Source organism: Diadema antillarum, unplaced genomic scaffold (assembly GCF_040938485.1).
Source record: "Diadema antillarum isolate AM-2024a unplaced genomic scaffold, OU_Dant_1.0 scf00000028, whole genome shotgun sequence".
NCBI lineage: Eukaryota > Metazoa > Echinodermata > Echinoidea > Diadematoida > Diadematidae > Diadema > Diadema antillarum.
In genome coordinates, this window is record NW_027270917.1 from 4,806,730 (window position 1) to 4,878,818 (window position 72,089).

The following is a 72,089-nucleotide window of genomic DNA, read 5'->3' on the forward strand; positions in this document are numbered from 1 at the left end:
TAGTATGGGACTATCGGTGGGGCTAGCCCACTGTGGCAAAAACGAGTGTAAACAGAAAGTGGGCTAAGGAAAGTCCGGTACCAACGGTGGGGCTAAGGCCCCCCCCCCCCCCCTTAGCCCCACCGCTGGTACGGGACTAAGCAAAAATTTGCAAGTGTAAAAAACCCTTTAGTGGATCCAAACATCATTAATACAACAGGTCAGTACTGATAAAGATCATTAGTTCAGGAAGAGATGTCATCAGAGAGTAAGGCCAATTAAACCAACATAGTTATTTTCTGCAGACTAACGCTTGCTGCCAAAGAAGCCGGAAGTCCGCTGGAAGAGAGAAAAAAAGTGGACAGTAACAAAGAACATATTGATATCACAAAACTTCATCAGCCCTGACCACTCTATCCTGTTCGCGTAATCACGGAGCTGAATTGTTCCATGGTATAATGACCCTTGCCCACCTCTTTACTTGAAGTCAAAGTCCGGTGACACAACCACCACAACGTCATACGATTCAAAGAAAACAGTTTATCCCCCTTTGCTGGAGCACGTATTTCTTCTGAAGTTCACCTAAACAAAATGATTATAAGTTATATCAAGTGAGTGATTATTACTGTTGTAGTGGTATAAGATAGGATAAGAAAAAAGCAAAAAGAAGCAAATCATCCGAAGAAATGAAAAATTAAACAATCAATTTTGAAACAAGGATTTGGGATACTAATCCTTGGTGATGGTTTTGCTTCTTCTGTATAATTTGATATTAATGATTATTATTCTCTCTACTCAACACAAATGAAGAGTGAAATTTTCAGCTGTAGGGTTGGCGTTCAGTGGACTTGTCATGAGTATTGGTAAAAGATGTCTTTTGGAATCTGTTGAACGGCGCCGTGCATGCGTGTTGCAAATATAAATCCAACATTCCCTGTGAACACATACGTTCCGTAAATAACGTCTGTGTGGCGTCTTGCTCAAAGCCTATGATTCAAATGAATATATGCTACGGACATTTTATACACTGCACAGGGATCTCCAAGCCTTTTGGATATGCACCTTTAGATGGAGAAAGGAGAAAGAATAAAGAGTTCTAGGCTTTTTTTGTTAATGTTTACAGTGTTTGGGGAGCCACATTTTGAAAATCTCAAATTGGGGTTCTTCTGCTGTCCTTTTGCTACACACACACACACACACACACACACACACACATATATATATATATATATATATATATATATGCATAATGTACATATGAAAAAAATGATTCTGCATCATAAATGATAGTGGCGCAGTGACATTGGTATGCATTTGGACCATTGTGGACTGTGTGGTGAGAATGCCTTGCCCGAGACTTCTGTAATGTCTTTCAGACGTTGAACCACATGTTCCTCATCTTATTGGTATTGCCGCCTGCCAGCTACTAGTAGTAGGCCTAAACGTGAATGCCATCATACGAAGGCGAGGTATTCTAAAGTATCCAATGATAATTCAGGCTCGAGTTTCCGTAATGTTTTGAAGAAGCATTATCATTGAGGTGACGTGCGCTAAATCTGTTACGTAACTTTGAAAAAAATTTGCATTTTTCACACGACCCGAAACTTTCCTCTCAATCATTGCACACACACAAAAAGTAATCTCGCCAAATAAGGGCAGCCACCTATATTGCGATAGCTGGCTCGACCAGCAGAGCGGAATGTCAGTAAACTGGTCAGTCGATAAACGGAAAGACTTATCTGAAGTCATGCAAGATTTCAAAGGAAATCATCTACAAACAAGTTGCGACGAAAGTTCTTCAATATTGGTGTTTTGTTGTTTTAAACAGAAAAAGCAAAGAAGAGAGAAAGAATGGGACCCCATTGAACAATAATTTGCCTCAGACGATACTGTAACATCAAAAGATCAGACAATAATGAATCTTAAACAAATCAAACATATTATTAGATATACGATATCAAGTATCTAAAAGGGAGCTCATAATGAAATAATGTCTTCACGAGGGGGATTTAAAGGAAACCAACACCCAAAGAGAAATGTAGATTCAGTGAAAGCAGCAACATTTTGTAGAACACATCAGTGAAAGTTTGAGGAAAATCGGACAATCGATGCAAAAGTTATGAATTTTTACAGTTTTCTTTTTGTGTTGGAACCGCTGGATGAGGAGACTACTAGAGGTTGTGATGACGAGTTATGTATAGACAACATGTAAAAAGAAGATATGAAGGGATTTCCACACGGGAAAAAAAATCACTTTTCAACATAATGAAAGAGCAATAGATTGACTAATCGTTTTTAGAAAGCAGGGACAATAATTGCTACCAGTATCAAGTTGATGGAATGCGTAATTTTCATGAAAACAAATGAAATTTGTGGAATTCCCTTAATATTTTCTTTTTGTTGTTCACACGTGACATCATGACATCTAGTAGTCTCCTCATCCAGCGGTTCCAACACACACACACAAACAAAATCATAACTTTTGAATCGATTGTCCGATTTTCCTCAGACTTAAACTGATGTGTTCTACTAATGTTGCTGCTTTCACTCTATCCACATTTCTCCATTAGTTTTGGTTTCCTTTAGTATTGCGAAAGGCAATATGAATGTGCCCTCATCCAGATCCCCCTGAAATCCTTAGTTTGAGGATGTTGATTTCAGTTTTTAGGGGGGTAAAGTGACACATAACATTTTGTCTCTTTCTTATAGCTGAATTATTGACAAACACAGCATCTTTCTCCAGTTATCACTGACATTTGTTCAGAGTGAACCAAAGATATACATCGATCAGTTTTTAGGGGGGTAAAGTGACACATAACATTTTGTCTCTTTCTTATAGCTGAATTATTGACAAACACAGCATCTTTCTCCAGTTATCACTGACATTTGTTCAGAGTGAACCAAAGATATACATCGATCATGACAATCAAATTATAATCTGTAGTTAGGGAAAAAATATGCTACCGCTAGTCACATCAATCACCTCTGAGAGACATTGAATACCGCAAATGACCAGGATGATTATGAATATATGCTACATCATTACATCGCACCATTCGCCTATCTTCCATGATTTCTTCATTTTGCTATAGAAAAAAAAAATGTGTATTCATGGACGAAGTCACGAAAACTTATCTTAATGACCGACAGTGACTCACCTGCATAACCCATTCTGATTGGCTGTCAATGATGTCACTGCAGTGATAAAGATCTTAGAACGGATGCTGCTTACCATTCTGGGCAGCTGTCTCAACCCCCTCAACAGCCTCAACAGTCCAGTGGCAAAGGTCATCGGATCATACCTGGTCTGGTTCCTGGCTTTAATCGACGTAAGACCGGTCAATAAATAGGGACTCCTCAGGTGGTCTCCAGAGCAGAAGCGCATTTGGACTTGGTGGAAGCGTTCAGAACAGATAACAGGTGTATAAACTGGTGGAACTACGCTTTAACGATTTGCCGAGTGGACAGGAATATTACCCAAGCTGAGGATGCTACGAGGGTGCATTGCGTTTATGGTGCTGTGTCTGGGTGTAGGAGTGTCACATGTAAGTGAACTTTTCCACTGTTTATGATATGTGTTTTAAGTGTATACAATTATTTCACTGTGAAACACCACTGCCTGGTAGAATTTTGCATCTTTAAAAGCAAACTCTGTCTCTCTTCGTCGAACATCGCACGTTTGCTGACAAAAGAAATTTACTATTATATCAATATCAAAGTGATGTGTGTGTGAAAGAAAAAAAAATTGTAAATTCACTCTGCACATAGAAGAAGAATTCTGCCATGCTTTCTTTTTTAACTTAGATAGAGGTTTCCCCCGCCCATTTTCGTCGTCATTTCACTCTATTGAAAATAAGAAGATATTGTCGATCTCGTCACAAAATGCTTGTTTCGATCTCATCTCTTGTCCATCAATGTTTAAACATTTTCGTGCACTTTTCACCATGTGTTAATTGTAATTCAAATTCACTAAAGGAGCTAAGATCAAGACAGTAGAATCAATCTCACCTATTGGCATTCAGCTTCTCAGTTTCATCCAAAACTGTCTCCCAGATTATATGGTATAAGGCTATGAAATTATTCATTTGCCTTTCAACAGTCTAACCAAAGAGGTGAACGTTAGCTCGTCGCATTTACCATGATAGGGCACCTTTATCATACATAAAAACCCCGCATTTTCCTATCACAACAATTATTCGCTTTCTCAAATTTATCCACTCGATCGACACAGAAATGAGTAAGGCTCTAATTTGCCCTCGACATAAAGGTCCATATATCACTTGCCGAATTTGAATGGCAAAATATTGAATTTGTAAGCAGCAGCGATGAATTTCGGTGACAATTGAAGAGTTTGTTTGATTTTCAAATATGATTGACAAAATACGAATATGAATATCAATAAATGAATATCAATAAAGCAAACCTAGGATTTTAAGGCAGTAAGGTTGTCCGGACGAAATATTGTATTGAAAACTTATTGTCAGTCTACGTAACGTACGTTCACCTCTAAGTCTAGAAATGGTATGAGACACATTGTTCAATAGAAATTAAGGGCTGATATTGTCTTTTCTGTCTTTTCTATTCAATATCAGGCCATTCAGTTTCAAAACAACAAATTTTCAATAAACATTTATCACTTCACCTTCATATGTTACATAGATGTCAGTCCCTCTTAATGTGTGTTCGTCCAAGAATTTTCAATTTCGCATAAATTCCGATATTTTGCTTGTTTGAAGAAATTTGGGGGCAAAGTTATCTTTCATTAAAGTGTTCTCAAAGATCATATCATATTTATGGGGAAAGCTAATTGGAAATAGAAAATAACCTGACATCCCTGAAATGTACCCTTTTACCTAAAAAATGCCCATTTACTTGCATTAAAATAACTTTTGCCATCATTCAAAGCTCAGACACAAAAAGATAATTGTGATTTCCATAAAATCATTAAAAGTCCCGTGGACTATACATGCATTTCAATGAATTTAAAACTTCATGGAACGTTGCATAAATTTCTCTATTTTGTTTTTGTTCTTTTAATCTAAGCATTGTTCTATCGTCCAGTTCATATGCATCAATTTTACTGCCTTTCTAGAATATCATGATTTTTTTTTTTTTAATTCAGTTTTATCAGCGTGTCGTGTGCAGCCTGCTAACGTAAATATTTTTTTTTGTCTCCGATTGCAGGCAGCATATGACTACAAGGTCGGACAGGTTAACGCACGTGGCGTTCGTATTGGCTCAGTAAGTATACATGTACCAACACTTACCAAGATACTTTCTGTATATATATTGAAGAAAAAAAAACCAAAGTTAATGACGTGTAGGGTGGGAAACCATGTGAAGTGGCTATATGGCAGCTTAGCCAAGAAAAGGGGAGAGTAACTTTTGTTCTTTCATAATACGTCAGAGCAGGGAGGTGAGACTCGCCTTTTTTTTTCTCATGATGGGTGTCCGTGATAACTTTTGATAGTTAAGACGCAATACAGGTTGAGTGTGTTCAACAATAGGCATTTTGGACTTCGTATTTCATGAATTTCATATTTACCTTGTACACATTTTTCCCCATTTCGCTCAAGTACCTGTTTTCTCTATACGTGCCTATGTCACATCTACAGGTGGATCTAGTACAGCCGCCAGCAGACAGTAAGACAAATTTACATTTTATTTTAGCCATCAGACGAACTGTATTGGCCATAATGTATTGTCATCCAGAGGACCTGTATATCTGCAGTTATAATAATGTGCCTGACATAACAAGACAATTCATATCACTATCATTATTAATTGAACTGTTGTGCTAATGTTAATTTTTTTTTGGCCATCGTTTTTCAATCATGATCGCTTTTAGTTCTGTCTGTGTATTTGTGTGTGTGTCTGTGTGTGTATGTGTGTGTGCTTGTTTGTTTGTTTGTTAGTTTGTTTGTGCTGACAGGACCATTTTATACATTAACGCCGAACAATTCCAAGGAAATTAATCCTTTCATTATATTTTTTTTTGTCGACCTGTATGACCGAACTCCGTTGGTTGAAGTTAATTAACTTTCTAACATACAATTAATATCCACATTGCTCCTTGCTGAGTATTGCTAATCGGGTACATCTGCTTGCTTGCTTGCGTTTTCTTTGCTTGACCTAAACCGCAGAAAAGGAAGTTAATGTAATATCCCTCAAAAAAAATCATAGAAAAAAAAACTTTGTTGCAGCAGCTTGGTATTCATTCTCTGATCGCTAGTTTTTGCTTGATACTTACTATCTGTCATTATTCTTCTTTTAATGGTGCTCCTGACAGGGTTGGTTTATATAAATCTACTCCAGAAGAGAAAAAAAAAGCCAATAAAAACTTCGTGGATATTTGATTGATTACTTTATTGTCTGCAACGGAAATTCGTCGTACAGTGGATGTTAAAACAAATACACATGAAACACATTACATGTATACACCCAAAACCACAATCACAAAGTGCATCTTAAACTGAAACAGAAGCATATTAACATACAATATGTCATACACCATAACAACGTTGTAATACCGATTGACCCGACGTGTACTAGCTGTACTAAGAGACTAAATGTTGCCATATATTATCATTTCTACCATATCATCTTGATCCCCTGCAGCGCCAGCATCTTAATCCGCAACTCGATTTTTTGAACACTTATTAAATATTTTTAACACTTACTGTTATACGCATCCTGTCATAGTTATCAGGGGTCAGACTTTGTTTAAACCACTTTCATTATTTTCTGTTTCATTTTTTTTTTTTCGTATTAGTCCAAAATATTGTTGGTACATATCTTTTCCTATCCATCTGGTTGTTTTCTTTGTCATCTAATCCATGTTAGTATTAAATCGTCATTATTATGTGTGATTGTTAACGTTTTAAGTGATGTTGTGAAAAGCCAAGCAATCATTAAAAAAACACCAAGGTGTAGAAGAAACGAATAAAGCCCCTTTAAACATGTTTCTCATATAATTCTCCCCATAGAGTGAATAACAAAATTCATAATCGCAATCGTGCATGTGAAAATATACGCCATTGCCCTGTTGAGTAACACAATTCTGGAATTACCTTTTGCTTTCAGCATAACATTCATTCTTATGTTATTTATTGTTTGTTTTCAGTTATACAATTGGCTTTGTTTCATTAAAAAAATGTTTGGTCACATTGCTTCTCGTCCTAAAACTAAAATACCATGTTGACTGGTTGGTTGACCGGTGGGTGGAATCCACTTTTTACTCTTGTTTCCATCTGTTTCGTAATATAATGAAGCAAGGAACACACATACATGACGGAGATATTTTCTAAAATGAGTACACAAACGTGAAGATAAATTAATAATAATAATGATATACATACAATTTCAATAGCGCCATTCTCCACTCTGAACAAATGCTCAAGGCGCTTTACATCAAAGCAAAAAGACTGAAAATACATACACCGTAATAGAAGAAAATGAAAAAGAAAATGTGTATTATTGGAATTTGAAGATAGAGCACTCCTATCAGCTTGATAGAAAAGTGTTCCTAGTAGATATTCATTAGTCAAAATATCGATACATGATACAAAATATACGTTATTTCAACCACGTCGTTGATTACGTCACATCGATCCGTCATAATTATTGTCTGTGTTCATTATGTTTTGCCTCCTGTAGAACTACGATTTTTCGGAACGCCGCGAGAAGGAGATGCCATGGAGCACATCTTAAACATGAACATAGAAGCCATGAACAAGTCAAGTGGTAAGAAATCCTTCAGCTAAAGTTTGTTATGAGCAAGAAAAAATAGTGACAAATCTGTTGCTAATAACAATAATGATTGAATGATAATCAACAACTTGTCAACTAAAGATTGTTTGATTGCTGCAAGAGTGCTTAATGTGTTTGAATATTTTGATTTTGGTGTCTTGAAACTGAAATCTTGAATACTTTGAAACCTTGAATAGACCTATACGTCATCAAAGCGCACAGTATTCATATAGTGTCAGCTTGTTTAGATTGTTATTTCAAATCTGTTCAAATGATGTCATAGGTAAGAATGGATACTCATGTAAGTATAATCAATTATTTGATTAACTCTATATGACCTTTTTGAGCCAAATTTCGGGGAAACTGCCTTCTGGTATTGTGTGCACGAAACAAATGTCCGAGTACCATAAGAGTTCCATGTACAATTAGTTTCAAATTACAAGGGTAAAGTGATATGATCTGTTGCTTCACACCAAGTTCATTCTCCAACAATCCACCTTCCCCTACAAAGAAACACACACATACACGCAGGTGTGCTGTGCCTTATTATTATTTCTTTTTGCACTGATTGTATAACTCCCCTGATTTACGTGTTTGTTTGTTCGTTTGTTTGTTATTGTAGAAGCTGGTGAGGATACCACATGCCTCTCGGAGGGGGACATTGTTGTTCCCTGTGGGGATACGGTGAGTTCACTCTCGCTTTAATATTCCTCCAATTATATTCTTGACATGCACCGATAGATGTCTGCAGCATTATTGACCAATCTTTCAATTCAATTCAATTCACTTATTTCATTTTCATTTTTCTTCCAACAAAACATAACACAAAGTAAACCTTGGCGAAAGTTACTCTTTAAATATAATAATATACCTCTGAAAATCAAAGTAGATATGGTTTCAAATAATATCAAGCAAAAATAACACGAATTTTATGAGAATCGAGCATGAAGTATAAATGATGTTACAGGTTTTCGTGTTTACACGAAACAGTGCAATCGCGATATAGTCACATAATAATGCAAATTAAGGAATTCACTGATGTTAACGCCTCGCTATCAGTCTCAAATTCACCTGTGCAAAGAAGCTTTACTAAATATCCCGTTTTTGATTAAATCTATAAGAAAATACATTGATGTTATTGTAACTGTGCAATAACTTTATTTCGACAACCTTTACGGAGGAATATGCAGTTGCGAAATCATTGACGTAATCTTTTATTGTTTCGCAGGTACTTATTTGAAGTTCATCTCGTTTTGACTGATAATGTTGATAATCTTATTTTTCGCTCTCTGTACGATCACAGATCGCTAACACTCCCTCTAAATTCAAGTTTCATATTCTATGTGTAATAGAACATATTAGGTAAAGCATTCTGTTCATGAACTGACTTTGTAAGGATTCTTCTTCTTCTTCTTCTTCTTCTTCTTCTTCTTCTTCTTCTTCTTTTAATAGGGAGGAAGGGGGCGAAGAAATGCCATTCGCGACCGCTCATTGAGATGGCCAAATGGGGTGGTTCCCTACACCATCGATAACCGATTCGGTAAGTCCCGCGGGAAGCAAACTCAACTGCGCAATTACATGAACTCTTTGAACTTCCAACCTGATTCCTGTCATTATAATATCCGGTTTACAGTTCACACATTCTTCAGTAACTTCATTGACAGGCGATCACTTTATATAGATTGTTTTTCAGTAGAGTATTCATATTCTATGAACATTTTGGTCAAAAAAAAAGTTGCCCTCAACCACCAAAGAGGTTGCCGAGAATTGCTTTTCAAATTCTATGATAAATTGCTTCTCAACCCAGCATTGCTTTTCCAACGATCGGCTCACAGCTCCATTCGCCTTCTCTTGTCTGAATATAAGTGTCACTTGTTTCTGTCGAACCATGATCACGCCATACAGACTACGGGGCTCGCCAACGCATCCTTACTGCCATTCAGAGGTACCATGACACCACGTGTATTCGCTTTGTGCAGCGGACCAACCAGCGGGACTATGTCGAGGTCTTTCCTGGCAACGGGTAAGAAAACAACAAAAGAAAAACAAAAACAAATTAAGAAACAAACAAAAACGACAGCGACGTGACAGAGAAAAACTACAAAAGGAAGTCTTTCCTTCAAGCTAATTGATCAGAAATTCCACTGACAAAGCGCTTGCTATTTTGGCAGATAAGACTTCGTGTGAACAAATCGCAGTGACTTAAAGGTCCTGTTTACCTTTAGGAACAGTGATTTGAAAAAATGTTCAAGATATCACATTTCGTGCATATGTGTTGGTCAGCTGTATCACACAACGTCCTACCATATATATTTTTTTGCAATAAAGCAAAAAATATACGGAGATATCATTGTTTTTCTCAATAAACCATAACTGTAGACGGTTTGGTCCGGAAACATTTTTATCACAACTATTGTTCACATTTTGTATATTTAACAATGCTTAACATTGATTATATTGGTCAAATTTTTACATTGGTTGTTTCTATCCGTACTCACATTTTAGAACTATTTTGAAGCACTACTGTTTAATTTTTGTTTCATCTGCAAATGGTAAATAATGCCTTTAAACGTATGACCGCTGTCCACTTTGGTATCTACGTTGTATAACTCTTTACTCCTGTGCTCACACACCGTTTTCTTTTCTTTTTATCCTTTTGCCTTCATCTGCATCTTTATGTTTGATCAAAGAGCCATCAAGCTTAAATTGCACATTGATGGGTATTCCACGTGACATTATCTTTTTTTTTTTTAAACAAAGTGTATATCTCTCTGTTCTATGCTCTATATACGTAGCTGCTATTCATTAGTCGGGCGTGTCGGGGGTCGCCAGCAGCTGTCTCTCGGGGTGGGCTGCACGACAAATTTGGGCACCATCATCCACGAATTCATGCACGCCATCGGGTTCCAGCACGAGCAGACCAGAGCTGATAGAGATAGCTTTGTCTACATCTACACCCAGAACATCATCAGAGGTAACGACCTCTAGGATTCCCAATCTTGAATATTAGCTATTATAATCATTATAAGCTATTGTAGTTGATAGTATAGTGCTTTACTATTACTAACTCAATGTGATTTCAATTAGCACAAACGCAGAAATATCCCCCCCCCCCGCAAAAAAAAAACCCCGACAACAGCAGCAGCAGCAGGAGCAACAACAAGTATCGATTATACAGCTATATTCCTCAGCAATTGTAACTAAATCCTACGTAAATGTAGTACAATAGACGGGAGATACACAGCGATAATCAAGAATGAGCTTTCTGCGTCAAATCACTTGTAAACTGGGAAGCATTTCCTCTGCAGTGTCGGTTGTGACCATCTCTGTCGTATCGATAGCAGTTGAGTCCAGCAAGAGTGTCATCACTTTCACAACTTTTGTCCGATTTAAAATTCCGCAGGGCTCGAATACAACTTCGACAAGTACGATCTGACTCAGATCGACCACCTCGGCACTTCGTACGACTACTTCTCCGTCATGCACTACCACATGACCGCCTTCAGCTCCAACGGCCAACCGACCATCGTCGCACGCGACCAGAGAGTGCGACTCGATTACCGGTCCGATTTCAGCAACGTTGACATCGACGAAATCAATATCCTCTATGAATGCAGTGAGTGCAACGGTCATTTCCCTTCTTTGAGTAGGGCAGAGTTTGACTGGCTTGGACTAACTTGCTTTTATCTTACTTGGACTAACGTCTGAGCGGATGATCCGAGGGAGAGAAGAATAGAATCATTAAATGAAAGAAAGATGTTGTTTAGAGGGGGGAAGGTTCAGGTGCCATTTTCTTCACTTTGTCTCCCTCTACGAATTGAATTTGATAAGATCGCAACTGCTGATCTGTAAATTAAAAAAAACATGTCGGAAAGCAGTAGATGACAGGTTCGAGTACCACTGGTTCCTTTTTTCCGACATGTTTCTTAATTTACAGATCAGTAGTTACGATCTTAACAAATTTAATTTGTAGAGGGAGACAAATTAAAAGAAGATGGCACCTGAATAGAATCATTATCAGCATGTAATTACGAAGTCCCCACTTTTGCACCTTTTGTAGCATGCTACATAGATATATTTTTTTTTTATGTCAAAAATGCAAAACGCTGAGCACTTCTCTTTATTCGGCATTTCTCTTTTCACACTCCATATTGCACCAGGTGTGTCTCTTGTAATATACACACACAATTACATGTATCTTATAATGGCCTTATTCTCATACCGCTTCTGCAATTTACCATTCACGTAAATACAACAATGTCTTAAATTACATTCCTCTTGACGCTCGTCCTGAGTGCGGCTGTCAAGTAACGAGCAGGAATAATCCTTACATCTGTACAATTATGAAGATGAAAATGAAAGTAGCAAAGACAACCCTGCATGGATGCATATTCTTAAAACCCATTTTAGTCATTCTAGTCTATTTATTTATTATCCGCTGTTATGACATTTTAGCCAAGAACTTCAAGATGGGAAAATGAATTTGATTGCCATGACCCTTTATGTGAGTCATATAGGTGTATATAGGTATATACATAAATATACATACATAGATTGATTGATTGGTTCATTCATTCATTCATTCATTCATTCAGTCAGTCATTCAGTCAGTCAGTCAGTCAGTCAGTCAGTCAATCAGTCAGTCAGTCAGTCTGTCTGTCTGTCAGTCAGTCAATCAGTCAGTCAGTCAGTCAGTCAGTCAGTCAGTCAGTCAGTCAGTCAGTCAGTCATTCGTTCCTTATTTACTTATTTTTTCTCCTTTTTTTCGCAGGCAACACCGGTGGTGGTGGAGATGATGGGACAAACCCGACAAGTAAGAATGAGTGGTAACTTAATCTTTGGACACCAAAAGTATCAACACACAATACGATCATATAAAGTCCCACTGCGTACCAAATGGAGTGTAGACCGCTATTATACGTATTCAGGCAAAACACAGAGAAATACACGGATGTCCCCATTCCTATACTGCTTCAGCACTTCCAGTGATGCAACGTTATTGAAACATCAATTTTGAGGGGTTTGCTTTGTTTCTGATGTACTGTTTTGTCATTTGACGCTCCTCTTCAATTATCGAAGACAACTTGATTCCCATAGAACAACGTCAATCCCCACCATTCGTCAGATGTTTAAGGTTTCTTTCTATATCTAGCTATCTATTTATCTTCTTGATTCATTTGTCCTTATGTCCCCATTAATTGTTTAGACCCAGATGATTGTGTTGACAAGAATGAGTACTGTCCAGACTGGGCCGAAGCGGGTTTCTGTCAGCGTAACCCCGAGTGGATGTTAGCCAACTGTCTAATCAGCTGCGAAGTCTGTCAACCCGATACAGGTATCAGAGAGTAATTTTTGTGGCTTCATGCATGCCTCATTTCCCATGCGTTCATAATTACAATCTTATGCTGCTCTTCTAGCACCCCCGCCCCCCCCCCCCATCCCAGCATTTTCATAGATTCAAAATGTTTTTGTTGTTCTTGATTTCACTTTACTTGTTAATGGCATACTTATAAATTTTACATAAGGTTATTATACTTTGAAGTGTTAAGATGTGCACCTATCTTCTGTAAAAAAAAAGAAATATATGTATTTACATGTTTTGTTGGAAATGGAAAATGAATGAATAAATGGATGAATGAACGAAGGAACGAACTAACGAATGTATGAATGAATGAATAAATTGATTAATGAATACGTGGTGACCGATGTTATGAATATGTATATATGCAAATTAATATATACATGATTTGTTCGAGGAAACTCAAGTAGATGGAGAAGTTTCTAGAGAGGAGATCGCAAACATGGCACACACTCAGCATTCAGATAATAATTACATGCATTAATTTTTCATGCCACAGAACACATCTTGATTCTCAGAGAATTTGAGGTGTAGTGGATAAATGGTCTGAATGATTATTTAACGGGGTCAGATACTGGGTTCGGTCGACTACTGGCTGGCGAGTTCCTACAAACGCTCCTGGACAGGGTGTGTTATCCACAATGTCCCTCTTGATCAAGGGGTATACCTCCACTAAATGAGGGTCTGGCTGTGCTAATATCAAGTATAGATGGGACTGAGGACCACGTGTTGACGCTTAAGAGGCTATACCTGGATACACACAGAGATATCGCTTAATAATAATAGATGGTATTTTAAGAGCGCCATTTTCACTGGATGTAAAGTCGATATCCATGGCAACATAATAATTATAACCGTTCTTTTTTTTCTCTGCTGTGATAAACCAGAGCGACATCACACCCACGCCTCCCATCCCGCTTAAAAACGTAGTAAAATCTAATCTGTAATGTGTAATCTGTACTGTAACAAACATGACTCAGAAGCAGAACGCGTAGAATCATCTGTGATCTTTGTTTTTGACGAATCACTCTTCTGTCTTTTTTTTTCTTTCTATTTTCTTATCAGGCACCGGCGGAGGCAATGAAAGTGAGTACGAGGCAGATTTAGATTATTCAGACATTCCTTAGCGTTACATCAAATTATAAAAGGATCCTTTCAATCAGTTGACGTCTTAGAAGATCGTATGATTTTTCCCCCATATGATAATATGGGCCTTGATATGGGGCTTGCGTTCTCGAACAATCCCAAAGTAATAAATTAGATTGGGAAAACAAATTAATTCAACCCGTTAATTTATATGTACTTGAAGAGTACTGCGGGGAAAAACAATAAATCGCATGGTGCAATAACATGCATCACAGAGAAAACTGAAACGAGTCTTTATCTCAATATACTGAAGCTACAAAACTTCCGTCCTTTTTTTTTTAATTTTCACGTTCATTAAAACCGTGGAAATAACTTAAGTGTGACCATGCTAAAGTCATTGCTTTTAAAATGACCCGTATCTGAAAGGCGCCGTTGTACATTTGAACCTTTGTTATTTTGTTTTTCCGTCTAACATCTCCTCTACTTTATTTTCTTCGTGCTGATAGACTGCAGGGATATGGACGAAAGCTGTGAATACTGGGCAAGCATTGGTGAATGTGAGGCCAATCCATCATGGATGCTGCCAAATTGTCAAGTCAGCTGCAATCAGTGTGACGTCGTAACAGGTGAGAATGATGGACAGACTGACAGACAAACAAACAAACAAACACACGAGACAAAATCAAAACGCACTAATAAAGCAGCCGTAACTCTTTCATGGGATCTAGGGCAATTACCCCCTGGACAATGCCCCCGACCCCCCCCCCCCCCCTGACCTTAACCCTAATCCTAATCCTGAACCATATCCTAACCCTGACCCAAATTCTAATCCTAAACCTAACCATAATCTTTACTCTAACCTTATCACTAACCAGTATTTAGTCGGGCAATTGCCCTGATACGCTTTCGTGAGTGTGTCAGTGTCGAAGAGGATGCTTCACACATCCTGCAGCCAGAGCCCAAGAGACCCTTTATAACGTTCTCTACCATCGACCAGTGGTCCGTATTAGGGCAATTACCCCCCCCCCCCCCCCCCCGGCTGAATAATGGTTAGTGATAACATTAGAATAAAGATCGGGGTTAGGGTTAGGTTTAGGGTTAGAGTTTGGGATAGGGTTAGGATTAGGTTCAGGATTAGGATTAGGTTAGGATCAGGGGAAGGGTCCGGGGTAATTGCCCAGGGGTAATTGCCCTAGACCCTAGTGGCCACGGAGATCATTTCCACGGGCACTGCTATAACAGCCAGCTAAAATCCCTAGCTCTAATCATGGAGCTTCTGTAGGAGCTCCATGCTCTAATGAGGGCGCTACTCTGAGAGTTGGGCCAGAGCCATCAAAACACAGCTGAGGTTGGCTGACAAACTGCACTATGCTCAAATGTGTAGTATTATGGCGACATGATCCCTTGTTAGGCAAAACATTTAACAAAGGAGTACACTTGTCATTATTATGACTGACTGAAACCGAGTTGACCCCCCCCCCCCCCCCCCAATGTGATTCTAATTGTAAACCATGACACAATATTGTCAGCGGAAGTCAGTTCGGGATATGGGGAATAGAAATAATTGTATGTTCTAAACACAGCGATTAGATGCAACACGTGCATGTACTTAGTATGAAAGTGCAAAACAATGAATTTATCAAAAAATATGTTACCTTATGCCAATTAGCAATTTGAATAATAGCAACGAAACTATGAAACGAAATTGTGAACGTTCGCATGATGAAATAAGTGGTATCACTGCACACAACCACTTGCTGCAGATTTTATTGTAAAGCAGTAATTCATGTTTTGGCATATAATTGGCCACAGGGCTGAATGTCACTACGATGAAATCATCCCTAATTAAAACTATGTGTGCTCTTTTCTATGCTTGACCAGAAAACTGCGTGGACCTGAACGACAACTGCGCCCTTTGGGCTCGATTTGACCAGTGCTCGGCTAACCCAGACTACATGCTGACGAATTGCCCGAAATCGTGCGGGCAGTGCAGTGAAGGCCTGATGAAAAGTAAGTGCATAGCGCCATCTATTGCCAAAGCTGAACTTAAGAGTTGGATGGAAGTGTAGTGTTGTTATTGATCTACTCACAGTGTTTGTGTGTGGTATCAAACTCACCGTTAAGCGTTGAATCTACCACCAAGTTTGATATTCAGCTTATCGCGGTAAAATGAGAGAAAAAGAGACGATTGTTCTGATGAAACGAAACTGCCTCACTTTATTAATTTGATTAAATTTTGATTAAAATCATCCTCCTCATCGTTCTCATCGTCGTCGTTGTCGTCGTCACCACATCGATCACCTTCGTGTCTCTCTCAGTCATTCGTGTTTCAAAGGTAATGAAGTGTAGGTAATGCCTTCGAGACCCATACGCAAGGTCGAATTTCAGAAGAATATCATTTAGTAGAGCAGCTCTTCTCACAAAAGAAAAAACACCAAACAAACAACAGCAGCAGCAAAAGCAAAAACTAAAGACATCTCATGCACGTAATAAGATCGCGCTTTTCATTCATTCAACGCAAAGAGCAGGGTGTTTAACCCATTGAAGTGGTCCCGCCCTCACATCCAACTGAACCTCATGGAAGACCAGCTCGTGCAGCTGAATATGGCATATCCATCCATCGTCTCAAATGGAAAAATGAAATAGCAAAAGGAAAAGGCAACTCAAGAACAAAATTGTGTCTTACGTTCTCTATCTAGTACTTTTGATTTATGCCTCAAATACCTCATATTCTTCCTCCCTCCATTTATTTTTTTCAGGTTGCGAAGATTATAATGAAAACTGTCCTGATTGGGCAGCTTACGACCAATGCGACCTCAACCCGGGCTACATGAACTACAACTGCAGAAAGAGCTGCGGGCTCTGCACGGCCAGCTCACCTCTTGACCTCGTACCGCAAGGTAGGCTAAAACAAAGCTATCCGTACACAAAATCTGGCCGACTCGGTTTCAGTTGGGCACAACATGGCGTATATTCCTTTGCTACTTTATTGCGTAACAGAGCATTATGCCGCCATATCGTTACCCAGTGGAGCAGAGTTGGCCAAACTTTATCATTATGACCAGATGACACTGGGCGAAAAAAAAAACAACTTAAGAAAGGCCCTCTATACTCGGAGCTTCACGAAAAAAAAAAAGTTGCAGGCTCATTTACCGCTTTGAACCAATAAACCCCCTCTCTATCCTCATAGCTGTATCAAGATTAGATTAATTGTCCAAGTGACACAATTAACATGGAATATATAGAAGACACGTTTTGACGTAAGGATGGTGACGAAGAACACAATTTTCACCATGATCTGAGATATCAGAATGCGATAAATGAAAGGTCGATACGTAAGGAAATGAGACAAGTAATGTTTGTTTTGTTTGTTTGTTTTATTTAAACACGGGTTAAAATTTGGTTATATTATTGAGGATTGGAAAAAATAAGAAAATAGAGGAGGCGGAGAGATGACGCAGATGTCTTTGTGATTCTGTAAGTCTCAACATTACACAGTGAGGTTAGAGGTTCGAGCCCCGGTAACCATAATAATCATGTTCATCCTCAGACAGAATAGGAATCGCTACATTGGTGGGTATGTATCATTCATTGACGATTCCGTATACATTATGTACTTGGGCGGTCGGTTAAAAAACGTTCCCGTGCATAGGTACTGAAATGTTGATGCATGATTTTACAGGACCATAATCGATTATTGACAGTATGGCTTATTATGTCGACATGATGAGAGTGAGTCAAATTGCGATAATGTACTAGTTATGATCATCAATGTAATTATCATCTTCATTCATTTCTATCATCGTCATTATACGCTTTAGCAATGACGAAGGAGTGCGGTCAAGAAGAATCGCTATGCAATTAGTGGATAAACGCCATCTACGTTAAAAAAAAGAATCAGTGCACGAATCCTAAATTGTCAAAGTGGCCCTTCTACTAGTCGTTAGCATTCGAGCCTCTTTTTCAGACGAATAATCCTCACTTCGACTCCACCTAACATGGATGTACAAGAATAAGATATGCATCTCGTTTGTCTGATGAGCATTCATGCATAATCGGTCTGTGTGCATCGACTTATGTCGTAGCTGCTTTACACAGACATTAATGTACTCTGCCTTTCTTTTTTCTCCCCAAAATTTAGCGCAATGCCAGGACACCAACGGTTACTGCTCAATCTACCAATCACAAGGCATGTGCGAAAGCAAGCCGGAGTACATGAACATGTTTTGCCCGTCGACTTGCGGGATGTGTCCGGAGCAACTCTATGCCGGTAACGGGGCAAGCGGTCGCTGGTCTCTGCAGCAGTGGTTGGTGGTTGCACTGGCCACTGTTGTTCTTCCCAGATTGGTATAGCCATGCTTCCATCCCTGCTTTAGATGTAAGATTTTGTATAACCCGATTCTGATTAATGTCGACATCAAATCTAGTGTCAGTATTCCAAGAAATGCGTAAACATTACTTACTGTCAATGTTCATGGAACCCCTACAGGTCCTACTGTAGGAACGTGAGGACCTAACAAAATAAAACGCAAAAATTCAGTCATTCAATGTCTTACAAACTAAGCAGTGTTCTCAATAACACAAACATCCTAATCTTCGTGAACCCTGCTACAGAATTCTTTAGTTTGACACAGCAGCTGTCTCGTTGTCAAATGATTGCAAAAACAGGTAGGCCTCCAAGTATATTACACTTATTACATCTTCTGAAATACGTGACGGTGTTTAAATAGTCACTTTGACAAGTGAAATGTGACGAAAGACAATTTAGCCATCCTTTTCTTCGTCATCAAAGACTTATTCAATGATAGAAAGTAATCAGAATGATAAAGATGTAATATCCACCAAAGCTCAGTAAGGGCTGTTTATATTTGTGACAATGCAATGCTTAGTACTATTTTGATTTGAGATGATCATTTTTGTACTTGATGATCCATGAACATTGTGTCGCAATAACAACACTACTAGTACTATGATATTGTTACTCATATACTGTTATTTTGTTCAGCTTAGATGAACAATGTAAGTGAAATTAAGTTAATTTTCACAATATGAGTACTGGTCATTGCTATAAGAGCAATACCATCTTGCGCCGGGCGCATTTTTTTCCGCATTGTGTATGTATTATATTATGCTAGATTGTATTTTTACTCTTGACTAAATTAAATTATTGTTTCATAATACATCTGTATAATCGTGTCAAAATTTTGAGGTTCGAGGTTCGGAAATTGTGGCAAGTAGAATTTCTGAAATACATTTCGGTACGTTGACATTATGGTTGTGCATATATAACAATGCACACGTATATATATATATATATATATATATATATATATATGTGTGTGTGTGTGTGTGTGTGTATGTGTGTGTGTGTCTATGTGTCTAACATATATATTTATATATGTATATATATATATATATATATATATATATATATATATATGATATGCATACATATGTCTTCGTGTAACATTCATTCATTGTCAATAAGGGAGTTCATGGTTAGTGCATGTCTCATTTGACCCCTACACCACAGACTTTGAAATAACATGGACATGTGTTGTGATCAAGAATTCCTTCTCGAAGCATGTCATCTTGTATTAAATCAATGTTGAGAAAGTGCATGGAGAGATTATGCTAAACAGTGTTGATGAATGACTTACACCTGTACGTTCTAATTTAGTCTGAAACACAAACATTGTACTGACATAATTCTCATAGTTGCTCGAGACTTCTTTACGTTTTAAAGTCAGTGGCAAATACACAGACATTCTCATTTGGCATTTGTTCTGCACATGCACAAATCACAACCGTGAAACTCCCTTATTTGCGAATAAACCATAGGCACTTTGTAAACTGGACATGTTACTATTTTGGACCTCAACATCTTACAAGTAACAGTGGCGGATCTGCAGGGGGAGAGGATAGGCGATTTAAATACTGTTTGGGCTTCTTTCTTCTTCTTTTTTTTTTCGTTGCTGGCTAGGGGGCTTTAGGGGGATTAAACCCAACCTCGGGCTGTTTTTTTATAATCTCATTAATTATTTAATTAATTAATTGATTAATTAATTGGTAATAAATTAATGACTTTATTTATATATATGCTTATCTATTTATTTATTCATTTATTCATTTATTATAGCTCTTCAGGGGTTTTGGGAAGAGAATTAGTGGCATTAAAATTGTGAAGATTTGTTTACATATACTATAGCAGAGTTAATCATATTTAATTAAAATGCTTGAATGATGACTTTAATATCGTTCGCAAATAGCAGCAAAAGTCACATGTCAGGGATGAATAAATTTGTGAAACTGTTGGCTTGTATAAAGAAGGCTCAGTGCATCAACTATATTCCAACAAAACGTTAACGTTTTGTCTCAGGACTTCATTCTGACACCGAATGCTGCCAGTTGTACGTGTATTATATTGTATTGTATTGTATTGTATTGTATTGTATTGTATTGTATTGTATTGTATTGAATTGTATTGTATTGCGACATGGGTGCATGGTGAGCGGTAAAAGAAAGGTGGCTAACATAAAATGCGCCCTCTGTGTTTATTCGGGAAGGTGATAACGGAGGACAATCTTATCAATAACAGCCCTATTTTGGTCCCTTCTATTATGTTTACTTTCCCATCATTAACCGCTTGCATATCTTTGGTGCCAAAACAAAGATCAATATCAAAAACAAAATTTAGACAGAAATGACACGGTATAATTTTAAGATCATATCGGGCTAATCTGAGAATTGATACATATGAATGGGAGGATGTCAGCAACGGTAGGAAAGATGACATAGATCTGTTAAAGGGCACTTCAAATATGTCGTCGTCGTTGTCGTCGTCGTCATGATGAATGCATCGTAATCTGGTTTCCAGACCCGTTGCCAGCTGTAATCCTTCTGCAAAATGCGTCCTCCGCGGCGACGAAGTCACGGCCTTTGCCGAAGGACCATACAGCTGAACCTGCTACAGCTTTTGTCGTTAGAGGGCGTCAATATTCTAGGAGAGAAATTATTACGAGCAGAAGGTCTGGAAGCCAGACAATCACTCGCCATTAGTAGATACATGTATCCACAACTAAATGACACGCGCCTTGAAAATTAAAATAATAATGATAACAACAACAACAGCTCCTGATGGTGCCACTCTCGAGTGGCAATCTCTGAAGCACTTGGAGCAGATTAATGAGGCTGGCGCTGAGGCAGGGGCTGCCCTAGTCTTCCTTCTGGCTCTCTTGTCAGCCTGCTGATTGTTTCTTGCAGGTTCAGCCCACTTGACGGGTGCACGTTCGACACCCACGAGTCATTCAGTCCACGAGTTAAACAGCCCACGAGTTACTCAGCCCTTGATCTCGATACTAAAGGCAAATAAGGCCCACGAGTACGACACTTAATGGTCACACAAGGCCCATGAGTTCGGTACTAGTCGCACGTACCCACAAGCTCGACACTATATTAAGCGATAAATGACCCACAGGACGGAAAAAGTAAACCTCCTCATGTAGGCCCTGTTTGCCTACTGTCGGACTTTTATAGGCCTTATTTTGCCTAGTATCGAACTTGCGGGCCGTATGACTCATGGGTGCCAGTTTCCTGGGATGACCTCCCAGGTGTTGGGTTCGGGTTCAGTTATCTTCATGTCGCGTATGCACACACACTTGAAATGAAAATGCGGTCTTTCTATATGGGACGAAAACACTCGCACATCTCTCCATATAGCATGTCCATCGGTATACGATCTGGGGGTTGTTTCATAAAGCTGTTCTTAAAGTTACGAACGACTTAAGAACGACTGGTGATCAGTTCCTGTGCTGAATTATTGAAATTCTGATAAGTATAGCACATCAGAACTGATCACCAATCGTTTTAAAGTTGTTCGTAACTTTAAGAACAGCTTTATGAAACACCCCCTGGTTCCAAATGTGAGGACCTTCAGGACATCAGGACCTTATCCTGCCACTATGAGCAGGAAATATCTAAAGCAGTGAAGGTAGACGGTGCTGAGCCGCTACTCTTGACAGGAGTAGGTTGTCCAGGACTTGCATCCGTATCGCAGGGTACTGGGGAATCGGCCTACCTTCGACTCTGGATACACCCGGTAGGCATACAAGATTCTGCAGGCGCCTGCCAGGACGCTGGCGAAGACTTTCCATTCAACGCTAAAAAGGGATATGCCTCGGTAGTTACGTTAGTCGCTTCAGTCTCCCTTGTCATTGTAGGTCTAGTGACGATTGGCGTTGCGTACGTCTTGGGAGACGCGACCCTTAAATTCTCCCAGCAAAGGCACAGGAGCTCGTGGAGGTACTGTCTGTGTTAAAGTACTGATGTGCCGCTCTTCAGAACTTCTGGCGGGATGCCATCTTTCCCAGGAGCCTTTCCACTGGAGAGACAGTCATGGCTGTGCTGAGTTCTTCTGTTGTTCTCGGGACATCTAGCTCCTCTCTGAATGAGAGATTGGCTAAGGTTTAAAGTGATGAGATGATTTTACAATGTTCGTATATCATTCATGTTCTGTGGAAGAAGAACAATGGAAATAATTATATAGAATTGAACTGAACTGAATCAGAATTGGGCAGTTTCACCAACTCTCCTCAAGCGCTTGTTAAATTCTAACTCCAGCAATAAGGCCGTGACTTATAGGAATGTTTGCTGGAGTACAAACCCCTATAGATAATACTATAAAAGAACCTACCAAAATGAACGTAAATGCCTATTATATATTGATAATTGGGCTGACGAACTTTTAGTAGTATCTTTTCGATGTGTCTATTACACAAGAATAGTTTATTCAGCCAAACGGCGTAGTCTTGTGTTAAATCTCGGGGGGCGTTTGATTTACGCCAAAAGTACTTCCTTCAAATAATCAGCAAGGCTATGAATCTCCACGTTAACCGACCCTGTCCACGCAATCATTTCCTTTTTGGAAAGACATATCTGAGATAACTTCCTTTCAGGTGCGGCATAGACTTTGAAACAATGGACATGAATCGTCCAGGTTGTCGTATCCAAATTCTCTTTTTCTCGTTCTATGTAAAGGCATGATTGCTTCTTGAGCAACACCTTAAAGGACAGGGAAGAAGAACAAGTGAGAAAATGTATGATAAAATATGTATAACACACACACACACACACACACAGACACACATACATATGTATATATGTGTTATACAATGTATATTGATATACATATAATGCGTCTGCAAACTTTAATTTCCGAACATGCGTTCACTCACAAAGGTATTTTAATCAGTTTCTCAGAATAGGAAAAATAATATCATAAATGCCAATTAAGCAGTCATTAATTGCTTTGTCGTGTTAACTCCCATATCTTCATAGTAAAACAATAATGCGTCTCTAGAACCTTCATTTATCCATTTTTCAATTTCAGTCCAGATTGACTTACTAGTTCCACATTCATAAAAGAAATGTACAATATCTTCAAACTCTTCTATACAAAACGAACATTTATCACTACTAACATTTTCCATATCTTATACAGGCTGCTTATATAAAAACAAAATCCTATTTACTATTTTATTATTTTATACAGAAAATATCGCGACCCAATGTCTACAGTAAAACGTAATATCACAGTGTGATACGTTTCCATTTTGACAGTTTCAGGGGGACTATCCAAATGTCGTTCCATTTAAAACATATCAAAGGTAAACATTTTGTTTTTCCAAAAAGAGCTCTTTGAATAAACCTATATCTTTTAATTCTTGCAGAAGTATTTTGATATGTGATGGCAATAATGGATCTACAATACTTTATATTCTTTGAAAATAACCACCAAACCGACACTTAATAACTTGTCTTACTGAATAATATGACAGGTAATTAAAGGGAAGCAGTCCTAAGATTTTCACCGTACTGATAATTAAGAAGAGTAAAATATATAACCTTTCACCAATTTATACGCGTGGACATCAAAAATTGTCTCCGTACGCGATTTTTGAAAAATAATTCCTGCAAGCGATCGTGTAAGAGCCGGCAAAAAGATGGTACGTCATGCATGCCCTACTCACCAAGTTGACAGCTGTGCCTCTAAAAACCAATTTAAGTGTTCAAATGATTAGTTGCAATTTTATCATATGATGTGAAAGTTTGTGGTTTTATAATTTCAAACAAAATATTTCAAGCTTAGATATATATAATTCATGAAAACTTAGTATTGTTAACATAAATTTATATGTATTTTTAAACTAAATATACCATGAACTTGACATCAAATAGGCACGGTCCTTTTCTAGCTTCTGTCCGTGTTGCATACTTCTTAGCGTAGAAACCACTCGCGCGCGCGAATCCTTACCATACTAATGTACACAGTACTCCGTCCAGTTGATTTTGGCATTCAAACCGAAGATAACCTGTGCATGAGAGAGTCGAATTCTTCAAAGAAAATATTCTTTGTATCTCAATATTTCTGTAAGTAGTCAGATATCGCCTTTCCTCGAAAAAAAAAAATATGACGTGAGCCGGGAAGGGTAAACACAGGGGGTCGTAGGGATATGATTTCGCTCCACTTTGCCGAGCATGTCCAGTTGGCACTGGCGGTAGCTAGCTCAGTGGCACTGTGCTGCAGTCCAACCCCGGCTGCAGGCCCACGGTAAATTAAACATAGCTAGCCACTTTCCTTACCTCTCTACGCTTTTTTCCCTCGGTTCTCTTCGAAGTCGATGCTCGAGGTGTTTCTGTTTTATAACTCATGTGAGCAAATGGTCGGGATTGCATCTGGTTTCAGGAGTTTTCTCGGTTTAACCAAGGGCCACAGCCTCCCGGTCCACGTAAAAACATCGGTTCTCAAATTGTCCACGCACAGGCAGGTCACAACACGATTTCGAGATTTTGTAGGCCCTAAGTTTCTTATGTTCGGCATCGTTGTACCGAGATTTCCCAGCCATACAGCTCACCTTTCACGATACTTTTGTGGGTCTGGGACGGAAAAAAGGATTTTCCTGGGAAATTTTCTGCAAAACTACTGATGTATGATAGCCTGACCAGACGACGCTGAATGCGGTCGCCCCTATAGTGTACTAGCACGCCTGTGTAGAACCGTTTCTACCTATATGTACAATCTGTACGTACTATAGAACATGCGTGAGCGGCGACAGGGCTGCAGCTGCGCTTGAGACTTGAAAAGTGCGAAGGGCAAACCGCGTACGGGGTGCGTACGCGTATCTACCGTAGATCTAGTTGTACCGTCCACACGTGTACTGTGCGAATATAATACACAATACATACACACACACACACACACACACACACACACACACACAACGTAGAAACAATGTCAAATACGAGTCGGAGTAGCCACCGATGTCTTCATGCATCCGGGTAACTAGGGAGCGTACGGATAACGAGCAGAACACGGCTGGGAAGAGTTGTGCCACGGTGACGTCTGACTCTCCGCCAGGACTTGCTCATTAGCATATTCACAATGCAGATTCACACTTTTTCAACCAAAATTTACGAGCTTATTTGGTGATTTGAAAGTTTGTTTTTGGTGAAAGTAGTTCATTGGAGGTACCAACAACAACATTTTTTTTCAAATTTCGTGAGGACTGCGTCCCTTTAAGTTTCAAACAAAGTCCGTTCACAACCTTCACGGGTCAACAAATTTCCCTTGTTATCAACCAAATCGTTGATATACCTGATACCTTTTTCATGCCAAGATTTGAAAAATACAGTTTCATGCCCGATTTGAGCTATTTCTCCACAATGGATAAGTTCAAGATCAGATCTCTCTGACGACATTATAGGGATATGGCATAAAACACACCTATCCAAAATGGATTTTGAGTGTGATATGACTTCAAACATAAACGTCATTTTAGAGGTATTTGTAGCTTCAGTGCCATTCGGGGAGTCTCGTTTAAAATAAACAAACTCTGGCAATCACTAATTGTTGCAGCTTCTTAAAACTTTTCGAGTCCTCTCCCAAATGTGTGTGTGTTCACAAAGCAATCAACATTTCAAACGAACATAATTACATGGATTACCACGAACAGACGATAAGATGTTTGTATGGTTTGCCCTATAAAGGGAGGGGAAGATGGACTTAACAATCTTGCTGCTATAGATACGCGAATGGCCTCTGCGCCCGAATCGGTTCTGTGGTACGCTTCCAAAGCCAAAACGCACAGAGTTAGGTGTAACAGGCTTGATTTGATTTGATTTGATTTATTTCATAAATATCTATTCTCAAAAATCTTTCTCAAAATATTCCTCTTTCTAGTAAATCTTTTAGTGATTTTTTAGATACACCTAACTCTAAAACTATATTTCTTGACCCAACATATAAAGAAGAAATAATAAAGATTGTTGCCAATTTGAAAGAAGGTAAAAGTCCTGGCCACGACGGAATTGACAACTATTTGATAAAAAACATAATTCCTCAAATAGTGGATCCCTTAGTACATATTATCAACTCATCGCTTGCAACTGGCCATGTGCCAAATAGCATGAAAATTGCGAAAGTAATTCCTATTTATAAGAAAGGGGAGAAGGATGATGTCAATAACTATAGACCCATATCTTTATTATCTTCTATTTCTAAGATTCTTGAAAGAATAGTCTACACCAGGACAGTACGTTTTCTTAAAACCTGCGACATATTTTCAAACTTTCAATTTGGATTCAGGGAAAATCACAGCACAACACACGCACTACTTGCCCTCATCGACAAAGTCACACACGCACTCGACACACGTTCACACACAATAGGTATCTTCTTGGACTTCTCCAAGGCCTTTGACACGATTAACCACGGAATACTTCTCGCCAAACTGTCTCATTATGGAATACGTGGAAAGGCCTTGGAGTGGTTCACGAGTTACCTATCAGAAAGATCCCAATTTGTACATGTCAACGGCTTTGACTCTCAAAGTAAAACAATTGCATGTGGTGTTCCACAAGGGAGTTTATTAGGCCCATTGTTATTCATTATTTATATTAATGATTTTCATAGATCCTCGGAGAAACTATCATTCATATTATTCGCGGATGACTCTAATCTTTTTTTTTCCCACCCTGACCCAAATATCTTAATAAGAACAGTCAATGAAGAATTGATAAAGGTCATACAATGGATATACGCAAACAAATTGTCATTAAATATTCAAAAAACAAAAGTTATGCTTTTTAGTAATTCTTTAGATAGCCTCCCAGGCAATATAACATTTGATACTACTCCCTTAGAAGAAGTTTCTTCTTTTAAATTTCTTGGTGTTTGCGTTGATAACAAGCTTTCATGGAGGAATCATATTGATAACATATGTAAAATTATTTCACGTAACATTGGCGTAATGAATAGATTAAAATATTATCTTCCTTCATCTGCATTATTAACTCTTTATTCTAGTTTGATACTCCCTTATTTAAACTACGGGATTCTTGCTTGGGGTAATACATACCAGATGTTACTTGATAAACTTCTTTTATTGCAAAAGAAAGCGCTTAGAATTGTTTTTAATTTACATACCCGAGAACATACAGATGCTTTGTTTTCTGACCATAAAATATTAAAAGTAAATGATTTGTATGTGTTTCAACTTGGTCAGTTTATGTTTAATTACAACAGTACCTTTTTACCTAAAATATTCCACGATTTATTTCATCGAAACAGTCATGTTCATAACTATCCCACGCGACGATCCGACGAATTCCATCTTCCGTTAATGAGAACCGCACATGCCCAAAATACATTTCTTTATACTGGACCCAGACTTTGGAATAATTTAGATAATAGTTTAAAAGATTCCCCCAAATTTGTCACATTTAAATATAAACTCAGAAAACATTTACTTTCTACTTATAATCTTAGATAATTTAAATTGCTATAATTTATGCTTGAGCTTTCACCTGTCCTGATGTCGCAGCACTTGGCGTGTTCTGTGTGCAGACCTCTCTTCTTTCTTCTCTCCTTTTCCTTTCCTGTCTATTGTTCTTCGTAGACTTGTATTGTTACCGTCTTCTCTCCTCTCGGTACTGTCTCGCGTCCAACAGTGTATATGCGTGTGGGTAATTGAATGTGTGTACGAATGTATTGTCCTTGTCTTATTTTCCCGGTACATGTGGTTCAATGAACAGTGTCCGGGCACTATAGCATTGGTATTCTATATTTTTTTTCCCGACCTGTGTATCTCAAAATAACTACATGTATATTGTTATAGAATAGTATATCATTCACTCATTATTTATCTAGCGATCCACGTCCGACAAGCTTTGCTTTTTAGTGGATCACTATTTTCCATGATCGAATTTACTTTCCGCTCGCCCACGTAGTATTTGTACAGTGTTCCTCTTTATTATTGTACATATATGTTGTTCTATAATTTGTCTCGTATATTACATGAATCTTTTGCAAGCGTTTGAACAATATCAGTTAATGACATGTATACATTGTACTATGTTTTTGATTTTCGTTGATTGGAAATAAACTATGATTGAATTGAATTGAATTGAATTGAATTGAATTCATCAATGTTGATTTTCATTAACAGTGTAAACATGAATATGGCATCATAGTTACACAGCTATTTTTTTTTTTATTCCAGCAATTTTGTTGCATAGAATATACCCGCATCTGTAACGTAATAACATGCGGTACATCTTAATTTCCATACAGAACACTTGCCAAAAATAAACACAAAGCTTGACTGCATGGCAACCAAAAGTGTGGACATGATGGATAACTTTAATGCAATTAAACAAAACAAGGGGTCCAACATGATGCTTTATATTATGTTAGCGCTCGATCTACATAATACTTGACGACTTGACTACTTAGCGGATCCAGACACCATTGAAAGAACAGGTCAGTACTTTAAACATTATCTCAGGAAGAGATGTCATCAGAGAGTAAGGCCAATTAAACCAAACATAGTTATTTTCAGCAGACTGACGCTTGCTGCCAAAGTAACCGGAAGTCCACCGGAAGAGAGAAAAAAGTGGACAGTAGCAAAGAACATATGGGTATCACAAAAATTTCATCAATCCTGACCACTCTATCCTGTGCGCGTAATCACGGAGCTGAATTGTTCCATGGTATAATGACCCTTGCCCATCTCTTTACTTGAAGTCGAAGTCCGGTGACACAACCACAACATCATACGATTCAAAGAAAACAGTTTATCCGCCTTTGCTGGAGCACGTATTTCTTCTGAACTGCACTTACATAAAATGATTATATCAAGTAAGTGATTCAAGTTGTAATGATTATAGTGGTAAGATAAATAAGATAAGATCTTAAAAAAGCAAAAAGAAACAAACCATCCGAAGAAATGAAGAATTAAACAATCAATTTTGCAACAAGGATTTGGGATACTAATCCTTTCCTGATGGCAGTCGAATCCTGATGATTTTCTCTCCACTCAACACAATTAAAGAGTGAAATTTTCAGCTGTAGGGTTGGCGTGAGATAATGATGTGGCGTCTTGCTCATTGTCTATAATTCAAATGAATATACTCTGATGACATTTTATTACACTGCACAGGGATCTCCGAGACCTTGGGATATGCACCTTTAGAAGGAGAAAGAAGAAAGAGTACTAGGATTTTTGGTTAATGTTTACAGTGTTTGTGGAGCTATATTTTGAATATCTCAAAGGGGTGGGGATGCCTCTGCTATCACTTTGCTGCTTTCGACCACGCACGAATGACCCACACACATGAACACACACACACACACACACACACACACACACGCATATATAGATATAAATAAATATATGTATATATATATATATATATATATATATACATATATATAATACCCGCACATAATATGTACTTATAAAATAATTCTGCATCATAAGACTTAGTGATAGTGGCGCATAGTGACACTGGTATGCATTTGGACCATTATGGACAGTGTGGTGAAAATGCCTTGCCCGAGACTTCTGTAATATCTTTCAGATGTTGAACCACATGTTCCTCATCTTATTGGTCTTGCCGCCTCCCAACTACTAGTAGTAAACGTGAATGCCATTATACGAAGGCGAGGTAGTCTTAAGTATCCAGTGATAATTCAGTCTCGAAGGCCCGAATTCATGAAGGTGGTACAAAATAATGAAACCATGGTTTAAACCATGGACAAAAACCATGTCACATGGAACATTTCGTTACGAAATAAGTAATTTCGTCGATGAAATGATTATTTCGTAACGTAATGACAACATTTTGTAACTAGATGAGTATTTCGTCCACGAAATGATAATTTCGTTTACCAAAACAGTCATTTTGTCGACGAAATGACTGATTTCCGTGCTACACTTGGCGCTCCATGGTTTTGTCCATGGTTTAAACCATGGTTTAATTTGTACCACCTTCGTGAATTCGGGCCAAAGGGTTTCCATAATGTTTTGAAGAAGCATTCTCATTGAGGTGACGTGCGCTCAATCTGTTACGTAACTTTGAAAAAATTTGCATTTTTCACACGACCCGAAACTTTCCTCTCAATCATTGCACACACACAAAAAGTAACCTCGCCAAATAAGGGCAGCCACTTATCTTGCGATAGCTGGCTCGACCAGCAGAGCGGAATGACAGTAAATTGGTCAGTCGATAAACGGAAAGGCTGATCCGTACTTTGAATGAGTAGTCATGATAGATTTCAAAGGAAATCATCTACAAACAAGTTGCGACGAAAGTTCTTCAATATTGTTGTTTTGTTGTTTTAAAAAGAAAAAGCAAAGACGAGAGAAAGAATGGAACCCTATTAAACAATAATTTGCCTTAGACAATACTAACATCAAAAGATCAGACAATGACGAATCTTAAACAAATCAAACATTATTATTAGATATACGATATAAAGTGTCTAAAAGGGAGCTCATAGTAAAGTAATGTCTTCACGAGGGAGATTTAACGGAAACCAACACCCAAAGAGAAATGTAGATTGAGTGAAAGCAGCAACATTTAGTAGAACACATCAGTGAAAGATTGACGAAAATCGAACAATCGATACAAAAGCTATGAATTTTTAAAGTTTTTTTTTGTGTGTGTGTTGGAAAGGCTGGATGAGGAGACTACTGGAGGTTATGATGTTATGTATTGACCGATTCTGTGACGCGCTCAAAGAGATTTTTCTCCTCCCCACCACTGGGGAAAATCTCTTTGGACGCGCTATGTGTATTTTTGGCATGGGCAGCGCCATTACTCGGTGTCTCAGCCGACCCCCCGCCCCCCTTCCCACTCCCCACCCCTCTCCCTACATTAGCACGCGCGCAGAATGAAAAACTGCTTTAGCCAATGGGCGTCTCGTACTGAGTGCGCGAATGCTTGCTTAGTGCGCGAACCTTTGTTACAAGTGCGTGATAGACATGTTGCCTGGGGTGGGGGAGAGCAGGGGGGGGGGGGGGGGGGGGGTTGGCTGAGACACCCACTATGGCTGCGCCAAAGCTGCGCCCAGTGCCGTGAAATGTCTGCTGCCCTCAACGAACCCGAATCGGTCAATAGACAATAATGTAAAAAGAAAATATGAAGGAATTTCCACCAAAAAAAATCAATTTTCTAGCATAATGAAAGAGCAATTGACTAATCGTTTTTAGAAAGCAGGGACAATAATTGCTACCATTAACATACGTCAGTATCAAGTTGATGGATTTGTGTAATTTTCATTAAAAAAAAAGAATTTTGTGGAATTCCCTTAATATTTTCTTTTTGTTGTTCACACATGACATCATAACATCTAGTAGTCTCCTCATCCAGCGGTTCCAACACACACACAAACAAAATCATAACTTTTGAATCGATAGTCCTATTTTCCTCAAGCTTTCACTGATGTGTTCTACTTATGTTGCTGCTTTCACTCAATCCACATTTTCCCCTTAGTTTTGGTTTCCTTTAATATTACGAAAGACAATATGAATGTGCCCTCATCCAGATCCCCTTAAAATTCTTGGTTTGAGGATCTAAAGTGACACATAATATTTCGTCTCTTTCTTACAGCTGAATCATTGACAAACACAGCATCTTTCTCCAGTCATCACTGACATTTGTTCAGATCATGACAATCAAATTATAATCTGTAGTTAGGGGAAAAAATGTGCTACCGCTAGTCACATCAATCACCTCTGAGAGACATTGCATACCGCAAATGACCAGGATGATTATGAATATATGCTACATCATTACAGCGCACCATTCGCCTATCTTCCATGATTTCTTCATTTTGCTATAGAAAAAAATTGTGTATTCATGGAAGAAGTCACGAAAACTTATCTTAATGACCGACAGTGACTAACCTGCATAACCCATTCTGATTGGCTGTCAATGATGTCACTGCAGTGATAAAGATCTTCGAACGGATACTGCTTACCTTTTTGGGCAGCTGCCTCAACCCCCTCAACAGCCTCAACAGTCCAGTGGCAAAGGTCATCGGATCATACCTGGTCTGGTTCCTGGCTTTAATCGACGTAAGACCGGTCAATAAATAGGGACTCCTCAGGTGGTCTCCAGAGCAGAAGCGCATTTGGACTTGGTGGAAGCGTTCAGAACAGATAACAGGTGTATAAACTGGTGGAACTACGCTTTGACGATTTGCCGAGTGGACAGGAATATTACCCAAGCTGAGGATGCTACGAGGGTGCATTGCTTTTATGGTGCTGTGTCTGGGTGTAGGAGTGTCACATGTAAGTGAACTTTTCCACTGTTTATGATATGTGTTTTAAGTGTATACAATTATTTCACTGTGAAACACCACTGCCTGGTAGAATTTTGCATCTTTAAAAGCAAACTCAGTCTCTCTTCGCAACTGATTGACAAATTGCCCTACATCGACGTAAAGGGAAATTTGTCAATCAGTTGCAATGAAAACATCTCGACGGAAGAATTTTCAAGAATTTAAATCAGTCTCTCTTCGTCGAACATCGCACGTTTGCTGACAAAAGAAATTTACTATTATATCAATATCAAAGTGATGTGTGTGTGAAAGAAAAAAAAATTGTAAATTCACTCTGCACATAGAAGAAGAATTCTGCCATGCTTTCTTTTTTAACTTAGATAGAGGTTTCACCCGCCCATTTTCGTCGTCATTTCACTCTATTGAAAATAAGAAGATATTGTCGATCTCGTCACAGACACTCTCGATGGTGGAAATGCTTGTTTTGATCTCATCTCTTGTCCATCAATGTTTAAACATTTTCGTGCACTTTTCACCATGTGTTAATTGTAATTCAAATTCACTAAAGGAGCTAAGATCAAGACAGTAAAATCAATCTCACCTATTGGCATTCAGCTCCTCAGTTTCATCCAAAACTGTCTCCCAGATTATACGGTATAAGGCTATGAAATAATTCATTTGCCTTTCCACAGTCTAACCAAAGAGGTGAACGTTAGCTCGTCGCATTTACCATGATAGGGCACCTTTATCATACATAAAAACCCTGCATTTTCCTGTCACAACAATTATTCGCTTTCTCAAATTTATCCACTCGATCGACACAGAAATGAGTAAGGCTCTAATTTGCCCTCGACATAAAGGTCCATATATCACTTGCCGAATTTGAATGGCAAAATATTGAATTTGTAAGCAGCAGCGATGAATTTCGGTGACAATTGAAGAGTTTGTTTGATTTTCAAATATGATTGACAAAATACGAATATGAATGGCAATCAATAAAGCAAACCTAGGATTTTAAGGCAGTAAGGTTGTCCGGACGAAATATTGTATTGAAAACTTATTGTCAGTCCACGTAACGTACGTTCACCTCTAAGTCTAGAAATGGTATGAGACACATTGTTCAATAGAAATTAGGGGCTGATATTGTCTTTTCTGTCTTTTCTATTCAATATCAGGCCATTCAGTTTCAAAACAACAAATTTTCAATAAACATTTATCATTTCACCTTCATATGTTACATAGATATCAGTCCCTCTTAATGTGTGTTCGTTCAAGAATTTTCAATTTCGCATAAATTCCGATATTTTGCTTGTTTGAAGAAATTTGGGAGCAAAGTTATCTTTCATTAAAGTGTTCTCAAAGATCATATCATATTTATGGGGAAAGCTAATTGGAAATAGAAAATAACCTGACATCCCTGAAATGTACCCTTTTACCTAAAAAATGCCCATTTACTTGCATTAAAATAACTTTTGCCATCATTCAAAGCTCAGACACAAAAAGATAATTGTGATTTCCATAAAATCATTAAAAGTCCCATGGACTACATGCATTTCAATGAACTTAAAACTTCATGGAACGTTGCATAAATTTCTCTATTTTGTTTTTGTTCTTTGAATCTAAGCATTGTTCTATCGTCCAGTTCATATGCATCAATTTTACTGCCTTTCTAGAATATCATGATTTTTTTTAAATTCAGTTTTATCAGCGTGTCGTGTTCAGCCTGCTAACGTAAATATTTTTTTTTTTGTCTCCGATTGCAGGCAGCATATGACTACAAGGTCGGACAGGTTAACGCACGTGGCGTCCGTATTGGCTCAGTAAGTATACATGTACCAACACTTACCAAGATACTTTCTGTATATATATTGAAGAAAAAAAAACAAAGTTAATGACGTGTAGGGTGGGAAACCATGTGAAGTGGCTATGGCAGCTTAGCCAAGAAAAGGGGAGAGTAACTTTTGTTCTTTCATAATACGTCAGAGCAGGGAGGTGAGACTCGCCTTTTTTTTCTCATGATGGGTGTCCGTGATAACTTTTGATAGTTAAGACGCAATACAGGTTGAGTGTGTTCAACTGTAGGCATTTTGGACTTCGTATTTCATGAATTTCAGATTTACCTTGTACACATTTTTCCCCATTTCGCTCAAGTACCTGTTTTCTCTATACATGCCTATGTCACATCTACAGGTGGATCTAGTACAGCCGCCAGCAGACAGTAAGAAGAATTTACATTTTGTTTTAGCCATCAGAGGAACTGTATTGGCCATATACATGTATTGCCATCCAGAGGACTTGTATATCTGCAGTTATAATAATGTGCCTGTCATACCAAGACAATTCATATCACTATCATTATTACTTGAACTGTTGTGCTAATGTTAATTTTTTTTGGCCATCGTTTTTCAATCATGATCGCTTTTAGTTCTGTCTGTGTATTTGTGTGTGTGTCTGTGTGTGTATGTGTGTGTGCTTGTTTGTTTGTTTGTTTGTGCTGACAGGACCATTTTATACATTAGCGCCGAACAATTCCAAGGAAATTAATCCTTTCATTGTATTTTTTTTTGTGGTCGACCTGTATGACCGAACTCCGTTGGTTGAAGTTAATTAACTTTCTATACATACAATTAATATCCACATTGCTCCTTGCTGAATATTGCTAATTGGGTACCTCTGCTTGCTTGCGTTTTCTTTGCTTGACCTAAACCACAGCAAAGGAAGTTAATGTAATCACCTTAAAAAAATCATAGAAAAAAAATTTTTGTTGCAGCAGCTTGGTATTCACTCTGTGATCACGGATGGCGACTGGTTTTGCTTGATACTTACTATCTGTGATTACTCTTCTTTTAATGGTGCTCCTGACAGGGTTGGTTTATATAAATCTACTCCAGAAGAGAAAAAAAAACCCATAAAAACGGGTATTTGATTGATTACTTTATTGTCTGCAACGGAAATTCATTGTACAGTGGATTTTAAAACAAATATATATAAAACACATTACATGTATACACCCAAAACCACAATCACAAAGTGCATCTGAAACTGAAACAGAAGCATATTAACATACAATATCTCATATACCATAACAACGTTGTAATGCCGATTGACCCGACGTGTACTAACTGTAATAAGAGACTAAATGTTGCCATATAATTATCATTTCTATCATATCATCTTGATCCCCTGCAGCGTCAGCATCTTAATCCGCAACTCGATTTTTTGAACACTTATTAAATATTTTAACACTTACTGTCATACGCATCCTGTCATAGTTATCAGGGGTCAGACTTTGTTTAAACCACTTTCATTATTTTCGTTTTTATTTCTTTTTTTTTTGCGTATTAGTCCAAAATATTGTTGATAAATATATCTTTTCCTATCCATCTGGTTGTTTTCTTTGTCATCTAATCCATATTAGTATTAAATCGTCATTATTATGTGTGATTGTTAACGTTTAATTTAAGTGGTGTTGTGAAAAGCCAAGCAATCATTACAAAAACACCAAGGTGTAGAAGAAACGAATAAAGCCCCTTTATACATGTTTCTCATATAATTCTCCCCTATATTTATAGAGTGAATAACAAAATTCATAATCGCAATCGTGCATGTGAAAATATACGAAATTGCCCTGTTGACTAACACAATTCTGGAATTACCTTTTACTTTCAGCATAGCATTCATTCTTATGTTATTTATTGTTTGTTTTCAGTTATACAATTGGCTTTGTTTCATTAAAAAATGTTTGGTCACATTGCTTCTCGTCCTAAAACTAAAATACCATGTTGCCTGATTGGTTGACTGGTGGGTGGAATTCACTTTTTACTCTTGTTTCCATCTATTTCGTAATGAAGCAAGGAACATACAGACATGACGGAGATATTTTCTGAAATGAAGATGAATTAAAGTGTACCATTGGAATTTGAAGATCGAGTACTCCTATCAGCTTGATTTAAAAAAAAAAAGTATTCCTAGCAGATATCGATTAGTCAAGATATCGATAAATGATACATAGTATACGTTACTTCAACCACGTCATTAATTACGTCACGTCGATCCGTCATATTACTGTCTGTGTTCATTATGTTTTGCCTCCTGTAGAACTACGATTTTTCGGAACGCCGCGAGAAGGAGATGCCATGGAGCATATCTTAAACATGAATATAGAAGCCATGAACAAGTCAAGTGGTAAGAAATCCTTCAGCTAAAGTTTGTTATGAGCAAGAAAAATAGTGACAAATCGGTTGCTAATAACAATAATGATTGAATAATAATCGACAACTTGTCAACTGAAAATTGTTTGATTGCTGCAAGAGTGCTTAATGTGTTTGAATATTTTGATGTTGGTGTCCTGAAACTGAAATCTGAAACCTTGAATAGACCTATACGTCATCAAAGCGCACAGTATTCATATAGTGTCAGCTTGTTTAGATTGCGATTTCAAATCTGTTCAATTGATGTCATAGGTAAGAATGGATGCTCATGTAAGTATTATCAATTATTTGATTAACTCTATATGACCTTTTTGAGCCAAATTTTGGGGAAACTGCCTTCTGGTATTATGTACACGAAACAAATGTCCGAGTACCAAAAGAGTTCCATGTACAGTTAGTTTCAAATTACAAGGGTAAAGTGACATGATCTGTTGCTTCACACCAAGTTCATTCTCCAACAATCCACCTTCCCCTACAAACAAACACACACATACACGCAGGTGTGCTGTGCCTTATTATTATTTCTTTTTGCACTGATTGTATAACTCCCCTGATTTCCGTGTTTGTTTGTTCGTTTGTTTGTCATTGTAGAAGCCGGTGAGGACACCACGTGCCTCTCGGAGGGGGATATTGTCGTTCCCTGCGGGGATACGGTGAGTTGACTCTCGCTTTAATATTCCTCCAATTATATTCTTGACATGCACCGATAGATGTCTGCAGCATGATTGGCCAATCTTTCAATTCAATTCAATTCACTTATTTCATTTTCATTTTTCTTCCAACAAAACATAACACAAAGTAAATCTTGGCGAAAGTTACTCTTTAAATATTTTAATATACCTCTGAAAATCAAAGTTGATATGGTTTCAAATAAGATCAAGCAAATATTGCACGAATTTTGAGAACCGAGCATGTTGGTGGAAATGATGTAACAGCCGGTGAGTGCAATCGCGATATAGTCACATAATAATGCAAATTAAGGAATTCAGTGATGTTAACGCCTCGCTATCAGTCTCAAATTCACGTGGACAAAGAAGCTTTACTAAATGTCCTGTGTTTGATTAAATCTATAAAAGAATACATTGATGTTATTCTAACTGTGTAATAACTTTGTTTCGACAACCTTTACGGAGGAATATGCAGTTGCGAAATCATTGACGTAATCTTTTATTGTTTCGCATGTACTTATTCGAAGTTCATCTAGTTTTGACTGATAATGTTGATAATCTTATTCTTCCCTCTCTGTACGATCACAGATCACTAACACTACCTCTAAATGCAAGTTTATATTCTATGTGTAATAGAACATATCAGGTAAAGCATTCTGTTCATGAACTGACTTTGGAAGGTTTCTTCTTCTTCTTCTTCTTCTTCTTCTTCTTCTTCTTCTTCTCCTCCTCCTTCTTCTTTTGATAGGGAGGAAGGGGGCGAAGAAATGCCATTCGCGACCGCTCATTGAGATGGCCAAATGGGGTGGTCCCCTACACCATCGATAACCGATTCGGTAAGTCCCACGGGAAACAAACTCAACTGCGCAATCACATGAACTCTTTGAACTTCCAACCTGAGTCCTGTCATTATAATATCCGGTTTACAGTTCAGACATTCTTCAGTAACTTCATTGACAGGCGATCACTTTATATAGATTGTTTTTCAGTAGAGCATTCATATTCTATGAACATTTTGGTAAAAAAAAAAGTTGCCCTCAACCACCAAAGAGCTTGCCGAGAATTGCTTTTCAAATTCTATGATAAATTGCTTCTCAACCCAGCATTGCTTTTCCAACGATCGACTCACAGCTCCATTCGCCTTCTTTTGTCTGAATATATGTGTCACTTGTTTCTTTCGAACCATGATCGCGCCATGCAGACTACGGGGCTCGCCAGCGTATCCAAACAGCCATTCAGAGGTACCATGACACCACGTGTATTCGCTTTGTGCAGCGGACCAACCAGCGGGACTACGTCGAGGTCTTTCCTGGCAACGGGTAAGAAAACAACAAAAGAAAAACAAAAACAAACAAAGAAACAAACAAAAACGACAGCGACGTGACAGAGAAAAACTACAAAAGGAAGAGACAATCACCAGGTCTTTCCTTCCAGCAAATTGATCAAAATTCCACTGACAAAGCACCTATTCCGGAAGATAAGACTTCGTGTGAACGAATCACCGTGACTTAAACGTATGACCGCTGTCCATTTTGGTATCTATACAACTCTCTACTCTTGCTCACACACACCGTTTTCTTTTCTTCTTCTGCTGCTGCCTCCAGTCAAACTTCTGCATCTTTATGCTTGATGAAACTGCCATCAAGCTTAAATTGCACATTGATGGGTATTTCACGTGACAGTAGCTTTTTTTAACATAGTGTAAATCTCTCTGCTCCTTGCCCTATATAGCTGCTATTCACTAGTCGGGCGTGTCGGCGGTCGCCAGCAGTTGTCTCTCGGGGTGGGCTGCACGACAAATTTGGGCACCATCATCCACGAATTCATGCACGCCATCGGGTTCCAGCACGAGCAGACCAGAGCTGATAGAGATAGCTTTGTCTACATCTACACACAGAACATCATCAGAGGTAACGGCCTCAAGAATTTCCAAACTTGAATATTAGCAATTATTATAGTTAAAGCTATTGTAATCATTATAAGCTATTGTAGTTAACAGTATATATAATGATTGACTAGCATGACTAATGCCAGCTCAATGCGATTTCAATTTGCACGAAAGCAGAGGACAACTCCCCCTCCCCCTAAAAAAAGGACGACGACAACAAGAACAAGAATCGATCATACAGCCATTTCCCCAAGCAATTGATCTATTCCTTATGTACGTGTAATACGATGGACGGAAGTTATTCAGTGATAACCAAGAATGAGCTTTCTGCGTCAAATCACTAGTAAACGAGCGAAACATTTCCTCTGCAGAGTCGGTTGTGGTCATCTCTGTAGTATCGATAGCAGTTGAGTCCAGCAAGAGTGTCATCACTTTCACAACTTTTGTCCGATTTAAAATTCCGCAGGGCTCGAATACAACTTCGACAAGTACGATCTGACTCGGATCGACCACCTCGGCACTTCGTACGACTACTTCTCCGTCATGCACTACCACATGACCGCCTTCAGCTCCAACGGCCAACCGACCATCGTCGCACGCGACCAGAGAGTGCGACTCGATTACCGGTCCGATTTCAGCAACGTTGACATCGACGAAATCAATATCCTCTATGAATGCAGTGAGTGCAACGGTCATTTCCCTTCTTTGAGTAGGGCAGAGTTTGACTGGCTTGGACTAACTTGCTTTTATCTTACTTGGACTAACGCCTGAGCGGATCCGAGGGAGAGAAGAATAGAATCATTAAATGAAAGAAAGATATAGAGGGGTGAAGGTGAAGGTTCCATTTTCTTCACTTTGTCTCCCTCTACGAATTAAGTTAGTTAAGATCGCAACTGATGATCTGTGAATTAACAAACATGTCGGAAAGCAGTAAACGACAGGCTCGAGTCCCACTGGTTCCTTTTTTCCGACATGTTTGTTAACTTACAGATCAGCAGTTGCAATCTTAACAAATTCAATTTGTAGAGGGAGACAAAAATGGCCCCCCAAAATACAATCATTATCAGCATATAACTACGAAGTCCACACTTTTGCACCTTTTGTAGCATGCTACACAGACATTATGTCAAAAAATGCAAAACGTTGTGCACTTCTCTTTATTCGGCATTTCTCTTTCCACACTCCATAGTGCACCAGGTGTGGTTCTTGTAATATACACACACAATTACATATATCTTATAATGGCCTTATTCTCATGCCGCTTCTGCAATTTGCCATTATTACAACAATGTCTTCAATTATATTCCTCTTGACGTTTGTCCTGGGTGCGGCAGTCAAGTAACGAGCAGGAATAATCCTTACATCTGTACAATTATGAAGATAAAAATGAAAGTAGCAAAGACAACCCTGCATGGATGCATAATCTTAAAACCCATTTTAGTCATTCTAGTCCATTTATCTATTATCCACTGTTTTGAGATTTAAGCCAAGAACTTCATCAAAATGGGAAAATGAATTTGATTGCCATGATTTTTTTATTTGAGTCTGTATACACATCGTTATATAGGTGTATATAGGTATATACATAAATATACATACATAAATTGATTGAATGGTTCATTAACTCATTCATTCATTCATTCATTCATTCAGTCAGTCAGTCAGTCAGTCAGTCAGTCAGTCAGTCGTTCCTTATTTACTTATTTGTTTCTCCTTTTTTTTCGCAGGCAACACCGGTGGTGGTGGAGATGATGGGACAAACCCGACAAGTAAGAATGAGTGGTAACCATGACGATTAATGTTTGAACACCAAGATCATCAACACACAATACGTTCATATAAGATAAAGTCTCACTGCGTACCAAATGGAGTGCAGACCGCTATTATGCAGATTCAGGCAAAACACTGGGAAAATACACTGATGTCCCCATTCCTACTGCTTCAACACTTCTAGTGATGCAATGTTAATAAGCATCATTTTGTTTTGTTTTGTTGTTTGTTTGTTTGTTTGTTTGTTTTTTTTTTTTTGGGGGGGGGAGGGGGTGTTAAATTATTAGTTCCACAGTATGAAAACGTTAATTCTTTGCACTCACATTAATTTTCTGAACTCGGCGTCATTTCTCTTCTCTAATTGGGTTTGGAAATTAAATCCTATCTAAGAAAAGAAAAGAACACAGTCTTTTTGTTCTCCTTTTTTACGTTTTCATGTTGCGGGTTATAAGTCATTACAACTTGTCCAGTGTGCGTGACCATAACGACTTGGATCAACATCAGACATCCATTATTTTTACACTTTGTTTCTGATGTTCATAGCGCGTTTATTGTTTTTTCTTTCTTTTTCATTTGACGCTCCTCTTCAATTATCAAAGACAACTTGCCGGCAAAGTGAAGCTCCCCACAGAACATCGTCAATCCCTACCATTCGTCAGAAGTTGAAGATTTCTTTCTCTCTATCTTTCTATTTATCTTCTTGATTCATCTGTCCTTATGTTCCCATTAATTGTTTAGACCCAGATGATTGTGTTGACAAGAATGAATACTGTCAGGCCTGGGCCGAAGCGGGTTTCTGTCAGCGTAACCCCCAGTGGATGCTGGCCAATTGTCTTATCAGCTGCGACGTCTGCCAACCCGATACAGGTATCAGAGAGTAATTTTTGTGGCTTCGTGCATGCCTCATGTCTCATGCGATCATAATTACAATCTTATGCTGCTCTTTTAGCATCCCTCCCCAGCCCAGCATTTTCCTCGATTCAAAATTTTTGTCGTACTTTATTTCACTTTATACTTATAGATTTTACATAAGGTTATTATACTTTGAAATGTCAATATATGCACTTATCTTCTGTTAAAAAAGATATTTACATGTTTTGTTGGAGATGGATAATGAATGAATAAACTATAGGAACGAACTAACGAATGCATGAATACATAGTTACCGATGTCAGGAATATATGCAATTTAATGACCGTTCTCTTTTCTCCACTTGAAAAACCAGAGAGACATCACATCCACGCCTCATCCCTTTTGAAAAACAGTAGTAAACTTTAATCTGTAATGCTGTAATCTGTACTGCAACGAATTTGTCTCAAAAGCAGAACGCGTAGGATCTTCTGTGATCTTTGTTTTTGACGAATCGCTCTCATACCCCTTTTTTCTTCCTGTTTTCTCATCAGGCACCGGCGGAGGCAATGAAAGTGAGTATTGAGGCAGATTTAAATTATTCAGATATTACTTAGCGTTACATCAAATTATAATAGAATCCTTTCAATCAATTGACGTCTTATGATCGTATGATTTTCCCCATATTATGATGATATGGGCTTGCGTTCTCGAGCAATCCCAGAGTAATAAACTAGTTTGGGAAGTTAATTCATCCCGTTAATTTCTGTGTACATGAAGGGTACTGCGGGGAAAAACAATAAATCGCATGGCGAAATAACAAGCATCAAAGAGAAAACTGAAACGAGTCTTCATCTCAATTTACTGACGTTACAAAACTCCTGTTTTTATTTTCATGTTCACTAAAACCTTGAAAATAATTTAAGTGTGACCATACAAAAGTCATTGCTTTTATAATGACCTGTATCTGAAAGGCGCCGTTGCTCATTTGAACCTTTGTTACCTTGTTTTTCGGTCTAACATCTCCTCTGCTTTATTTTCTTCGTGTTGATAGACTGCAGGGATATGGACGAAAGCTGTGAATACTGGGCAAGCATTGGTGAATGTGAAGCCAATCCGTCGTGGATGCTGCCAAATTGCCAAGTCAGCTGCAATCAGTGTGACGTCGTAACAGGTGAGAATGATGGACAGACAGACATACATACAGACAGACAAACAAAGAAACAAACACACAAGACAAAATCAAAACGCACCAATGAAGCAGCCAAAACTCTTTCATGGGATCTAAGGCAATTACCCCCTGGACAATTACCCCAGACCCTTCCCCTGATCTTAACCCTAATCCTAACCCTGAACCTAATCCTAACTCTAACCCAAATTCTAATCCTAAACCTAACCCTAATCCTAATCTTTTTAATCTTGTGATAAGGTTAGAGTAAAGATCGGGGTTAGGGTTAGAGTTTGGGTTAAATTTAGGTTTAGGATTAGGTTCAGGATTGGGATCAGGGTTAGGATCAGAAGAAAGGTCCGGGGTAATTGCCCAGGGGTAATGGCCCTAGACCCTAGCGGACACGGAGATCACCGAATGTGATTCTGATCGTAAATCATGACACAATTGTCAGCGGAAGTCAGTTCGGGATATGGGACATAGAAATAATTTTATGTTCTAAACACAGCAATTTGATGCAACAGGTGCATGTACTTAGTATGAAAGTGCAAAACAATGAATATATGAAAATATGTTACCTTATGCCAATTTGCAATTTGAATGATAGCAATTAAACTAAGAAACGAAATTGTGAACGTTCGCATGATGGAGTAAGTGGTATCACTGCACACAATCACCGACTGCAGATTTTATTGTAAAGCAGTAATTCATGTTTTGGCATATAATCGGCCACAGGGCTGAATGTCACTACGATGAAATCATCCCTGATTAAAACTATGTGTGTTCTTTTCTATGCTTGACCAGAAAACTGCGTGGACCTGAACGACAACTGCGCCCTGTGGGCTCGATTTGACCAGTGCTCGGCTAACCCAGACTACATGCTGACGAACTGCCCGAAATCGTGCGGACAGTGCAGTGAAGGCCTAATGAAAAGTAAGTGTATAGCGCCATCTTTTGTCGAAAGCCAAACTTAAGAGTTGGACATGATCGATATAAGTTACTGGAGTACACAGAGTGTTGTTATCAATTTACTCACAGTGCTTGTGTGTGGTATCAAACTCACCGTTGAGCATTGAATCTACCACCTAGTTTGATATCCAGCTTATCGCGGTAAAATCAGAGAAAAAGAGACGATTGTTCTTCTGATGTAACGAAACAGCTTCACTTTATTCATTTGATTACAATTTGATTAAAATCATCGTCCTCATCGTCGTTGTTGTCGTCGTCGTCACCACATCGATCACCTTTCTGTTTCTCTCAGTCATTCGTGTTTCAAAGGTATTGAAGTGTAGATAATGCCTTCAAGATCCATACGCAAGGTAGAAATTCAGAAGAATATCATTTAGTAGAGTAGTTTTTTTCACAAAAAGAAAAAAACAAACAACAGTAAAAGCAATAACTAAAGACATCTCATGCACGTAAAAAGATCGCGCCTTTCATTCATTCATCGCAAAGAGCACATCCAACTGGACCCCATGGAAGACCAGCTCGTGCAGCTGTATATAGAATATCAAAACTTTGTCTCAAATGGAAAAATGAAATAGCAAAAGCAAAAGGCAACTCAAGAACAAAATTGGGTCTTACGTTCTCTATTTAGTACTTTTGATTTATGCCTCAAATACCTCATATTCTTCCTCCCTCCATTTGTTTTTTTACAGGTTGCGAAGATTATAATGAAAACTGTCCTGATTGGGCAGCTTACGACCAATGCGACCTAAACCCGGGCTACATGAACTACAACTGCAGAAAGAGTTGCGGGCTCTGCACGGCCAGCTCGCCTCTTGACCTCGTGCCGCAAGGTAGGCGAAAACAAAGCTATCCGTACACACAATTTGGCCGACTCGGTTTCAGTTGGGTACAACATGGCGTATATTCCTTTGCTACTTGGACAATTAATCTAGCTTAGCAGAGCATTATGTCGCCATATCGTTACCCAGTGGAGCAGAGTTGGCCTAACTTTATAATTATGACCAGATGATACCGGGCGAAAAAAAAATACAACAACGAAAGAAAGGCCTCTATGCTCGTAGCTTCACGGGAAAAAAGAGTTACAAGCTCATTTACCACTTGGAACCAAAAACCCCCTCTCTATCCTCGTAGCTGTATCAAGATTAGATTAATTGTCCAAGTGACACAATCAACATGGTATATGTAGAAGGCACGTTTTGACGTAAAAGATGGTGACGAAGAACACAATTTTCACCATGATCTGAGTTATCAGAATGCGATAAATGAAAGGTTGATACGTAAGGAAACGGGACAAGTAACATTTGTTTTGTTTGTTTGTTTGTTTTAAACACGGGTTAAGATTTGGTTATATCAGGATTGAGAAAAATAAGAAATTAGAGGAGGCGGAGAGATGATGCAGATGTCTTTGTGATTCTGTAAGTCTCAACATTGCACAGTGAGGTTAGAGGTTCGAGCCCCGGTAACCATTATAATCATGTTCGTCCTCAGACAGAATAGGAATCGCTACATTAGTATGGTGGGTAGGTATCATTCATTGACGATTCCGTATACATTATGTACTTTGGCAGTCGGTACGAAACGTTGCCGTGCATGGGAACTGAAATGATGATGCATAATTTTACAGAACCATGATTGAAAGTTTGGCTAATTATGACGACATGATGAGAGTCAATCAAATTGCAATCATTTACTAGTTATGAAAATCAGCATGATTATCATCTTCATTCGTTTTTATCATCGTCATTATACGCTTGCGCAGTGACGGAGGTTGTGCTCAAGAAGAATTGCAGTCCTATGATTGGATAAACGCCATCTACGTCAGGGAAAGAGAGTTACTTTTCACTTGCATCCATTTTTTTTTTTTCATTATTGGTTAAAAAAACTGAATCCTGAATTCTCAAAGTGGCCCTTCTACTAGTTGTTAGCATTCGAGCCTCTAAATGAGCTGCCTGGCTTTTCAGACGAATAATCCTCACTTCACCTCCACCCAACAAGGATGTACAAAACCATTAAAGATATGCATTTCGTTTGTCCTCTTTGTCAGAATCAATCTGTGCGTATCGACTTTTGTCGTAGCTGCTTTACACAGACATTAATGTATTCCACCTTTCCTTTTTCTCCCCCAAATCCAGCGCAATGCCAGGACACCAACGGTTACTGCTCCATCTACCAATCACAAGGCATGTGCGAGAGCAAGCCGGAGTACATGAACATGTTTTGCCCGTCGACTTGCGGGATGTGTCCGGAGCAACTCTACGCCGGTAACGGGGCGAGCGGCCGCTGGTCTCTGCAGCAGTGGTTGGTGGTTGCGCTGGCCACTGTTGTTCTTTCCAGATTGGTGTAGTCATGTCTACACCTCTGCTTTAGATGTAACATTTTGTATAACCCAATTCTGATTAATGTCGACATCAAATCAAGAGTCAGCATTCAATGAAGTGCGTGTACATTACTCACTGACAACGTTCAAGGAACCTCTACAGGCCTTACCTGTTGGTCCAAGAACGTGAGGACCTGACAAAATAAACGCAGATGTTCAGTTATTGAAAGTGTTACAAACTATGCAGTGTTTTCAATAACACAAAATACTGTAATCTTCGTAAACCCTATTACTAAATCCTTCAGTTAAACACAGCAGTTGTTGTGTTAACATACGATTGCAAAACACGAGAGGTTTAGCAAGCTTTATCACATTCATTACACCTTCTGTGTGAAAATTGAACACAGTACTTTGTTCTTCGTAATGATCAGCTGTAACTCTAACTTGTCGTAAACTTTGGCAATCATTTCGTACCCAAAGTGACTGTAAGATCGTTATGCTCAGAGGAAAGAGAGAAACACTTTACTGCATTACCGACGAATCACCATGGTAACGCATGCGTGTTTCAAATTGTCAAGTGCAATTAACCAGTTGAACAAAGTTAAATAAAAACAAACAAATACAATCCAAAAACTGAGGAGAGCTGCTGTAGTATCTACAAATGTAATTGATCCTTGTGAGCACGCGCTTAAATTTTGGGTTGTGTTTTGCTTAGCAATGATCGAGGATCTAAAAATCAAAAAGGAAACATGTATAGCAGTCATACTCTTCAAATTTATTTCAAGAATTTGTTAGAGTAAGATCAGTGATTGAGAACGAATATTGAGTTAGGGCGCTGTGCCTACACAACAGGACTGAGTTCTTCGCGAAGTCCGCAGTCTTGTTATTGTGTCAGTGTTTCACGTGTTCCGTAAAGTTGTTCTGGTTAAACCATTCGGTTCCAGGGATGTCGACAGTGCGTACAATATTCTATTGGGTATTCTGTGTCAATCATTACTCAAGGCACACAAAAGAAAAGGTTAGGGCCATGTAAATATGTGTCAGCGCCGCTGAGCGGTGCTCATGACGTATAGAAAATGAAAAAAAATACAGTAAAACAAAAAACAGAGTCCTGTTACTAGCTTCGCTTTTCTGATAATCACTTTTACAAAGTATACAAACAGGACATAAATTTATACTAACAAGGTCTTTGTACTAATATTGATGCTGTACAATGTTTTCGTGTTACCATAGTACATGTAGTATATTATATACCTGTGAATAAAATTCACTCCTCCTGTCGTTAACACATAAAGAGAAATGTCGTACATATATTTTTTCCCTCCTGCTTTTCCAGTCGTGTGTTGTACGCTAGTTGTATGGTGGACGTTATGCAACGCAGATGATTGCGTAGACACGCGTTGCTTTTTGTCATCTGGAGTAATGATTGTATATGCGGAGTGGATGTTTCCGAAGACATCAGATGATGAGAGAATGCTAATGATGGTGCGAGATATTCTGCCTCATACGATGTGACGAGGGCAAAGAGAGATTGACGGAGTTTCTGATATTTAAGGTTATTTTTTTTCCATTCTATCAATTATACCTATACAAGTTTTGACGCAGAATATGAACCTTTCGTGTGTGTTTTTTTTTTTTCGCTCTGCGGCATTGGAAGTTTAACTTTTCAGAGTTACAGCGGTAACAGCTGTTGTATCCGCACAGACACACACAGACACACACACACACACACGCACATAAACATGCATTATTACAATGTTGATCTTTACCAGCTCGCAAAATTTCGTCATTGCTTCATCCTACTAAGATGGCATGGAATGACGCAGTCTTGTAAAAACATTCAAATGAATGTATTTAAAACAACTCAAATATACGGATATATAAAATTATTAGTGATATGCAAATTGTACAATCCTAGCAAATAAGTATTTAGTGTAGGAGATAAGTGGTATGATCAACATGATCCGAGCAATGATACACACGACACAAGAACTAAAGCACTCGATTGTGATGGATTAGAGTGTGAGTCTGGGAAACTAAAATAATGTGAAAAGCATAAAAGAAACTTAAGAGGTAAGTATATGGTAGCACTTTTGTATGTATTCGTCCGTTTCTGTTTATGATAAATATATATATATATATATATATGCACATATGTATTCATTTGTATACATATAGAAATATAATATATATAATATATATGAGTATATATACATATGCATAAGTATATAAAACATCATGATTGTATACTAGTATATTGTATATCAGATGTTTTGTATGTGTGTGTGTGTGCATAATTAAATTTCTCCCCCTATTGTGTATTTATATTGTGTTTTCGCAAATTAGAGCCACTATATACTTTGAAGAAAATCTTACCTTCAAAAATACACGTCAAAGAGGGAGGGAGGAGGGAGAGGCTTCGCTAAGAAAGGAATTGTATTCGTCGTAATACAAAATAAACACCCACCACAACACCAGGAAACGTTGGCTTATAACGCTGCATTAACTCAGCATGAAGAAGACGTATCAGCTCCTGCTATTTTCAAAGACCACCAATGCCTTGACCCAACGAGAGAAATTGAAAAGTCCATTGGATATCTTTTTTCTTTCCTTTCCGTTTTTTGCACTGAAATGCTTCCGAGAAAAAGAGTACAATGTATATCAGATATTCTGACATCAGCTGTTATTATCAAGGGGAAAACGTAGTGTGAATTGAAAAGGCTTTGGGAGATAAGGGGCTTTCACCCGTTAACGATTCGTTCATTTCTAGTTCAATTCACAATGTATTGATTGATATCAACGCAATGTCCTCAGGTTAAACCCATCAGTTATTCAAACAATCTTATACTAGAAAATGCTGAAACTAGATTTGAATAGAGGAAAGAATTGCTGTTGCTGTTTCCGATGAGGAAACAGTGTTGCTATCATCGCGTTTCATTTATTTTTCATTTCCAGCGAAATTATAAAATACAACCACAAACACACAACATGGGTATATGAACACAATGAGTACATTTTAGGTATTTACATGAATTACGTAAGTGAATTGTTACATGATAAAGGTAGTAAAAATTAAGCTGAATCATATGGAATTGAAGGCATAATTTACAATTTGCAGGTGAAACAAAAACCCACCTTTAGTGCTTAAAATAAGTTATAGAATGGGAGTGAAGGATAAAATAAACGAGGTAAAAAGTGTAATTATTATAACCAATGTTAATTATTGCTAAATAAGATAATGCCAAAAAAGAACAATGATTATAATAACATTGTTTCTGTTTATATAGACTAAATCGTCTGCAGTTACGATTTAGTGAGAAAAAATAGTGGTATCTCCTTATATCTGATGCTTTAAAGTGAAATGTTTATAACTAGGATTTTTTGTGAGTGATACAACTGACCTACACATAGTATCAAATGTGATATCTCGGACATCTTTTTAAATCACTGCTCCCAATGGTAAACAATACCCTTAAGTACCACTGTATTAAACAATGGGTAAACATGTAGGCTGTTGGAAATGGAGTGATGGGAACAGTGATTAAGTTGTCTTTGCTGGGTTGTGATATCCAACATAGACTTTCCACAACGCACACCAGCTTCTCGCATCAAATTTCCAGATTTGACATCACAGGTTAATTAAACAGGCGTAAAACTGGTTTAACGCATATGGAGAGGAATAAATTCATAAACTGCAATTTGCATTGCTCGTGTACTACCGACATACAAAGACGGCATGCTTTTATAATTTGTGTCATGCATCATCATCATCATCATCACAATGATAATACTACTACTACTACTACCACTAATGACAATAATAATAATAATGATAATAATAAAGATAATGATAATAATAATAATAATAATAGTAACAATAGTAATAATGATAAGTTAAGATAAGAAGAATAATGGTAATAGTATTGATGATTATTAGTATTTGTATAGTAGTAGTAATAATAATAGCAGTATTAGTACTATCGTTATTGCTATTTTAGTATTTCCATCGTAACTATCATCATCATCATCATGATAATTATCATTACATCGTCATAATTTTTCCACAAATCTCCAAAATCACCAGTGAAGCACCCTCAACGATGAATTCTGAATAAAAGGGACATTTATTTTCTCTTTGAAATGTTGAGAAAGACAGAAAAGGCAGATAGTTTAGGTATCATTATTACAGAGAAACATACATATACATTAATATACAATATGCATATTATCTGTGTATTATTTCTTTTTTTTTCACACTGTGATCGTCTACTTAGTAATGTTTCCAAACTCGAACTTACTGCATGAATCACCACAGCACAGCTAAGCACGTTGCATTGATATGAATAATGGAACAGAAGTCCAGTATTGAACGAGGAACCTTATAAGAGCTCAAGGTTAGGTATATGAGCACCACGGCTTTCAGTGACACGGCGTGAGTCGTATTGTACTTGAACTATCGCCTACCTGGTGGTCACTGCTCTGTTGTGATGGTCATCCTTCCCAGTGCTGACGACAGAAATAAATCAGATTCCTTTCATGCCTTTGAAAGGACCTCAATACCAGAATAGGCAGAGAACACTTCAGTCAGCTAGGTGTCTACGTGAATAGTGTTCTTTTCCTCTCTCCCTCTCTCTTTCTCACGAAGTGATGACGCCTTTGAAAAAGTGGTTATTCATTCAGTGATACACAAATAACAAGGATACGATATACGGGTTTTATAGTGCGATGTCTTTCTGTTATACTGGAGCATTTGGGATAAGATTGAAAGTATCATAATTGATCATGGTATAAGTGAACAGCAGTAGGAGGGGCGTGTGCAATGTTATTATTCGTTACCCTTGCAGGATGAGCTTTAGCCAGTGTGGAAAGAAGGTGTAGTGATGATGATGTCTGCAAAGGAGATTATCATAATTGGCTCCTTGGAAGTACCATCAAAATGATAGCTGAGATTATGCATTGTTTTGAAGCTCACAATTAGTAACTTGAACATGACACTTTAACATATGTCAATAAAACCAGTGGACGTCCCCTTGCATTATCATATCATTATCAATCCATTTGATGTTTCCTTTTCCCGCTTTTTCTAGGTGCAATCAACGTCAAAGTGCACTTCGCATGGTGACCCATCTCTTGGCATGCGCACAGACCGGGAGGTCGTGATCTTGATTGCTCATCGACACTTCCATAACGGTCGGAAGAATGATATTGTGACAGCCTTTAAAGGACAAGTCCACCTTCATATACATAAGGATTGAGAGAATGCAGCAATATTAGTAGAACATTTTATATCAGTAAAAGTTTGAGGAAAATTGAACAATCCGTTCATAGTTACGAATATTTTAAGTATTTGCGCAGTCACTGCTGGAAGAAAAGACTACTACAGTGTATGATGTCACATGCGTACAACTATATAAGGAAAATAAAAAGAGAATTTCACAAAACTTTACTTTTTGAATAAAGTGCACATTTCTTCTGACGTATGTTAAGGGTAATATTATTCCCCCTGCCTTCTGACAGAGAGAAGTCGAGTGTTCTTTTGTTATGCGAGAAAAATGGAAATATGTTGAATTTTCTTTATTCTTTCTTAATATCGTTGTACTCATGTGACATCACAAGCTATATAGCTGTATGCAAACAATGCATACAAGACAAAGATACTTGGGCCTAGCTAGAAGCGTTCTCGTCAACTGGAGACAGTCAACGGCTTCTCTATTCAACCATGAGTAATAATATCTAAGCTTTAAAAAAGTGTAAAAAGAATTGAAATGAGCGAGATATTGTTGACTAAAGTTAATGTTATTAGAAGGCGTATCTTAAGAAGCCTCACAAGCTTTCAAAGGCTATCATCGGCGTCAAAAGAAATCAAACAATAAACCATCCCCCTCTGCTTTCACGACTTGTCATTGTTTTGAAATGCTAGAGAGCAAGACGACGGAATTGAGGAGGAAACAATTGTATCCTGGATTGTACATAGACAGAAATTCCGCCGATGTTCACCAATTCATTAAAGTCTGAGGTATTCACAGATCGTTCATTCCATTGACTCGTCTGTGCCCAATTCGATGACGTGAGCAAACCTTTTTCTTTTTATGTGAGTCTGTGTGTGTGCGTGTGTGTGTATGTGTGTGTATATGTGTGTTTGTTTTGTTTGTTTTTTTACATTCATGAGATAGCGAGTTGGATATGTTTCCTCTATTCGGAATGAGAGATTTCCTTCGATGATATGTTTTATGGCCATTAACAAATAATTTCATGTAGTGTAGGGGGAATTTTGGTCCGTGCTTTTCCAAATGTCAGTGCTTTATGCATCTATATTTGTTTTTGGTCTCTTTTTTTCTTCAAAAGTGAATGGCCAATTTTTTTTTTTTGTTAAAGTCTTTAGTTGCTGTTTTTTTTCGAATTTGAGGCTGATTACGGTTCCTACGTTATTTCTCTTCCCCTGTCAGATACAGTAATCTTCATAAAAATGTCATTATTATGACTTAAAACAAAGAACCTTATTCTCCCTAGAGCACTTCCAATCTTATATCTGTAGACGTTAATTTGAAATAAGGCAATTTCCCGTAGATTTACTTTATAAAATGAGTTGATCGCTACCCATGTCGGAGGTATCATTGCCCTTTGTCAAATCACATTCGTCAATATCTCGAGGTTAGACTAACCTTTTTTTTTCTTTTCAAAACGTTCTATTTCTACGTGTCATTATCTCATACTGCTGCTCTGTGCATGTTTAAAAATATGAAGTGTAAGTAGGCCTATTATGATTTCAATCTGGTTCTTGTCTTTACCAGAAAAAGTGAAGTACCTTAAGTATGGTTTAGAAAGATTTATTTTCCTTGAGATCTTAATGTTATATCTAAATTACCTAATTCGTGGAGGTTCATATTCATTGAAATACATAAATGACATGAGTATTTCTTCCGTGCCTTAATCAGTTGAGTTTCCATTTAAAGTTAGTCCACTGCGGACTCTGTAGGCCTATATAACTATGTGACCAAGGGCTTGCTGCATAAAACGTTGAACACGAGAAAAACTCTGGGAAGAATCGAAATTTCAAGTTAATGATCCTCGCCCTCCCCAATTATTGACTTAACACAAAGAGAAGCTTTGCTATATATCAACACACGTTTTTCTCAGGTACTAAGTTTTACGCAACAGGCTCCACATTTGCTATCTCGTGAAGATATATAGTGGATAAACATCACATAGAAATTCAACATGAATTGAATACCCATGTCATATATGTCGCCATCTTTTCATTGATACGATTCAAATACAGTTTGCCTTATATGCATTTCCTTAAACAACATTTTGTTTTATTGTAAAAAAAAACTGCATTAATTTCGCTTGAAAATGCATGAGTCACATTGTACTCTATGGTTTTGTATATGCAAATGCCATATTGCATTCTGTACTTTTGTTGGAAATGAAAAGAAATGAAATGAAATGAAATGAGATAGAATGAAATTAAGATGACTATGCTAATTAGAACCTCTCACCTTAGGTGTCGATTACATCTCATCATATTCAGTATACATCGTGGCCAGAGTGTGCGGATGAAGTACCGAGCAGCAGCAGCGAGTGGTATACTGCGCCGGATTCGTCGCACTTTTTTCCCCGGCAGGGAACTAGTACTTGGTCACCCGTTCCAAGTAATATGATTTCGTCGACAAAGTTTGGCCCGCCGCATAGCGAGGAGGAGGAGGAGGAGGCTGTTGACAGCGCCGCCTAACGTCCGGCGAACTGAGGGGGCACGTGTCGGCACAGGGGGGTGCTACTGTCAGGGGCCTCCACCGACTTGAAGGAGAAAGAAATAAATTACTCGTTTGTAGCTAAGAGCCCATTGTGCCCGCGAGATATTGGCTGAGATCCCGTCATTGTATATCTCGCTGCCTCTTCACAGATTCAATGAATTTTCATCTCTCCTTCCACCCCCCCCCCCCCCTCTCAATCGGCGGGAGAAATTAACGTCAGACGATGTATTAACGCACTGCCACTGAGGGGCTTTATCACGCCTCCACGAAGTATACGTTTGAAGCTTTGATACCTTACTTTTTTTTAAAGTCACGTGAACATGTCTTTACACAGGTTTCCATAACAGACAAACTTGAAACTCTGCAGGGCAAAAGAACAATTGCAACTACCGGTCAGGGGAAAACGTGGTTATCAAAACGAGCACGTTTCCAACTTTCTGTTAGTTTATAGTGCAAAGCTTGTATGGAAATATTTTTGTGAAGTACACTTTCTTACTACTCCGTTGATTTTTGTAGAAGGAAAAAAACAACAACACACCACTCTGCTCAGAAAAATTAAGATGCAATACATCGCATGTTGTAGGCTACGTGTCATTGACTTTCTAAATGCCTATATACGTGAATGGAACAATCGCAAGGTCGAAAAAAAATGGATAGTTATGCTTAAGTATCATCACGAAGGCAAAATAACACATGCACTGTAACATCAAATTGGAGTCAGCACCAGTCATATAAGATTATTTTATTTGTGTATATATTAGGACTGAATCTAGTGATACGCTCCCAGAGTCTTTTATTGACCTTGATTCCTACTGGCTTTATATGGATAGAGACAAACCTTCAAAATAATTTTGTCGGCTAACTGTACAGCAAATTTTCAAGCACACTCCTCACCAATAAGTAACTTTGGCTGGTGTGGGCTCTGGCCACCTCACTTCTGGAGTTCACTGGCTTTTTCCATCCTTCTTTGAAGAAAATCTTTATTTCCTCAGGCATCACTTCTGACCTGTAGGAATAATCTCATCAAATCAGAAAGTGAATAATCTTGCCATTCATTGCATTGTTGGCAAAATCCCAATTGTCCCCCTCCTACGGAATCGAGCGTCAATCACTGCGGCCGGCCGAAGTCCTCTTCGCTGCACGCGCCGACGGCTGTGGCTGGACATAGCAGCAGTGGCACGGTGAAAATGGGTACTGGTAAGCTTCAGCCAAATTGATAGACCCGATATTGACCGAGAGAGTCATCCTCGGCTAGATTTTACGCGCCAAACGTCCACTTTCAGCTCTCCATACCCTGTGCGCCCTGATCGTCTGCCGGTGACCCTCCCGCGAGGCGCTCGCTCTGTCCTCCCTCGGAGTCAGACGAACGCAAGCACCCACGCGCCGGGCAGGTCCCACTGCGGGCTAGCACGCGTCGTCCGCACCGTGGTCTCATTAAAAAAACGCGCCAAACGACAACCAAAGGAGACGTTTATGAGGGCCAACAAGATCTCTCGTCGAACACTTGAGCCGTTCTCTCGGAGAAAAAGGGAAATTTTTATATTGCAGCTCCCCCTTCGAGTAACCTGAACGTCTTTAAACATGGTCATGTGCAATTAATAGATCGTTTTCTTTTGTCTGATACCGACGCAAACCAACTTTGAATAATGATTTTTTTCCCTGTCTCTCTCCAACACTTGGAGGTCTCGAGAGGAGATGAAGTACTTCACGACCGCAGTGCGATGAGGTGAGGGTTCTCACAAAGTCAATTTCAAGCACGAGATGGAGCAAATGAAATATAAATGAGGTGGCTGGATTCGGAGAGCGAACTTCAACGAACTCGATAAGAAACGTCCATGAGGGGAGGAGTGATAATGGTAATTCAACAATAATGAATACGATCAAAATCATCACTATCGTCTGTAACATTATGACACTTTACGCTGATGATAATGGTGAAATGACAATAATTGAACAATAGACCATTATTGTGTAGTACACTGTATTCGTTTTCGTAACAAATATGATAGTCGTCCTCATTGATAAAACTACGACAATGATCTGATAAATGTAGAAAAATGTTTTCACAAAATCTTTCAAAAATTGTATTTGGCAACAATTTGAGTTACTCGATACCGATATTATTATCAAAGATTTATATATACACGTGTATAATATATAGAAGTGGGGGTATGTCCCTGTGTTTGTGTGTCTGTAGATATGTGTATGTGTGCGTGTGTTAATGTGTTTAGTATAGATATTTAGACAAGATGATTATATCCTAAACCGTAATAGTCACGATATAGGCGTGCCGCATATACCCTCAGAGATCAGTGAGGAAAATACGTGTTATATTGAAAGCAGAGAAGATGCCGCTGACGATAAATATTTGCCTCAAATTCATGAATCGTTGACAAAAAATGTCAGTACGAAGGTATACCTGATAATGTTATATGATTTGACAGTTGTTATTTCACCGAAATATGACGATGTTTGCTCCGTGATTGCAGCGGGATATCAGCATCTGATTTATCGCTCTGCTAATCTTTGCTTTGCTTGGAAGACAGGACATCGATCATCTCATAAGTGTTGCCGCCGGCACCCCGTGGACTGATGCGTACAGAAGTATGGTCGATTGCAAGTGGTAGATGCATGTGTGTATGTATGTGTGTATGTGTATGCAAGTGTGTGAGGGTTGAATGTGTGTTTGTTTGTGTTTGTCTGTCTGCCTGTCAATGAATGAATGAATGAATGAATGAATGAATGAATGAGCGCGTCCATACAATAGATTGGGTCAAACAGAAGTATATGTGAAGGTTTGTACACACGATGCTTAATTCCTAGTACCTAAACATCATGTACAATGAGAATAATGCAAGCCAGAAACAAACAAACAAACAAACAAACAAACAAATAAAAAAAATCAAAACAAAACAAGGGAAAACAAATGAGAAACTGCTCTCGTGCATTTGCGGAATGGCTTCATTTTTGTCTTTTCAGAGTTCTATTGTTTCCACTCGCCATGCAGTTCTTATTTCTTTTCCTTCACCAAACTATAAGGATGATTCCTCATTCCTTTCCATATCCTCCATTCTCTTCTTCTCACCACCATCATCATCATCATCACTATCATCATCATCTCCTTTATTTTTCTTCCTGTCTCCCCTTCCCCTCCCTTAATTCTCTCTGTCTGCACTCTAGTTCTGGCATCGGCCCAGCCCATCTCTTCTTCTCTTCCTCCTCCTCCACCTCAGACCTATGTAAGCAAAACGAATGAGCTTTGATGAAATGGGAAACATATATCGTGCGGTGTGATCAAGTACTTCCTCGCTCTTAAGTCCGACTTAAAACTCAATATTGGGCTCGTTGACGATTGCGGTGATAACAAATCGACGCTGCTAGCCATCCATCACTGGCGGGGGATCCGCCTAGGCACCGGCCGGCCCGCTGGCTGCTCCGGCTCATTTTGGCCTCTATCATGAGTGACGAGCAATTATGCTAGCGGCAATGTTAAGAGAAAAATCTTTCTTCTCTCCCTCCCTGGCCCTCTCTTCCTCTTCCTCTCTCTCCCTTTCTTTCTCGTCTTCCTCTCCTCTTTGCTAAGCAATCCATATTTCATTAGATCACCTCATCCCCCTCATCATTTCATGTCAGTGGAAAGGACGAGGAGCAGTGTTTGATTCGCGGCGGACGAGCAAGGTGTCGGATCGGGACATTATGAGGGGGAAGAGGTGGGGATATGGACTGGAATAAAAACGAAAGGGATTGTGTGAAAGTGCACAATCGTTCTTTATAGTCACTTCAATGTTCAAACATCGGAGGTGAAACATATACACGGACTGGTCTCATTTTAAGTCATGCATATATTGACATATCATAATGTTTTAACCTATGCTCAGTGAAAAGGGCAAAAACTCATCACTTATACGGCATTAGGTGGTGAAGTTCGCTTTTCAAGAAACGGCATTGCATCACACGCCCTTGATACTGCAAGACATAGGCAAGGTTAAGCTCTTTCCATTCGTTCTACGGAATGAACGCAGAATATAAAGCGATTTTGACCATAATCCTCAAATCTAGACGAGACAATTGATTTCGAATTGATGTATCAATCAATCAAGAATCCTTAGTTATAGAGAGGAGTACCAGGCCTTTCAGCATTCATTTCCTCTTGAGAGGATGAAATATCAATATGCCTTGTATCTCTAGCAGACCTCCTTTATGGCCATGGACATCAGCTGAATTGGCCAAGGATTGCTCGTTTCATGCCATAATGATAATTATCATTCTTTCCATTCTCAGAATATTAGACATTATAAGCATTATCGCTCGTATCACTTTGGTATGGTTTCTTCGACCCAATTACACTCGACATGGGCCCATCGATCACAGGACAGCGAAAGTGGTTTGGTGTCTTCAATTGTGTGTTGCTTTGTTATCTTGGGGGACTAATTTACTAATAAACTTTGTGTTAAATAATGTGCTTCTGTAGGTGCGATTGTATTATCTTTGTCAATGTACACTGTAGCATCTCGTATCTTGTGCATGCAAGTTGATGCAATTCACATTGTAATGGCATGGCTATTGCAAATGGAAAGTTCATCGCAGTTTGCTGCTCGTACTGTTTCTTCGACACCACACCTGATGATGTCCGAGGAACCTCGCCAGAGTCCACGCCCAGTCACACCCATTCGACCACTCCTCCGAGTCCCCGTACCGTTCAATGCCGTTAGACCTCTGAGCTCCCCACAGCACTCATTACTCTCCCTGCAAAAGCCGCACACCGAGAATCCTTCGGCACTCTCCACAATGCTCTCGATGCGATCGCGGCAACCCTTATTGTAGAAGTTTTGTCAACCAAGGGGCCAGTCTCATATACTGGACGTGTTTGCCAATCGTTTACTCTTCTCGCTTTTATAACTGTCGACATGAGTCTGACATATATTGTCTCTCTTTTTCGCAAAATACACCCCTCAGGACTTGCGAAGATTAGATTGTAATTAGCAAACAAGATTATAGTGTATTCTAGCGATAATTCACATCCATCGAGGTTTGTCTTCTTAATGCTCTCTCCCCCTTCTTCTCCCCGCCTCTTATCCTCTTCATCTTTCGTCCGTTGGCCGGAGCCTGCCCTCTTTATTTCACCTTGTTTCTTCGCGAAGTACTTTCCATTGTTGTGTCGACACATTGACCTAAATTCCCCCGGTATTGAAGCTCAGGCGAGAGGGTTTGTTCAGGAAGTTGACGCAAGATATTATTATCAAAAGAGCATGCAATGGAACGCATGCTCCCTTGACGTCGAAATTTTGGGAAGCAAACGTATACGGGTATAAGAAAGAGGACGGGAGTGGGACCGTGCATGCTCAGGAAGCGAGCGCCCCGCTCAGCCGGGGACTTTCTGTCGCGCCACTCTGGATGATGGAAGAAGCCTATCGGAGAAATCGATTCTCTACATCACTGGCAAATTCGTGCCTTCGCCTCGCCTAGCCGAGCTCTGAAGAGACTAATCGTTCGGCAAATAGAAATCTAATTGTTTCCTAGCCGAAAGCAAACGGGTATCACTTTACTCGTTAGATAGAATATGGCGGATGCTCATTACGAGTTATGATATTGACTCCGCAAAGAAACACCCGTGCACTGTGCGATGTTTGCCTACCGAGGCCTGTCGGCTCGCAACCGACGCGCCACTGCTGTCCCTTTGCTTGCATCGCACTGCAGTATCAATATTTCGGTTATCCGAACATTCACCATGATTGCGATGGAGATATTTGAACTCTGACGCAACCGAGAGGAAAAACTTTGTGAGGAAAAAAAAGGGTATTCCTACATCAGTCGGAGCGACGTAGCCTTGTACTTTACACCCGACAAACACCCCCAAACGGGAAAACTAATCAATTTGATTGGACTAAACAGATAAATACAGTTCATAACAACACAAATGATGGCATAAGAATAACTATTGTGGGAACTATGGAAATATATCGTACAATTCTGTCAAGTTCTCTCGTCACCGCATACAAAATAGCAACTGCACAATGCACACATAACACTTCGCGTGATGGGTTTTCTCAGCCAACCTTGCCCTTAAACGCAGTAGGAAAAAGCAGCTAGTTAATCACACCCGTAACTATGGCAACACTGATTCTCTGTATGGAGTCCAGTTCAGCCAAGACTGTCATACGACAAGAAACATGACCAAGTAAACATCCACGTCATGCAAATCAAAACGTAGTGACAAAACTGTTGCGAAGAGTGAAAAACGACTATTGCAATAATGCTCGATCTGCCATTTTGCCTCTCTTGTATTCGACGAAGATTTCTCGAGGATGAGATTAGATAGATGCATGATAAGCGAAGTTTTAATGAAGTCAAAAGTGCTCCTTGGTGCTCAAAAAAATCACCAGTTTTTTATCAAGCCATTTGTAATTCTGTCCCCCATCCCTCCTTCTCCTCCCCCTCATTCTCCTGATCGCCCTCTTGGGGGATAGAATGAGCACAAAACACTTGAAGGCATGTTTGACATGTATCAAATGAAGAAACTACCGACAAAGTCAAACGAGAGGAAGTGAATTTATAAATCGATCTTACTCGACTTCAAGCCGGAAGTGTTGGCTGGGTTTGGGGCATGAAGATTCAATCACGCTCCATCATTATTGTTTGACTTGTTGAGGAGCCCGAATTCGAAATCTTCGATCGATTTTTTTTTCTCTCTTTTTGCAAGAGTCTCAACCGAGGAAGGAGGAAAAGGAGGAGCAGAATAGTATCGGAGGAAGAGAAGAGAGGGCGGGAAGAGAGGGTATCTACATCGACGGGAGGGAAGGAAAAAAAAAACATGGGGCATCTCAATAAGGTTCCCGCCAGTTCGCTCTCTTCTCCATCTCGGCACAAGTGCGATACTGTTACGGTTTTATGGATCGGTACCTATCGCGTCGAGTACGACAAACTCACGCTCAGAATACCAATCATGCGTGATCAAAGCCAGGTTCTAGAGATAAATGCATCGCTCGTTTAAAATGGAGAACGCCAGCATATTACTTTCGCTTGAGGTGTGTATGACTTGGAAAATGAATCCAGTTGATGAAGTCTGAGACGGTGTTCAGCGCAATATCTGGCGCTTTTCTCTATGAAAATGTGGGCTGAATCTTTGAGCGGAAAGCTCGCGGAGCTGAGCACAGCTTTGAATTCAAAATCATAACCATGCCACATGCCCCCTCCCCTTCGTTTTACAATCTTTGCCAGTTGTACTATGTCAGAAGTCAAAGACCCATCTGAGGATAACTATCTGCTCACAAGTAAAGTGATTCGAAGACTTTGACAGAAATTACTCGAAAGGTAACTGCCAACTGTCAACATTTACCATTCACCGTGACGAGCTACAAAATATGATGTAAATATAGTTTTATTTCTTCAGATTTCGACAAATGTGTGTGATGCTCTCATACTACTGAGCATATCACCACATTGACGTGACACTGTATAATAGAAGTTAGACTCGAGTAGTCAATGTTTAATGGCTATAATTTCACGAGATATCAGGTAACCATGATAGATGCCCTCATTCTCAACTTTGCTTTGAATTCATTAGCATACCGTTTGCTCTGTTAATTGTCTTTAATCTTGAAATTTCAATTCAATCAAAATAAAAAAGCTCATTAATTTTGTTGCAGATAAATCCTTTCTTTAAAGATGGACAATAATATGGTTTAATTATATCCTGGATCATGATTATGTGCACATGAGCCCATGAAAAAAAAAAGTTCTTAAAAAACGACATTTGTTGCTAAATGTGTCGGCACGATATTTCTTAAATTTGAAAGAATTTGAGGTAATTTAGTGATTAATGCGTAATAACACTTGTTGGCTTTAAAACGGTATAAAATCAAGATGTCTCTGCATTTGTAGAAGTGTTGTTTGCCGAGCAGATGCTGCATTTGAGGGGTGAGTCCATGGGTAGGGACAAAACCTAAATGAATTCATCGTGAGGGTAAGAGATAGACTCCTTGGTGTGACTATGTTTATTGCTTTTTTACAGAGGCCCCTTCTTGCATGCTGGGCGCACATTATCAATATTTGAAACCTGTTACATGGCTGAATATCAAAGACATTTTCAGATTTGTGACTATCAGCTATAGTTGCTTCATCTATAAAGAGTGTTTAAAGATTTCCAATCAGGATCAAAAGTAAGATTTATGTTGCTGTACTATGTACGCTCCATCAAATACTATTTTCCATCGCTATATTTTCTTTTTTTGTGTTTCAAAATATGAATTGCTTTTATCATTATATACCTATACATGAAATTTGTATAACATTTTATGATTTGTACTTTTTACATATTCTTAGGTTATATAAAGTGTCAAATGTACACTTTGTATTATGTATCTACTTCTTGCTGGATGGAAATAAAGTATAATTGAAATTGACATTGAAAATATATATGCTTTTAAAATATCATATCACGACTGTTAGTATCTTAACTCTGTACCACCGTGTCCCTCATTACTATTATTGCCGACGACAATATCATATATTTATATAACTCGAATGATAATCTTTCCGGTTAAAGTTAATGCTTTCCTTCAGCTATCTTCATCCATTCTTGATTGCTGTGCTGAAAGTGACCGACCGCTACGATTTGTTGAAGCTGTTTCTATTTATGATTGATGATTTACTACGATTGTGATGATATAATGCATTGTGTCTGTTGATAGTAGTGAAATAAATCATGAAGAAAAGAAATTATACAGTTCTGCCTTTCGAGTCCTAAATAACACTTTAAAACAGGTACTAACACCTTACAGGCAAAATCTATCATCATAATCACAGTAGTGATTTTTGTCGTAAATAATCATCATTGTTCTTATAGCTAGTGAGAGTGCAATGAGCAATGCCATGATGCATGTTACGTAAGCTATATGAATATTTACATATATGTATGTAACTATATCCACACATATATATAATATATATGCATACGTACATATTATATATATATATATATATATATATATAGAGAGAGAGAGAGAGAGAGAGAGAGAGATGGAGAGAGGTAGAGAGAGAGAGGGAAACAGACAGACAGACAGACAGACATACAAACAGAAAGAGAGCATATGCCTGAAGAAAAGTTACGTCGGTTTTTCTTCCATCGTTGGCCGTCTTCAAAAGATAACATGTTCGTCTCTATTTCCATTGTTTCTGTGGTTGTTTCAGAGCGTAACTGCAAAGCCATGATCTATTTCGTCAATATTTGAGCTCTAACCCTGGCATGACTTCGCACACTTATACTTACAGGGGTAAAAAGTCACATGACCTTTTCACCCCTTCCCATTCTCTCTCCCAGCTCCCTCTTTCTTCCAGTTCCTATAATCCATTTATTTTTCAATGCACTGAGAGAGAACTGTTTTGTAATCGTGGTGGTAACATAAAATGAAAAGCAAATTAACCAATGTGTTCTGGCTGGGAATGACGCATCGATCACTATTGTTTTATTTTCATTGTGTTTTGTTTTGTTTTGTTTTGTTTGCTTTTGTGTTTGGGATTTTTTTCTCTCTCTCGAACAGACCTCCTTATAAACGCATTGATCAAAACAGGTAAACTATACCAGCACACACGCACACACGCACACACACACACACACACACACACACACACACGCATCACGCACAACTATCAAACGTTGTCTTTCAAGAAGTTCAAAGAAAAAAAATAATGCCATGGTAGCCGCAATGCTAGGCAAGATCAAAATGATACAATTAATCATCAGCCAGCCTCACGTAATACTTGAAATTGTCGTAAAGATCTCCTTGTAGAAGGTATCAGTATAAAATGCCCTTAGATCTTGCGTCTCTTATTTTGAAAGGAGACGAGCAAATACCAATCAACTATGAATATGGTTCCCCTTAAATGTCACAAAATAAGAATGTCTCAATGTGCCTAAAATGTTGTACATTCTGTTTATGTGCTCATCACCGTGAATCATATTGCTGTTCATGTTGTATAACAAGACCATTCTACTGCCGTTTATCGTAGTAAGACGTCACAACTCACATACTTCTAATATGAAATGGTTTATTGTAAAATGTTGTCGTGTTTCTGAGATGGAAAATCAATCTCTACATACCATATATTCTTCATCCCTCACCGAGCGACTGCCAGAGAGGGAGAGAGAGAGAGGTAAAAGGGGATCTGAGAAGACCCCACTTTGGTGAGGTAATGCAAGATTTGGACATGGAGAGCGACACTTACTTTTCTGGTTTTGATAACCTTTTCGCGTTTATTGAATCGATAAAGCTGCGTAGCGACGCTAAAATGGAGAAGAGAATTGAAAAAAAAATCCTTTTTCGGCGTTAGCTTCTTTTCAACAAATTATCAACGCCGAGATTCAGTGGACGTTCAAACTAGTCTTACGATTTCAGAGCGATTTTAGTGTACTGTGGGTTAATTGAAATTCACTGAGTTATTAATCACTTAGCAGACACTAAAAGTTTGTTGTTGTTCTTTGCAAATCAGAACATACGATCCTTTCGTCGCATTGTCGACGATACTGCTGAATTAGTACCAGCTTACACAATTTCCCCGTCTTGCCCCTTTAATCATACACCCATCCCTCCTCTTGAAACAATAAGACTTTCACATTGTGGCGTGTGTCTATTAATTGAGACAATGCTCTATCTGTCAGTGCCAATGTTCAAGATCTCTGAAATCGAATTTTTTTTTTTGGATTTCTTTTATTATTAAAGAATTAAGATGAGAAAAGGTAGATGGCGAAATTTATCTTAGAACAGTTCCTCAATGAGCGTGCCTTTGAGTGAATCGTGTGGCATCATCGAGACAGGTTTTGTTTCTTTATTTGTTTGATTATGAAGAATTTAAAGAGTTTGGCTGAGACATGAATATAACATTCCATTCCATGTAATAAAAAGTGTATTCACCTTAAAACTGTACATGGATTCCTCTGGAATGTGTTTAACGGATGTTCGAACTGAATTTAAAGGTTAATTTCCACACACAAAAAAAAAAATCTGAACCTTGCCTTCTCATTTATATACCTTTCTTTGGATTCATGAGGAGGAAGAAAATCAGAATATTATTGTGATTCATTATTCAGGTTGACACGTTCTTTCTTTAATGTCATATAATGTATAAAACAGTCTGTACAACCTAGACTATATGACTGCTGCGCTACCATTCTGAGAAAATCCGCGCGTGTGTATTGAGAAGCAAGTGGTGTGTAAAATGCACGGAGAAAAAATCAACCGCGCGCGGTTAATGCTATGTCGTAATAATGCGTACCAAAATACAAAATATGTGTAATTTAAACGACAGGCTAAAATTGATATATCTCGGGAGGAGGGGCATGACTAACGCGGAAATGTGATGATTCGTGAAAACAGACGATTCGGGTTTGGCGGGAAAAGTCTTGCAAGCTCTCTCCAGCTCTTTGAGCATGTTAAATGAAGCGCAGGAATATCAATTTCAGTCGAGTTAAGATGTATGGAGCGTGTTCAGACGGGAGGCAGAGTCATTTTCAATCATTATTAGCTCTCAGTTGACGTCCAATGAAAGTTGTGTTATTTTTTTTCGAACACTTTAATCTATCGTCTGAGGACCTTTGATACAGATAAGTCCCTTAAGGTTTATTTAGCTGCTTCTAGTGAATACGTCTAAGTTTTACCAAGACATTGAAACAAAGCTTAAACCCCGATAAAGGAAGGGAATTGCTTGAGATATAAGAATAAACCCTGCATCAAAAACAATCACTAAAAGAATGTCACAATTTAAATATTTTCTCTGAGGAGTACTGCAGAAAAAACAGGTACTGTCCATTTTGTCTATTTTCTGGGTCATTTATGTAAAACAACAACAACTGATTTCTATATTCACTTTTCTCTTTGTTTTTGATAAAGATGATATTATTTTTTTGGAGGTTGGACAATATGCTAACTTTTGCCTCATAAGCTCCTTGAATCCATAATCAATGAACTGTTAAAATAAGAACCATGCCTCAATGTTTAAGCAGAAAAGCTTTATATAGCCATTCGCATTTTTTTTCCTACACTCTAAAACACAATATGATTCTGGTGCAATAATGTCGGTCTGGAAGTATAAGTAAGAAATGATCGCTTATCTTTTTTATTTTGTATTTTTTTGTCATATATATAGGCATATATGTATATATATATATATATATATATATATATGAAGAGCTTGCTTCCAAAAGGCCCTAAATCTATTTAAAAATGACGGATTTAGCGCCGTTTGGAAGCAAGCTCTTCATATATGGGTCCTGTATAAAGGTTTTTTTCATATTTACGGCTTGAATTGTTGATAGCTTTCAGTTCGTGCAGACGAAAAAAAAAGTTGTTTACCACAGAAAAACAAAATTATTCACTTTTGAATTTCTGATTAACAAATGTACCCGTCTTTCTGATTATTGCCGTTGATTATGTGACCATAATAGTATTGACTGCGAAACAAATCAACAGTAAAACATTCACAGGATTTTTTGTGATTAAACATTTTTAATCTTAATCACGTTTTATTGTCAAAATGTCATATTTTGCTTTATAACTGCATGTGGTATTAAATAGAAAGAGTGTTTCCGGTATCATGAAGACTAGCAACATGAATAATGTTACATTATCATTATTTCAATAAGTGCCAACACTAGTCTCAGGGTAGCTAGTATTTGTTGAGTATTAGTTTAATGTGAGGAAACTGTGGAATAGTGGATAAGGTTTTTGACTTTGGAACGGAAGTCCCGAGTTCGAGTCCTACTATAAGTGCTATATTACGTTCTTCGACAAAATGTTGTTATACCTATACAATATCCCTCTCAACCAAGGGGTAATAATGGGTATCTTGCAAAACTGGGGTAATATCAATGGTAATGTCCCTCTGGAAGAAGAGGGATAAGAGGGAAGAGGCTCCCCTGCGATGGGCTAAATGAGACCATAACATTTCAATTTCGCGCGCTTTTCTCATCAGTGAATATGTCAACAAACTTTATTACACAGTGAGACAAAAGTACGCGATCCCAAAGCAAAACAGACACAATACGAAAATTATTTTTCTAAAGGAAATTCACATGTCTATCTATTTTTAATCTGGTTTTACTCGATACGTACAGTACATTGATAGGGAATAATTATAATAATGATAGTAATAATGATACTAATGATAAAAATGATAATATTCACATTTTTACCGCACTTAATAAAAATTTCCTGGGGGCCTTGCAAAATTACAACAGAAAAGAGTTGATATCAGGGAATATATGGTTGGAATTCCAGTTTTGCTTCATGTAGATCATCATCTTCGTCGTTTCTCTCAGGAATATCTCCTGATTCAGATAAAAGCGAGGCTGTCGTCTGAACACCCTTCAATTTCCCGCGCTTTTGAAATGACAAGAGGGAGGAGAAAGAGAAAGAGAGAGAGAGAAAGAGGGAGAAGAAAAGTTACCTTGCTACAAGGAATCTCGCTTTGTTGACCTCCGTTTATAAAACACACGTCTCCATCAAAAGTGTATATTCTATTTATGGTGTATACTCTCCCGGCAAAAGGGGACAAAGCGGTGATATTTCAGATGACTCGGTGAGAGAAGGCTCGTGAAATGCCACGATACAACGCCGCTTTATATCTCAGCTCACAAAATGTCAAGTTTCCGGTGCCGGAAAAAGCCCATCATTTGCATACGAGAATGAAAAATGGCGAGTGGATAGAAGAGAATCTTGTATCATTTGAATTTCTGTTTCTCTTTAAATGCTTTTATTGAATTTTCCTTTAAAAAAAGGGAGAGAAAAAAAAAGACGCGAGGGAAAAAAGAGATGAGAGAAAGGTATAGAGAAAGAAAAAAAAAGAAAAGGCGCAGAAGAATGAGAGCTGTTGGACAACAGCATCGTGAGTTAATATACTCTTCTTTGTCGTGTAGCTGCCGTGTTCAGTGTTGGTGAAAGAACGGACTGTGAACCGAGAGTGTAGACATTCGGACGTATTGGGGGGTTTAGTGAGAATTGTATGGTGTTTCTGATACCCAATTTGCAGCTCGATCGATGGGCGAGTCCCCCCGCTCCGGCGGCACAGCGTGTTCTTGCCGCTCCATTGACACGGAGGGACGTACGCCCCTAACCGCTCGCCAACCTCAGCTTCCGGCAAAGACGAAATCGTATGTGCAACGACAAAAAAAAAAAAAAAAAAGGAGAAACATCTCATGATTTTCGCTAATCCTTTCTCTTCGTCGCTCTTACTTTCCCCTTCGCGATTCTCGCCCATTGTCTTTTAGGATTGAAAGCGGGTCACGGAAGGACGCGGAGCAGTTTTATTGAGATGTCGTTTTGGTTATATTCTCAGTACAGAAATGCTAAAAAAAAAATCAATAACATCTTGTTCTGCTCTAAACTTTTCAACTCGTCGTGAGAGAAGAAGAGGGAAAAAATGTCGCTATTACGCACTACCTATTGTGTTCAGTCTCGGGTAAATATTAATGACCTCCTGTTCATGATCTTTTTTTTTTCTCCTTGCACTGATGACATTTTCACTGCAGATGCCTTAAAATTTTCTTATGAACAATTGATATCATTTAATTTCAGTTAAGTTCACTTATTTCCCTTATGATTTCCTTGCAGAAATCTACACAACTATTGCTTTCCACTCTATTGGCCCACCATTTTCTCAGAATATGCTCTTTTTTGTATAGATATAATAAATACAATATTTATTTATGAATATATATTACATATGTGTGTGCATATATATATATATATATATATATATATATATATGATATATACACACATATTATATATACATATATATATATATATATATATACGTTGTATATATATATATATATATATGTATATACAATGTGTGTGTGTATCCAAAGGTAGTAAATGCAACGTATATATATATATATATATATATATATATATATATATATATTTACGAGTTTTGTACTTTTACGTCATATCATTGTCGAAAAATGAAATCGAATACAATTAACCGAAATCTTATTTCATCCCGAAATTCTAAGACGGAGAGACGAAGTCATGGCTAGGAAGGAAATATCTGGCACTTTTTTCTAATAAGATAGAGTCTAAGTCGAGTCGATATGAGAACAGAGAAAAGAAAGACCATTATTACTTTCATTTTGAAACTATTAAAAACAGAAGGAAGAAGTAGAATATCTTTGGTGTCTATAATAATTAATTATGCCGATTAGAGGCATTCATATGGTCGAAGGTCGAATACGCCCCTCTTCACGTATAGCATCAAAGATGGTGTCCACCTCAAGATTATTATGCAAATTGCTGTAGATCCCACCAGGATTTTTATTTATCTTATTTTTTTATTATTTTCTATTTATTTGTTTTATCATTTTGCTCGGCTATAACAGGGCGTATAACAGCCACTTAGAGGCCATTTTAATGTACTCTTCCTTAACGTCATCTGTTGATACGCTACAAAAGTCAAACAAACACATGTAAACATACATGTTATACAAAATTAATATCGTATCACATGTAGAGCAACGAATCTTTCCATAAAAACCCAGGATTATTATCTATCTATAACTATCACGATGTAGGGTACTCTTCTCCTGATCTTCCTCTTGATTTCTCTTCTGTTCTCTCTCTCTTTCTATCACATTTCTAACTCTGAAACCTGCTAAACACTCATAGTACATTCTCTTTTTTTTTGTATAATGTGTCTGTACTTAGATGTATAAGTAATATCGAGTATGAATGGCCTAGTCAAGCTTGAATAGCTTATGGCGATCCACATAAAATGTATATGACATATTCCATGTACAAACTACTAGTATTAATAATATATTTGTATGTATACACATTTTGTGAATAAATCAAAATCAATATTAAATGCATGTATTTATATACATACTCATTACGTTATGGCATTATGAGTATCATTGTGATGTCGTTATAAGACTAATAATAACAATGATAATAATGATAATAACCAAAATTTATAGCACCTTTTCTATACAGACTCAAAGTGATAAATGATTATTAACGAAAGACAGAATGATTACGAATATAAGAGCTTCCCCTCCACCCACCTGTTTTGTTGTTGTTGTTTTTTTTATGAATGAGAGTTTTCACATTTAACAACTTCTTTCGTATTTCTTTTTTTTTTAACATTAAGAAACCTTTTCCGTATTCATTTTCGTTAAATGTTGTCCTTCCCAACCGAGTGACGGCGCTGTTCATCGTAGCTGTAAAATTCAACGAAATTTTAACCGACGTGGCATGTTTTACAGTATGTCAAAAAAAAAAAAGTCACCATCAGATTTACACGTTGGTAACTTACAATATATGATTAAACTGTCTGAATGCTATTTCAGGATCTAAAAATATAACATTATACCTATATTTTGCAGGAAACCTCATTCAATTTGGATAAGTGGTCACAAAGAAATGTGGATCGTTGTAAAGCATGTCATGGGTCTGTTTCTTCGAAGTTCAGCACTATAGCACGTTTTCACAGAATAATTTTAGCCATAATTTCCAAAGAAGACGAGATGATTACCTCACAAATCATTCGTGGAATATTCAGAAAAAATTCCTTTGTTTGTTGGTTGGTTTGTTTGTTTTTGGAGTCAATTTGCATATTGTTCTTCGAGTGATCCACGTGTTATAAGCTCCGCTTTTCAGTAGACCACCCTTTTCCATCACTATATTTAGGCCCTGTTCTACTTCTTTTTCATTTCTGCAATGTATGCATTTTCATAATATATATCCATTCGTCCATAAATTTGATATTTTGTACTTTTTTGTTACGTGGAAATAAAGTAACTGATTTTTTTTTCAATGAAGTGAAAAGATTCTGAACATATATTCTCGTTGCCATAAATCATTGCTTCGCTCATTACATATCCATTTGTACATAAATTTTGCATTATACTTTATGACTTGCTTTGCACTTCTTATAAGATAATTCGTCAAATTAAATCTTTTATTACTTTTTGTTGTTGGATGGAAATAAAGTAATTGAATTTTTACAAATATCACTTGAAAATATTACGATCAAATTTACTATCAATCTCTTCGTCACAAATCTTTATTGCAAAGTGATTGGAACTCTACAATAAGTCGATGTGAAAGGTCAAAAATTAAAAGAATCGATTTCGTATCATTTCAGAAAATGATATAGAGATCTATTGGATAGGGACCTATACAATGCAGGCTGTGCTCTTTAGTAGGTTCCTCACATTTCATGTTTGTAAAATTGTCTTTTTTCTTGATTAAGATGTTATGTCAAGTGTAAGTTATCTATTGTATCATTGTAGTTGTGCTTGAGATGTAGAACAATGAAATCGAATAAATACAAATCTAACTGGAATTTTTTGACGATCTGTTGGCAGGGCAAAGAGAGAATTGGGAGAATATATTACATCATTATACCCTCAGCTAATATCTGCGTGTTGTTGTGACCGTTTCATATCACACCTCTGGATGGGAAATCTTTATATCCACGCTTTACTCTGCTCAATTGATTCAACTTAAACGCAGAGTGTTGTTTCATTATAAGCAACTGTAATAATTCGTGTCTTTCCCATAGTTCAGAATCTTCAGTCCATATTGTTTGCAGATGATACAAGTGTTTTCTGTAAAGTTTCTGGTCCTCAAGGCTTATTTCGTCATGTTGATGAGCAATCATATGACATAAGTATCAAAGTGAATGAGAGCAAATAAACTA

General features: G+C 38.1%; 2 protein-coding genes and 1 long non-coding RNA gene across 3 annotated transcripts; all 3 read left to right on the top strand.

Annotated features, from left to right (window-relative positions):
- Window positions 1-3,272: 3,272 nt before the first annotated feature.
- LOC139736014 (zinc metalloproteinase nas-6-like) lies at window positions 3,273-19,261 on the top strand. Its single transcript, XM_071646764.1, has 16 exons — window positions 3,273-3,524; window positions 5,164-5,220; window positions 5,595-5,622; window positions 7,636-7,722; window positions 8,351-8,412; window positions 9,181-9,268; window positions 9,634-9,751; window positions 10,524-10,702; window positions 11,132-11,344; window positions 12,500-12,541; window positions 12,935-13,063; window positions 14,153-14,173; window positions 14,680-14,799; window positions 16,055-16,183; window positions 16,933-17,073; window positions 18,315-19,261. The coding sequence occupies exons 1-16, from the start codon at window positions 3,468-3,470 to the stop codon at window positions 18,524-18,526; spliced, it is 1,683 nt and encodes a 560-aa protein (XP_071502865.1). The 5' UTR covers window positions 3,273-3,467; the 3' UTR covers window positions 18,527-19,261.
- A 13,298-nt stretch (window positions 19,262-32,559) lies between these two features.
- Window positions 32,560-36,983, top strand: LOC139736902 (uncharacterized). Its single transcript, XR_011711354.1, has 4 exons — window positions 32,560-32,808; window positions 34,562-34,618; window positions 34,989-35,016; window positions 36,897-36,983. It is a non-coding gene; the product is annotated as an uncharacterized lncRNA (long non-coding RNA).
- Window positions 36,984-37,267: 284 nt separating this feature from the next.
- On the top strand, window positions 37,268-47,938 carry LOC139736025 (zinc metalloproteinase nas-13-like). Its single transcript, XM_071646774.1, has 13 exons — window positions 37,268-37,283; window positions 37,601-37,662; window positions 38,426-38,513; window positions 38,879-38,996; window positions 39,409-39,587; window positions 40,032-40,244; window positions 41,293-41,334; window positions 42,074-42,202; window positions 42,739-42,759; window positions 43,239-43,358; window positions 44,157-44,285; window positions 45,011-45,151; window positions 46,454-47,938. Exons 1-13 carry the CDS (start codon window positions 37,268-37,270, stop codon window positions 46,663-46,665), a joined length of 1,470 nt encoding a protein of 489 aa, XP_071502875.1. The 3' UTR covers window positions 46,666-47,938.
- Window positions 47,939-72,089: the final 24,151 nt, after the last annotated feature.

Bases quoted from the DNA above. Each gene is read 5' to 3' on its own strand.
- LOC139736014 (XM_071646764.1), top strand. From the start codon at position 3,468: ATGCTACGAGGGTGCATTGCGTTTATGGTGCTGTGTCTGGGTGTAGGA. The intron at 3,525-5,163 runs GTAAGTGAACTT...CTCCGATTGCAG, and splicing joins TGGGTGTAGGAGTGTCACAT to GCAGCATATGACTACAAGGT. The intron at 13,064-14,152 runs GTATCAGAGAGT...TTTTCTTATCAG, and splicing joins AGTCTGTCAACCCGATACAG to GCACCGGCGGAGGCAATGAA.
- LOC139736025 (XM_071646774.1), top strand. The intron at 41,335-42,073 runs GTAAGAATGAGT...TTAATTGTTTAG, and splicing joins TGATGGGACAAACCCGACAA to ACCCAGATGATTGTGTTGAC. The intron at 45,152-46,453 runs GTAGGCGAAAAC...CCCCAAATCCAG, and splicing joins TCTTGACCTCGTGCCGCAAG to CGCAATGCCAGGACACCAAC.